At 43.2% G+C, this 72,012-nt stretch overlaps 1 protein-coding gene across 2 annotated transcripts; it reads left to right on the top strand.

The window, feature by feature from the left end:
• Window positions 1-17,012: 17,012 nt before the first annotated feature.
• On the top strand, window positions 17,013-50,935 carry HEATR6 (HEAT repeat containing 6). Of its 2 annotated transcripts, XM_052657741.1 has the most exons (20): window positions 17,013-17,231; window positions 19,212-19,319; window positions 23,912-24,052; window positions 24,543-24,658; window positions 25,500-25,614; window positions 27,087-27,188; window positions 28,223-28,360; window positions 30,015-30,313; window positions 31,086-31,263; window positions 35,158-35,364; window positions 35,763-35,862; window positions 38,823-39,178; window positions 41,054-41,176; window positions 41,537-41,623; window positions 44,492-44,626; window positions 45,442-45,564; window positions 46,507-46,631; window positions 47,414-47,510; window positions 48,493-48,697; window positions 49,976-50,935. In XM_052657741.1, exons 1-20 carry the CDS (start codon window positions 17,013-17,015, stop codon window positions 50,545-50,547), a joined length of 3,546 nt encoding a protein of 1,181 aa, XP_052513701.1. In that variant the 3' UTR covers window positions 50,548-50,935. The 2 variants fall into 2 exon arrangements, with proteins under 2 accessions (XP_052513701.1, XP_052513703.1); XM_052657743.1 differs by lacking the exon at window positions 17,013-17,231 and having other exon boundaries at window positions 19,264-19,327.
• Window positions 50,936-72,012: the final 21,077 nt, after the last annotated feature.

Raw genomic sequence — 72,012 nt, 5'->3', positions numbered from 1 at the left:
TTCCAGTCCTGTGGCCACAGCTGAGCTTTCAAAAGTTGCTGGCATATTGAGTGCAGCACTTTAACATCATTGTCTTTTAGGATTTGAAATAGCGTAACTGGAATTCCATCACCTTCACTAGCTTTGTTCGTAGTGATGCTTCCTAAGGCCCACTTGACATCACATTTCAGGATGTCTGGCTCTAGGTGAGTGATCACACTATTGTGGCTCTCTGAGTCATGAAGATCTTTTTTGTATAGTTCTTCTGTCTTTTCTTGCCACCTCTTTTTAATATCTTCTGCTTCTGTAGGTCCATACCAATTCTGTCCTTTATTGTGCCTGTCTTTGCATGAAATGTTCTCTTGGCATCTCTAATTTTCTTGAAGAGATCTCTAGTCTTTCCCATTCTGTTGTTTTCCTCTATTTCTTTGCATTGATCACTGAGGAAGGCTTTCTTATCTCTCCTCACTATTGTTTGGAACTCTGCATTCAAATGGGTATATCTTTCCTTTATTCCTTTGCCTTTCACTTCTCTTCTTTTCTCAGCTATTTCTAAGACCTCCTTAGAAAACCTTTTGCCTTTTTGCATTTCTTTTTCTTGGGGATGGTTTTGATCATTGCCTCCTGTACAACGTCACAAACCTCCATCTATAGTTCTTCAGGCACTCTGTCTATCAGATCTAATATCTTGAATCTATTTGTGACTTCCACTGTATAAGCATAAGGGATTTGATTTAGCCCACACCTGAATGATCTAGTGGTTTTCCCTGCTTTCTTCAATTAAGTCTGAATTTGGCCATAAGGAGTTCATGATCTGAGCCACAGTCAGCTCCCGGTCTTGTTTTCGCTGACTGTATACAGCTTCTCCATCTTTGGCTGCAAAGAATATAATCAATCTAATTTCAGTTTTGACCATCTGGTGATGTCCATGTGTAGAGTTGTCTCTTATGTTGTTGGAAGGGAGTTGCTATGGTTGCTATGACCAGCGCGTTCTCTTGGCAAAACTCTGTTAGCCTTTGCCCTGCTTCATTTTGTACTCCAAGGCCAAACTTGCCTATTACTCCTACTTTTGCACTCCAGTCCCCTGTGATGAAAAGGACATCTTTTTTTGGTATTATTTCTAGATGGTCTTGTAGGTCTTCATAGAACCATTCAACTGCAGCTTCTTCGGCATTAGTGCTTGGGGCACTGACTTGGATTACTGTGATATTGAATGGTTTGCCTTGGAAACAGAGATTGTTCTGTCGTTTTTGAGATTATACCCAAGTACTGCATTTTGGACTCTTTTGTTGACTATGAGAGCTACTCCATTTCTTCTAAGGGATTCTTGCCCACAGTAGTAGATGTAATGGTCATCTGAATTAAATTCACCCATTCCAGTCGATTTCAGTTCATTGATTCCTAGAATGTCAATGTTCCCTCTTGCCGTCTCCGGCTTGACCACTCCCAATTTACCTTGACTCATGGACCTAACATTGCAGGTTCCTATGCAGTATCGTTCTTCGCAATGTTGGACTTTACTTCCATCACCAATCACATCCACAGCTGGGCGTTTTTTTAGCTTTGGCTCTGTCTCTTCATTCTTTCTGGAGTTCTTTCTCCACTGATCTCCAGTAGCATATTGGGCACCTACCGACCTGGGGAGTTCATCTTTCAGTATCCTATCTTTTTGCCTTTTCATACTGTTGTGTTCTTGGGTTGTGTCATTCTTTCAAAAGTTGTGCCATGCCCCTTTCCCTTCTCTTACAGCAGCAACTACCTATTACCATCAGGAGGAGGAAGTCAGGGACCCAGGACAAAGGCAAGAAGGGGAAAGAAGTGGGAAAATCAAGGGGCACATTGTATAGGAAGAAAAAGTGCAGGGGGGCATCTCAAGTGCCAGCTCTGTGCCTGCTCACACTCTTGCCCTCCAAATGCACTCCTCACCCTTCCCACAAGCCTCCTTTGCTGCTGCACACATCTGTATTCACCAAGCTGTCTTGCCGGGCACATCATGAATGCCCAATAACACCAATAATACGGAGTTCCTTTCATTTAAAGGAGAAGCATCCTTTAAAATGAAAAGCTGCTGGGGACCTCCCTGGTGGTCCAGTGGTTAGGAAGCCATGCTTCCAGTACAGGGGGTGCAGGTTTAATCCCTGATCAGGAACTAAGATCCCACATACCATGAGGCCAACACTGAAAAAATAAATGAAAAAATAAACAGAAAAGCTCTCACATCTGTGGAGGTTTAAACTAACAACCTTCATAGAGATGAGGAATCTTGAGCCCTAGAGAAGGCATGATTTAATCCCAGGTCACACAGTGGAGACTCTGACAATTAAGCCTGGGTTCCTTGAGTTACGAGCAAGATTCCTTTCTAAAATAAAACTCTCTTGACTCCTTGAAAACAGCAACATTTGATGGGTGTTTGCTATCTTCCAGGCACTGTTCTGAATATAATTATTCAATTGAGTTCTCACTCAGATCTGGTATGTGGAACAGTCATTGCTGATTAGAAGCCGCTATTGTTGCTGAACATAATGTTATGAAAACTCTTATTGGGAGTGGGAACTCTTTGGGTGGGGACAAATCCTTCCAGACACTGGCCAGGCTCTTGAGCATCTTTTGGAAAAATGATGATTGTCTGTGACTTAACTGACCCTCCTCTAGCTAATGACTCTTTAGACAGGAATTGGTCACCTGCTAAGCTTCCTGACCTCCATACCAGAATCATGAACTCACAGATAGTCACTGTGCTGACAGTAATACCAGCTTAAGTCCTGGAGTCTCTTCGTGATTCAGTCTATAATTCCCAGCAGAATAAAATATGGAAAGATTCTGATTCCTCTTTCTTTAGTGGTATTTCCTTAATGAACTGATACACTTTGGCCTGAGTTGTCTGCAGGTGCCCTAATATAGGAAATAGAAAGGCATACATTCTCTTTCACAGAAATTAATAATAGTAGCTGCCAGTTCTGAGGACTGTATACATATAAATCCATACACATCAGTCTGTCCAACAACCCTATGAGGAGTTGTTGCCTATGCCTGCTTATCAGGTGAGGAAGCAAAACCCAGAAAAGGAAGGCAATTTTCCCAAGGTAAAAACACAGCTAGCAGGTAGTGGAGCCACATGTAAATTGGATCCGTTATACTCTAGAGTCTTCTTTCTTACCTACACTACTGTATAAGCATTGGTCTTATTTTCACAACCTCAGAATGACTGAGTGAAGAGCCACGAATAAGGGCCATCTGTTGTTCCTCAACTCTCCTAAAATCAAAGTTACAGTTTTAGGTGAATGAACCCTCCCTTTGATCTGACTGTGTGCTCAGAATCTTCTCTAGCTCAGAGCTGCCGTGCTCTGCTAATGAAAGCTTAATGATTATTCCCTACGAGGTGAAGTAGAATTCTGTGTCCTCAAAAGCTCATTTATCTGTGCCACATAGAGGAAATTTTCTAAGAATTTGGACTTTACCCGATGGTAATGAGTTCTAGAGAAGAGCGCTATCTTTGAAGTTTAAGCTTGGTTCTGCATTAAAATGCTGTTTGGGGGATGTTAATAAACCTCTCCGTGACTTAGTTTGCTCATCTGTAAAATGGCAATAATGCTATATGTATTGGAAACCATATTGTGTGTCTTCCTAATTATAATGTCTCCCTGAATCCCCCTCCAACACACACACACTCACTCACACACACACACACACAGAGCCCTCAGCAGCTTTGTTTGTGTTGTTAGTTTGAGGGGATGGAGGTGACACCTGACTCAAACCAGGCCAAGGAAATTCTCTCCCCTGGCATTTTAGATGTGGGATTGGGAAAAATCTAGCACTTTCTGGACTCATCTTGAACTCGAGGGCTCAGAGGAAGTCATATTCCCCCTACCAAATGGTTTGACAAATTGAGAAAGATGGTCAGCAGAGAAAAAATGATGAAATAGATGTGAAAGTGAAGCAGAGATGGCTCCTTTGCATTTTCATACTTAATTTCCTCTTTTAGCAATCAGACTCCTAACCAACAAACCCCCTCACAGCCTTGTTGGAATTAAATACGAGGAGGTCTTTAAGGAGCCAAGCCAGGAATAAAACCAGTGCTCACTAAATGTAGAAGTTGTTATGCCCTTTGCTCACGTCTGCGGTGGGCTTCTATTCAGATACAGGTTTTGTTGACATTTTTTTTGGTGACAAAGCAAAAAACTTTTTTGACTTTATAGACCTATAAGGCTTACATGTCTATTTAGCTCACAGCACCAAATACCTGCACGCCAAGGCAAATCCAGGGAAGACTAAGGCCGCATTACCAAGGCTCCGAAGGCCCTGTTCAGCTCTAAGGAATCTAGAGAGCAAGCTAAGCATGTACCTTCGGCACCAGCAAAACAAAGAACCCAAAATAAAATCAGAAAAGAGAACATCTAAAAGGAAATGAATTTAATTTCAACAATACTTTTCAGCTTAGGGCAGTTTTTAAAATTTTTTAGCCTTTTTTAAAAACTGAAATTGCATATAGAGTGATATTCTTTTCACTGTTTAGCATCTCTAAAAGTTTTTTGGCTCTGAACTATCACAGAAGTTAGACAGCAACCAATCTTACCTTTGGGATAGGTAGGATTGAGTTCAGGTAATTTGCCAAATTGCTTGATGAATAACCCATAAATGTAGCCCCTAACCCACCTAGGGGTATTCGCAATGAATGAGGTCGATGGTTTGCCCAAAGGACCTCTGACAGGTGTATTTCAAGAATTGTGACAAAAGGAGCATAACAGGGCAGATCGCTTCCTGTAGCCGCAGAATTAGGGACCAGGGCCCCTGGTGAAACGTCGAGTACTGCACTCTCTAAAGGGAAGTCAGCCATCTCGCCGAGGCCATACTGAGAGACTATAAACTGGTCCTGCCATTAGCAACCAGTCCAGTCATCCTCATCTCACATTACGATAGCGATCATACGGGACACAGTATCGATGACCAAAATTCATACATGCCTCCCCTCCATTCCCGCTAACATTGGGGAAGGAAGATGGCCCATTCCTCCAAAACCCAAGGGGAGTGTGTGTTTCAGATGAGGAGTGGGGAATGAAGTTCACTCCCTAGCTGGTTGGTTACTGTAGCCCTCCCTCAGCCCAGTGCTTCATGATGAGAGACACTCTGGAAGAGCTGCACACATGTATTGGGAATCTGGGTTCTCAGAAATGAAGGTGGACAGGTGAGGTGGAATGCCATGCCAGGAAAACGATCATCCAGGCAAAGGCTGCCATACCATACCACCTTTACTTAGGTCCTTAGCAGAAGAGAGAAGCAGACTCCACCCGAAGGAGACTGGAGTCACCTCCTTGCCACCAGCAGGTGGCCAAGCAGCACCCCTGTGGCTGTCTTACCGCTCCTCCCTGCCCTCAATTCCAGAGGCGCCAGGGCCCAGAGCAAGGCGGGGTGAAGAAGAGCAGGCTGTAGCTTCCCCAGCTAGCACCCCGCTCCTACGTTGTAATCACTGTCAGGACCTATCCCTCATGCCCAGCACCTGCCTGGCCCAGAGAAGACATCTGATACTTGTGTTCAAAAAGGAGTGAATGAAAGTTCCCCTATTTCAGTTCACCCCCTTTCTTAGTCACTCACTGCTTTCCTGGTTTAGGAGTCTTATGTGTCGGTCAGAGGAGGGTGTTTCCTTGACTCAGAGACTTAGGTAATAACGTGGCATTACCCAAGGTACACATGGAGTGTGTGTCACATTTCTCAGGAAATGTCAGCTTCTGGGCAGGGCTTAGACTCCCGCAGTTCCTAGTCCCACCCCCAGCCTTTCATTCCAGCTCAGAGCGTGAAAGAGAATAAATTTCTGCTCTTCTGAGCCTTGTTGCGTTTTTATCCGAAGACCTCCGGCAGCAGCATGAAGTTGGGAGGCTTCCTCCTGCTTGTGACCCTAGTCACCCTCAGCTCAGTGGTGCAAGAGCTTCAGGCTGCAGTGAGACCGTTTAGAGTTTTTGGTGAGTCCATGCAGAAGGCAGCCCTGTCTTTTTGCAACGAAGGAGCCAGAATGTAAGCCACTGGGGGCCAGTGGGTACAGGGGAAGGAGGGGAAGAAAAGAGAGAGGGGAAGGTATTCCAGGCAAGCAGTCACTGCAGGGGCCCACCTTGACTGCAGGGTCTCTGTGCTTCTGCTTTTACTTTCTCCTCTCCTTTCCTCTGATCATCCCTCCATCTGGACTCTCCAAAAGTGAAGCCTTTTGCCCTCTCATTGGCCTCCGTCCATTTCCCCAGCCTCTCTCTCTCTCCACCGGTTTGTCTCTTGCTACAAATAAGTTGGATTGCTTACAGAAAATATTTTCTTAAATACGTGAAACATGATTCATCTTTTCCTTTTACTGCCAACATTCTCAAAGGAGTAATCTTCATTCTCTGCCTTTTCTTCCCCATAACTCATCCCTTAATCCCCTGAAGGCTGACTGTAGTCTCTATTGCGGCCTCTACCACTCTCCCAGATTTTCTCCTTCTTCACCTTTTTTTTCTTCTTATTATTTTTTTTTATATTTACTTATTTGGGCTTCCCAGGTGGTGCTAGAGGTAAAGAACCTGCCTGCCAATGCAGAAAATGTAAGAGACTCAGGTTCGATCCCTGGGTTGGGAAGATCCCCTGGAGGAGGGCACGGCAACCCACTCCAGTATTCTTCCCTGGAGAATCCCACAGACAGAGGAGCCTGGTGGGCTACATAGGGTCACAAAGAGTCAGACATGACTGACATGACTTAGCACACACATGTTTACTTATTTACTTGGCTGTGCCAGGTCTTAGCTGCCGCACACAAAATCTTCCATCTTCGTTGCAACATGCAGCATCTTTAGTTGCACCATGTTAGATCTAGTTCCCTGACTAGGGATTGGACCCAGGCTCCCTGCAATGGGATCATACTGTCTTGGCCACTGGACCACAAGGGAAGTCCATCTCCCAGATCTTCTTAACAAACCTCACGACTGTCTTGAGGAACCAGTTAAAGGTTAAAAGTCTTAAAGCTCTGCAGCATCTTTTTGCTTGCCAGTCCGTCAATTCTCCAGCTTTTTTCTCTCTTAGATTATCTTCACTGTATCTTCTTCTCCCTAAGTGTCATTGGAAACTCTTGCCCCTCTCTTCTTTGTTCTCCTTCCCTTATATTGGTTGCCAAATGCCAGTCATTCTTTGCAACTGGTTCTTACACGTGTTCCTTCCTTTCCCACCCTCATTGTCACACTGCCTTTTCAGCCCTGATTACTCCACGCCCGGCCCAGTGCGGTGGCTTCCTGACAGCTCTCCTTGCCCCTCTCTTTCTTCTGAAGGTTGCCTGCTTGGTGAATCCCGGTCCCTGCTATGCTCTCACACCATCACATCTCTCTCCTGACCTACCAAGTGAAATCTCAGTCCTAGGTCCCTCTGTAACTTTGTCCTCTGCCTGCTGTGGGCTTGTCTAGAAGCTCAGACAGTAAAGAATCTGCCTACAATTCAGGAGACCTGGGTTCGATCCCTGGGTTGGGAAGATCCCCTGAAGAAGGAAATGACAACCCACTCCAGTATTCTTGCCTGGAGAATCCCATGGACAGAGGAGCCTGGCAGGCTGCAGTCCATGGGGTTGCAAAGAGTCAGACATCACTGAATGGTGGGGAAGGGAGGTGCTGCAAACCTGTCTGCCTTGACTTCCGACTATTCCCTAGTACTTATCCAGCCTTCCGTTTGCTACTCTTCCTGTATTCCTTGTATTTCAGGGTGAAGAATGAGGAGATGAGGCACCTAGGGTGCACAATTGAAGGAGGCGCTCACTCTCAGAGTTGTTCAAAGGCCTCCTTAAATGCTGTGTCCTGGGTGCCTCATGCACTTTTCTCTAGTCCCGCCCTGTTGCATTTTCGTCTTGTGAAGTTTTCCTAGTAATTCTTTTCTCTTCTCCACCCTCCCTCTCAATTCTGCCTTTAAAAGATTCCCATACTTCAAGACTTACCTTTCCTGATTCATTGGAAGTGATGTCCTCTCTTTTGTAAGCCCCTTTAGTCCTTCGGATAAACCTCTCTCAGGACATGTGCCAAATACTGCTTTGCTTTTAGTACTTTAAACATAAACTTTATCACCACTGTGAGGCTCTAAGCTGTTGGAAAGTAATAACCTAGTCTTACATCTCCATGGGCTTCGCAGCTGGCTCAGTGGTAAAGAATCTGCCTGCCAACACAGGAGACTCATATTCGATCCCTGGGTTGGGAAGATCCCCTGGAGAAGGAAATGGCAACCCACACCCGTATTCCTGCCTGGGAAATCCCCATGGACAGAGGAGCCTAGCAGGCTATATTCTGTGAGGCTGCAAAGAGTTAGACATGACTTAGCGACTAAACAGACCAATTCAATCCACATATCCATACTTCCTGTATAACTTAACCTCTGTGCTTTGTACATAGTAAGAAATCAACAGGTATTAATGAGTGACCAAACTGCTGTGAGTGGAGACAAGAATTCTCCCATTCTCTCACCATAAATCAAAACAGCTAATAAAAGCATGGAGGGACTGTATTGATCTTCTCTGAGGTCAGCAAGTACATAATAGACATCCCACCCCGCTCCCGTATTACATCATCAGACATTGCTAATCAATTATAGCACTCTTTCTCTTTGAGCCTTGACAAGGCAATCCAGCGTTCTCCACACAGCATCAGAACAGACACCTCCATTGACTGGAGCTGAGACTGGAGAGTGAACTTCATCCAGCCCTCCTGGATCTAAGGACTTCATTTTACCTTTGAGAAAACAAAGGCCCAGAGAGGTTCAGAGAGAGAATCAGGTAGAGAATCTCCTGATCACAGCTGAGTCACCCACCCAAGCACAGCACATATTCATCCCCAGCTCTGCACACATTTCGTTAGAAACGCTTGCAGGGTCTTAACCAGCTCCCTGGACCTATTTCATTGGTCCTCAAAGACTAACCCTGAGGCTCTGGGAGTGTGGGGAGCCTCCACTTGGGTCAGGAGTGACTCCTTGAAATCTGGAGATGGACTTTTCATGCCAGGGTCAGTTTCACCCTCTGGGATGGCAGAGGGAGGTTGGCCTAGGGGCCAGAGAGTCTGGGCTGGATCCGACTTCTGTACTGACTAGTGGGAAAGTCACCTCAGTGCACCCCAGCTGCCATGCCTACAAAAAGGGGCCAGTCAGACTCATTGCACAGAGTGACTACAGGGCACCCTTGATGACATTCAGCTAAGTGTAAGTCTTCCCGTCTCTGCCCCTTTCCTTGCAGAGAGAAGAGAGGGCACTGAAGTGGGCTTCTCTGTACTTCCCCTCCACAGATGCAATTATCCTCCTTTTAAAAAAATTTTTTGAGTGTAGTTGATTTACAATGTTGTGTTAATTTAAAGTGTACAACAAAGTGAATTAATTATGCACGTACATATATACACTCTTTTTTTTTAGATTCTTTTCCCATATAGGCCATTACAGAGTATTGAGTAGAGTTCCCCGTGCTATAGAGCAGGTTCCTATTATCTATTTTATACACAGCAGTGCGTATATGTGAATCCCAATCTCCCAATTTGTCCCTTCCCCCCTTATCCTCTGGTAACCATAAGTTTGTTTTCTACATCCATGACTATACTTCTGTTTTGTAAATGAGTTCATTGGTACCCTTGTTTTTTTAGGTTCCACATATAAGCGATGTCATATGGTATTTGTCTTTCTGTGTCTGACTTACTTCTCTCAGTATGACAATCTCAGTCCATCCATGTTGCTGCAAATGGCATTCTTTTATTCTTTTTTATTGCTGAGTAGTATTCCATTGTATGTGTGTGCCATAGCTTCTTTACCCATTCCTCTGTTGATGGACATTGAGATGGCTTCCATGTCCTGGCTATGGTAAACAGTGTGGCAATGAACACTGGAGTGCATGTATCTTTTTGAATCACGGTTTTCTCTGGGTTGGAGAAGGAAATGGCCACCCACCCACTCCAGCGCCCTTGCCTGGAAAATCCCATGGACAGAGGAGCCTGGTAGGCTACAGGCCATGAGGTCACAAAGAGTCAGACACAACTGAGAGACTTCACTTTTTTCACTTTTCCTCTGGGTATATGCCAGGAGTAATTAATTATTCTGTTCTTTAAAGTAGACCTTGCTTTGTTGAGATTGTGTGAATGCCTTGCTTTTCACTGAAATACATAAGATGTTAATGAGTACTATTCTGTGATTAATCATTTATAAATTATATTATGTATTGAACTTGAAGATGGAATTGGCTCCTTAATCATGGGCTGGCCTCCCTAACACCTGTGTCTACAGCATGGCACTTTTCAACTGGTCTGTTCTAATGCAGGCACCTGTGTTGACCTCTGCAATGGCGACTGGGACTGTGGTCCAGAAGAGCGCTGTGTCAGCAATGGCTGTGGCCACGTCTGTGTTTCGAACTAAGGTAAAAACATCAGGTCCTTCCCTGCTTCCTCATTCCATGTTGAAGCCAGGCAGGCAGTACACTTGGCCCTAGTGGAACTTCCCAGAAGTAGATGAGACAGAAGCCTATCGCTTACGACTTCTCCCTCTTCACTCACCCTTCCCAAGAAAAAGAAGCACCTATCCCAAGATGGTGGTTTCCAAATAATTTCATTTAAAATAATTTCATTACCTGATATATCCTAGAGAAAAATCAGACTATTCATTTGAGAGGTAAAAAAAGATAAAAATCACCCACCCGCAAATGATGTTTGCTTAACACTTCAGCGCATATTTTAAACACATGACACACATGTATAATATTTATGTGAAAACAACATAATCATGTACCTATTTTGATTTTTTGATTACTTCACTTAGAGATAGCTAGTGAGAGAATTCCCTGACAGTCCAGTGGTTAAGATTCCATGGTTCCAATGCAGAGGACACAGGTTCGATCCCTAGTTGGGGAATTAAGATCCCACTTGTGGTACATACATCCATTTTAAAAAGAAGAGGAAATAGCTAGTAAACAACTTTTAATATCAACACTGATGTTTCTATTCCATCATCTCTAATGCCCTTCATGTATGCTCATATACTTAGCAAGCTCCATAAGACACATTAAACACATTTCTTATTTTTAATATCATTAAAATGGCTGTAGTGAATACTGATTGGTGTACACACTGTTATTAATTTGTTTGGAATAAATTCTATGGTGTACAATTGATGACCAAGGAGTATGCTTATTTTAAGCCTTGGATGACATTGCCATAGTAAATGATAAGAGCCCCTTTCCTATAAAAATATTTCACAGGCTTCACATGATAAATCCTTTACTGTCAGTAGCTATTGACTGAAAACAATGCAAAATAAAAAAGCTACCAGGATTCAGTTTTGATTACAAATTGTGTTAAACACAACAGAATCAACACATGCTTTTAAGATACTCTGCTTGTGTTCAGAATGTATTGTTTGTCTTATCCACCCACAATGCCTAGGGCATTTATGGCCTTGTTGGTTCCTGGCAGGTTCTTAAGTCCCAGAACTGGAAAATCTTGTGTCTCAATTGTATTCTGTGGATCCAGGTCCCCAAACAGCAGGTCTCATGCATAATTGTTTTGTACATTTCACAAGATGAAGACTTACCCTAAGGGCCCCCTTTCTCTAGTAATTGTTCATTCCTTCCTAGAGTTCCTATTTTCAAAGATGTGACTAGTCGAAGGTCCTTGCCCAGGAAGACAGATGAAGACAGGGACCTACGGATGGAGTGGACAAACGATGCGGATGGGAAGAAAAATACTTGTTTCTTTTAATAAATCATCATCATTAAAAGTACCCACAGTACCTGATTTGTTTGGTGAGGGATGATAAGGAAGAAGATGAGGCAATGGGGAATAGATGACATTTGTTGAGCACTTGCTATTCAATAAGGACTGTGTTATATACCCCACAAGTATCATCTAATTTATCCTACAACAACCTTGTGACTATGCTTATTATCACTACTTTACATATAAGGACACTGAAGTCTGAAGAAATTAATTTGCTCAAAGTCATCAAACGGACAAGTGTCAGGGCTTTAAGTATATTTCCACATCAAACTTTAAGTCCTATACATTATGGCATAGTGGTTAGGAGATCCAACTTGGAATTTCAAACCTAGGCCCACCATGCAACTGTGTGACCTTTAGCGTATGTCCTAACCTTTCCGTATTTCAGTTTCCTCCACTATATAACAGTATATACTTCATAGAGCTGCAAGGATAAAAGCAGTGAGTTTACATAAAGTGCACTGAATAGTGCCTACACATGGGACACACCCAATAAATGTTAACTAAATGATCATTATTATTATCAAATTGATGAGCTGATGACTCTTAGTCCTAATTTTTTAAGACTCTAGAACAGAACCCAAGGCTAATTCTCCTTCCTGGTCTCTCTTGCTGCTGCTGCTGCTAAGTTGCTTCAGTCGTGTCCGACTCTGTGCGACCCCAGAGATGGCAGCCCACCAGGCTCCCCCGTCCCTGGGATTCTCCAGGCAAGAACACTGGAGTGGGTGGCCATTTCCTTCTCCAATACATGAGAGTGAAAAGTGAAAGTGAAGTTGCTCAGTCGTGTCTGACTCCTAGCGACCCCATGGACTGCAGCCTACCAGGCTCCTCTGTCCATGCGATTTGCCAGGCAAGAGTACTGGAGTGGGTTGCCATTTCCTTCTCCGCCTGGCCTCTCCTAGTTTATCTCAATATTAAAAACCAGCCCCCCCACCTTCTGTTTTCCCCATTACAAAATGTGGGAGGTTAAAATTGACTTAAAATTTCTTATCTATGTTTTTCACAGTCACAGAGTTAAGATTCAACTGGTCCTGGGACATTCCCAGCTATTCAGTGGCTAAGACTGTGCTCCCAATGCAGGGGGCCTGGGTTCAGTCCTGGTCAGGGAATGAGATCCCTCACATCACAACAAAGACAGAAGATCCCATGTGTTACAACTAACCCAGCACAGTCACATCAATAAATAAATTAAATATGAAAAAAAAAAAAAAGATTCAACTGGCCCAGGCTGTTTGCAGTCTGATGTTGACTTATTTACTGCCTTCATAGCCCCTGACAAACCATTTAAATTTTCTTTCAAACCACTTAAACTTTCTTTAGCTGTAAAAGGGAGAAATAATAATATCCACCTCATTTGAATCCTAAGGTTTATAGGACTTTACAGTATACAGAACATTTGATTTTCACATTAACCAAGAAATGGCAAATAGGGGCTCTGAATAAAATAGTGAATCCATTCATTCTGTCAACAGATATTGCGGGTTGCCTGTTACATCCCAGGTGCTACATGAGCAATGAGGATACAGTACTGAACCAGGCAGATGGTATCTGTGATTTCATAAAGCTTACATTCTAGAGGAAGAAACAGGTAATAAACAAGTAAATAAAGAAGATAATTACACACTATGGTCAATGTTCTGAAGGAAGTAAGGATGTGAATTAGACTGTGCTTTCATAAAGCTTACATTCTAGAGGAAGAAACAGGTAATAAACAAGTAAATAAAGAAGATAACTACATATTATGGTCAATGTTCTGAAGGAAGTAAGGATGTGAATTAGAAATGGGGAAAGGGGGTAAAATAAAGCCTACTTCCATTAGAATGATCCAGACCCTAATGAGATGATAAAAATGAAATTTTAACAGGGTTCCAAAACGTGAAACAAGTGAAGGACTTCCTTGGTAGTTCAGTGGCTAAAACTTCACCTTCCAATGCAGGGTGCAGATTCCATCCCTGGTTGGGGAGCTATGATCCTACATGCCTCTGAGTCAAAAATAAAATAAAATAAACAGAAGCAATATTGTAACAAATTCAATAAAGACTTCAAAAAATGGTCCACATCTGGATTTCCCTAGTGGTCCAGTTGTAAAGAATCTGCCTGCCAATACAGGGAAGATGAGTTCAATCCCCAGTCGGGAAGATTCCACATGCCTCAGAGCAAGTAAGCCCATGTGCCACAATTACTGAGCCTGCACTCTAAAGCCTGTGCTCTGCAACAAGAGAAGCCACTGCAATGAGAAGCCGGTGTACCATGACAAAGCGTAGCACCTGCTCACCACAACTAGAGAGAGCCTGAATGCAGCAGTGAAGACTCAGTGCAGCCAAAACTAAAAAGAAATATTTTTAAATGCTTTAAAAAAAAAAAAGTCTGCATAAAAAAAAATCTTTAAATAAAAAAAAAAAAGCTAAATTCCAGAATAAGGCTCCAGATCACTTTATGCAGAATTTATAAAAGGAAATGTCTGTGAACTTAGCACCCATTAAAGGCTCGCAGTCACTGCAGGTTTATAAAAATATTGAGGGTGAGGACAGGTGAGGATGTGTGAGATTTTCTAGGGAGGGCTTTTATCAAGCTGTGAGCGTGATAGTTTGGAGGTTACTGTGTAAATACAAGCCAATTCTAGGGGGTTTCAAAGCCCTCCCTGAGAGTTTGATATGTTTCCATCAGTTGGTAATCACCATGGAGTACGAATGTTGATTTCCTTTGAGAAACCACACTGCCATCCACAAGGATATGTTCCATCAGAAATCAACAGACTGGTATGGTTTACAATATTTGAGTTGTTCAGTCTTGAATAACACGAATTGTAGGTCATCCATGTGTCAACCTAACATGACCCACATCAAACCTCGGTTCTTTCCATGGTTTCTTTCACTCCACCTTCACTATAGTGAAGACCAGGCCTCATCGCCTTCTAGCCCAGTGTGTTGGACATCTTTTATGCACTGCTTCAGATATTCTTGGCCTTTCGGTCTTATCCTAATTCTTGCTATGTGCTGTGCTTCGTTGCTCAGTCATGCCTGACTCTTTGCAACTACATGGTCTGTAGCCTGCCAGACTCCTCTGTCCATGAGGATCCTCCAGGAAAGAACACCAGAGTGGGTTGCCATGCCCTTCTCCAGGGGATCTTCCCAACCCAGGGATCACAACCAGCTTATCTGCTGCATCTACTTGCTCAGTTCAGTCGCTCAGTCGTGTCCGACTCTTTGCGACCCCATGAATCGCAGCAAGCCAGGCCTCTCTGTCCATCATCAACTCCCGGAGTTCACTCAGACTCACGTCCATCGAGGCAATGATGCCATCCAGCCATCTCATCCTCGGTCGTCCCCTTCTCCTCCTGCCCCCAATCCCTCCCAGCATCAGAGTCTTTTCCAATGAGTCAACTCTTTGCATGAGGTGGCCAAAGTACTGGAGTTTCAGCTTCAGCATCATTCCCTCCAAAGAAATCCCAGGGCTGATCTCCTTCAGAATGGGCTGGTTGGATCTCCTTGCAGTCCAAGGGACACTCAAGAGTCTTCTCCAACACCACAGTTCAAAAGCATCAATTCCTCAGTGCTCAGCTTTCTTCACAGTCCAACTCTCACATCCATACACAAGCTAAATTGTCAGACTTCTGACCCTACTGGCTCACACTTCTCACTTTTGCCTCAGGACTTCTTTGTCTATGCAAAGGCACACTCCTGCAGGAACTGCCACACACAGATGTATGCTCAACCCAGAAGCTCTGCAGAATTCATGTTTAGTGGAGAAACACTTGACAATAGAGGCCAAAGACTGGCAAACATAAGCTCTCCACTTCCATTCCTCAGGACAGGGTTTCTGAGAGCATTCCATAAAGCTTTTCATAAACATCCCAAAGATTCAGCAATCATTCACCCCTTGCAATAATCAGCTTCATAGCACATATATGTATAGATTCTCCTTTCCTGTTCATTCCTGAGTAAATCACTCACATATCAACCTCACTTGAGGCTCTGCTTTAGAATTCAAACTAAAACATCAGTGACTAGTTCTCAGCTCCTGATCTCTGAGCAGATGTTTGAATATCATACATAATATGTATGTATGATACGTATTATCACACACATACATAAGTATACGCACACCCCAAGAATAAACAGTAATAGACAAGCATAATGAAATCCAAATTCAAATGTAAAATAAGTATTTCTTCCCAAATAAACCCAGTCTTCAGATAACTAGCTTTTAAAAAACATATATTTATTCCTTTGGCTGTGCCAGGTCTTAGTTACAGCACTTGGGATCTTCAGTCTTCTTAGGGAGATGTAGGATTTTCTTCAGTTGTGGCTTGTGGAAACTTTAGTTTCAACATGTGGGTATCTAGTTCCCTGACCAGGAATTGAACCCAGGCTCCAAGCATTAGGAGTATGGAGTCTTAGCCACTGGGCCACCAAGGAAGTCCCACAACTACCCCTTCTAAAACACAGCCCCTATTTTCATTGCTAAACATACGTGTTTTATTAAAACATGCATATTTAGCCGACTTCGAGGGTTTCTCTAAGAGTCATGGGTGAGAATTTGTTTTATATTTGCATAACTCAAATCCCTCAAGTTGTTTTTCCCAGTCGGCCCAAATACAAATTTCAAGCCTCCACCTGTCCGGTGACTGAAAACTGTTAACCGCTTTTAAATGTTTATTTATTTTGTTCGCCTCTTTTTAAATGGCTATTTTCTTTTTCTTCCTTTCAACGTTTCAGGAAATCTTGGGGCGTCCAATCTCAACCAGGTCACCCTTAGGCAAGTTACATTTTACATGGTTCAGTTTGAACTCCCAGATTACTTTCGTGCGGTGAGGCTGCTTTAAGATCTACAGGATTCACGGTCAGCTGCAAAGAAGACTGGGGAACACAGTCTTAATTCAGAGTGCTTTTGTGTCTGGAGAAAAAAATTAGGGGCTCCAATACGATGTAAGAAGAGAAGAATGTCGAACTAGTAGTTTCCGCCACTCCTATCCACAGCGGCCCCTCTGCAATCCTAGGCCAAATCTGAAACGCTTAGTACTAAACGGGAATGTCAGCCCCACCCAATAACAAACCTTCCGGGGGGGGTAGGGACACAAATAACAGTCCTCGCTTTTTAGCCAGGGTTCAAGAAGAGGAGGGCGCCGAAACAGTCTCCCAGAGAATTTCCGATACGCTTTCACAAAGTACTAGTCCAAGGAAGGAGCCGGTAGTCTCACAAACCCTCCCACCTCAGGTTCCGATCCGAAACAGGCATTTCCGGAACTGGCTCGTGAAGGCGGGGGGCTGCCCCGGAAGTGTTTGTCTGTTGACCTACGTAGGAAAGATGGCGGCGGCGCAAGTCGTGGGTTCCCTGCCAGGCGGGCCGCCGCCAGAGGCGCCGGGGGAGCCACCCTTCGAGCAGGGGCGTGGGTTTCGCTGTTTGTCGGCCAGGCTCTGCGCCCTTCGCCCGGATGACAGCAGTTCCGGCCGCACGGAGATCCACTTGCTCTTCGACCAGCTCATCTCCGAGACCTACAGCGAGGGCAGCGGCGTGGCCCCTGAGGTAGGCCGGCTGGCCTGGGCCCCGCCTTTCAGGGAGCTCTGCCTGTGGCCTTTTCCCACCCTTGCTTCACGGGGCTTAGTCGCAGGCTTGTTTGCCCCCTTCGACCGTGGTACAGTCTCTAGCCCCCTCTTTCTGGAAGACACTGCGGTGCCTGGTAAAGTCGCTTCTTTAAAATTCCAGCTTGCTGACTTGTGCTTTGATAACATCGCAGGTGTCATCTCTGGTGCCGCTTTCCCGTCCCTCCGCTCCCCGCAGCCGGAACTCTGTGTGTATAAAGTTCCTTACTACCACGGTCTTCACTTCAGCGTGCACAGTTCCAGGGATTTGGGAACCTTGGATGTTATTGGGTCTATTTCATTGATAAACATACGGACGCTTACAAGGGTCCACTCAAAAGGCAGAACTAGAATGAGAACTAAGTCTCAGAGTTTTGGCCATTTTCTTTTCCTCCATGCTAGTTCCACCCTCTCTGCCTGTTTAGAAGTACTTTTCATATATATTATTCACAAGCATCAGGCCTTGGATACGAGTTACTTACTAAATTCTGTAAACCCAGTCATAAGCTGTCTTCTGGCGCTCACAGGCATCTCAAACTTGACAGTTCTCAAAAATTGGTTCATTATCCCCATACACCCACTCCATCCCCAATCTGTCGCATGCCCCAACGCATACAAACACATAGAGTGTGCCCAGACACATAGGACACAGGTTCTTCACCCTTCCTTCCGGATCCTTCCAACCTGGATTCTTCAGACTCTATTTAGGAAATATTTCACAGTTCCATCCCCTCCTCTCTATTTGCATTGCCAATGCCTTAGGCAAGATAACTCTCCTGGCCTGTTCACCAGTCTCCTCTTATTGTTTGCAGCCCTTCTGCAAACCATTATTTGCTCTCCTGTGGGAGTGGTCTTTTCTTTAGTGGGAAAGCTATCTCAGTAAAACTCTGACCAGGGAAGATCTTCAGTGCATATTGGTAACTGGCCAAAGCAAAGTTACAGTATGAGACCAGTATAGGGTGGGGAAGGCTTGAAAATAAATATACATTTATAGATACAAAAAGTTCAAAACAATGTATGGAGAGTTTACAATGCAGTAATAGTTTGTGTCACCAGGGAGCGGAGTGGAATTAAGGGAGGAGTGGGAGACTTTTGCTTTGTTTGTATAATTTGTGCCTTTCCAGTCTTCTGTCACTCTTGCTTTTGTGCCTTGTGTGCAGTCGTTTGAAACTTGCTGTTCTTCAGGCAGGTACCTGTTTGTTCCAGACCTGCCCATTCCATTCCCTTTGCTCGCGTTGTCTTTACGGCCTTGACTGGCAGTTGTACTCATCCTTCAGATCATTCTAGGTTCTGTTTAAAAATTGTCTCTACAGGACTTCCCTAATTACTGTTTCCCCATAGAATTTGCAGTTAATTCTTTCAGCACCCAATTCACTTTAATTATTTGTGAGCAGTATTTCTGTCTCCCTCTTTGAGGTTCAGGAATATGTTCACGTTTGGAGCCCAGAGACCTGGCACAAAGCAGGTGCTCAGAGCCTTTTAGTTCAGTAAACATCAAGAGATGAATGAATGGTGTGATTTCCAGATAGTTTCAGATTTTCTAACCATTAAATTCATGCAAGTGTCATTTCTGATTTTCCCAGTGGCATTGCAAATTTGGTTTGCTTACCTTTGGTATTTTTAATTTGGATGTGTGCTATTATATTCTGGAATCCTTTCTTAGGTTATTTATTTGTACTGTCTCTACATATGTAGAGACTCTGTGGAGTCCTTGACTGTATAAAAATCACTGATTCTTTTCCTTCTTTTTGAGTACCTGCTGTTTTTATGCTGTCATCCCACTCTCTGCCTCAAATTTCATCTTAACTCATTTTGACTGTGAATGTTCACTTTTAGTTCTCATTTGGCTGTTGGGGGCGGGTCTTCCTTTGACTAAATAGGTGTAGCACCTTTTCATTGTCTTTTGTTTGTTTGTTTTTTGTAGGATGTCAGTACTCTTCTTGTCCAAGCATGCCGACTCGTGCCTCTTAATCAGAATCATCTTGTCAGCAAACTGTCTCAGCTTATCCACCATTTACTTAACACATTACAGGTAATCATGTAGGTAACTTTAGAATTCAGATCATGAATTTTGAGAATAACTAATTATCTTTGAGATACTAATCTGTGGTAGGAATGATAGGCTGGTCTTTTCAAAAGCTGTGCAAATATGAGAAACAATTGCCTTACTAAGAATTATATCAAAACAAATATAACTGACCAAAAAAAAAAAATTTCTGCCAGTTTGTCCATCAGAGGGATTCCTGTCTGTCTGTTTCAGGAAACGAATATCATTCAAGCCCCCAGACCTTACAATTTTTCAGGAAAAATGTATTAATATTTGACTAAAGGTATATCTAAGAATAAATTGAAATATCCCCAGCCTCTTTCCTATCAATATTTTTTTCCCTCTCCCACAGCTACCATTTTTGTCATCTAACCTAAGAAGTTGCTTAGCGGGGGTGGGGCCCTAGATAGAAAGATCCCTGGTATCTTTTTTAGGAACAGGTCAAAAATTGAGGCTGTTACTGTAAACTACTACATGAGTATCTGAATGTAGTTAGCACAAAACTTATCAACTAACATTATGTAATCTGAGGTGCTTCTGGTTGCAAGAAACAGAAGAGACAACCCAGAATAGCTAAATAATTTTTTTAAATTATCTTACATCACACGTCCCAAGGAATGCAGCTTTAAGGTCACTTAATAATCAAGACTGAAATTGAAGAAAGTAGGGAAAACCACTAGATCATTCAGGTATGACCTAAATCAAATCCCTTATGATTATACAGTGGAAGTGAGAAATAGATTTAAGAGACTAGATCTGATAGATAGAGTGCCTGATGAACTATGGACGGAGGTTCGTGACATTGTACAGGAGACAGGGATCAAGACCATCCTCAGGGAAAAGAAATGCAAAAAAGCAAAATCGCTGTCTCAGGAGGCCCTACAAATAGCTGTGAAAAGAAGAGAAGTGAAAAGCAAAGGAGAAAAGGAAAGATACAAGCATCTGAATACAGAGTTCCAAAGAATAGCAAGAAGAGATAAGAAAGCCTTCCTCAGTGATCAGTGCAAAGAAATAGAGGAAAACAACAGAATGGGAAAGACTAGGGACCTCTTCAAGAAAATTAGAGACACCAAGGGAACATTTCATGCAAAGATGGGCTCAATAAAGGACAGAAATGGTATGGACCTAAGAGAAGCAGAAGATATTAAGAAGAGGTGGCAAGAATGCACAGAAGAACTGTACAAAAAAGATCTTCACGACCCAGATAATCACGATGGTGTGATCACTTACCTAGAGCCAGACATCGTGGAATGTGAAGTCAAGTGGGCCTTAGAAAGCATCACTACGAACAAAGCTAGTGGAGGTGGTAGAATTCCAGTTGAGCTCTTTCAAATCCTGAAAGATGATGCTGTGAAAGTGCTGCACTCAATATGCCAGCAAATTTGGAAAACTCAGCAGTGGCCACACCAGTGGAAAAGGTCAGTTTTCATTCCAATCCCAAAGAAAGGCAATGCCAAAGAATGCTCAAACTACCACACAATTGCACTCATCTCACACTCTAGTAAAGTAATGCTCAAAATTCTCCAAGCCAGGCTGCAGCAATACGTGAACTGTGAACTCCCCGATGTTCAGTCTGGTTTTAGAAAAGGCAGAGGAACCAGAGATCAAATTGCCAACATCTGCTGGATCATGGAAAAAGCAAGAGAGTTCCAGAAAAACATCTATTTCTGCTTTATTGACTATGCCAAAAGCCTTTGACTGTGTGGATAAACTGTGGAAAATTCTGAGAGAGATGGGAATACCAGATCACTTGACCTGCCTCTTGAGAAACGTGTATGCAGGTCAGGAAACAACACTTAGAACTGGACATGGAACAACAGACTGGTTCCAAATAGGAAAAGGAGTATGTCAAGGCTGTATATTGTCACCCTACTTTTTTAACTTATATGCAGAGTACATTATGAGAAACGCTGGGCTGGAAGAAGCACAAGCTAGAATCAAGATTGCCAGGAGAAATATCAGTAACCTCAGATAGGCAGATGACACCACCCTTATGGCAAAAAGTGAAGAGGAACTAAAAAGCCTCCTGAGGAAAATGAAAGTGGAGAGTGAAAAAGTTGGCTTAAAGCTCAACATTCAGAAAATGAAGATCATGGCATCTGGTCCCATCACTTCATGGGAAATAGATGGGGAAACAGTGGAAACAGAGTCAGACTTTATTTTTGGGGGCTCCAAAATCACTGCAGATGGTGACTGCAGCCATGAAATTAAAAGACATTTACTCCTTGGAAGAAAAGTTATGACCAACCTAGGTAGCATATTTAAAAGCAGAGATATTACTTTGCCAAGAAAGGTCCGTCTAGTCAAGGCTATGGTTTTTCCAGTGGTCGTGTAGGGATGTGAAAGTTGAACTGTGAAGAAAGCTGAGCACCAAAGAATTGATGCTTTTGAACTGCGGTGTTGGAGAAGACTCTTGAGGGTCCCTTGGACTGCAAGGAGATCCAACCAGTCCATTCTGAAGGAGATCAGCCCTGGGATTTCTTTGGAGGGAATGATGGTAAAGCTGAAACTCCAGTACTTTGGCCACCTCATGGGAAGAGCTGACTCATTTGGAAAGACCCTGATGCTGGGAGGGATTGGGGGCAGGAGGAGAAGGGGATGACAGAGGATGAGATAGCTGGATGGCATCACTGACTCAATGAGCGTGAGTCTGAGTGAACTCCAGGAGTTGGTGATGGACAGGGAGGCCTGGCTTGCTGCGATTCATGGGGTCGCAAAGAGTCGGACACGACTGAGCAACTGAACTGAATAATTAAGCTTTCTGGCATCTTTCCATTCTGCCATGCTAGATGGCTTGTCCTGAGCTAACATCTCTCACAGTCATAAGATGCCTAAAATCCAGGAATCCCATGGAAAATAAGTAAACAACACCCAGCAGAAGCAAAATAACTATTTATTTTCTGTCTTTTTTATTTAAGAATGAGGACACTTACCCCCCAGACTCTTCAGGAGATTTTTCCTGATACCAGGCTGGAGAGACCTAGGTGGTATTAGGACCCCTCTGTAGCAATCTAATCAGGGAATGGAATTACCGTGAATGGCTTAAACCAGGGATTTCAACCTTGACTGCTCATTAGTATCACCTGGAGGACTTCTGCTCCCTAAATTATTAACAGTATGCAGCTCAACCCTTCTATCAGGGTTTCTCATCTTCAGCACTGTTGATATTTTGGATTGGATAAATCTGTGTTATGAGGGATTGTCCTATGCATTGGAAGATGTTTAGTGGCATCCTAGCCTCTACTCACCAGATGGCAGTAGCATCCCTCCAGCTGTGACAGTCAAAAGTGTCTACAGACATTGCCAGGTGTTCCCTGGGGGACAAAATCGCCACTGATGTAAAACCACTGTCTTAGCAGAATTGGGATTTACCTTCAGGTCTCATGTGGGAAAGGTGGACATCCAAATAAGATCAGTCCTCTGCCAGCGAGGAAAGAGGAGGTGGAATTCTGCAGGTGGCCAACTGTGTCTGCTACATGTGACTTCCTAAATGAAATAAGATGGTTTAAGAATTTAGAATTTTTCAGACTAATGTGGTGGCATCTGAATGTTGGCTATCCTTAGCTATGTGTGCTAATAAGCCGCCTCAGTCGTGTCTGACTCTATAGACTGTGACCCTATGGATTATAGCCTGCCAGGCTTCTCTGTGGGATTCTCCAGACAAGAATTCTGGAGCGGCTTGCCATTTCCTTCTCCAGGGGATCTTCCCAACCCAGGGATCAGACCTGCGTCTCTTGTATCTCTTGCATTGGCAGTTGGTTTCTTTACCACTAGCACCACCTGTTCTTGCCTGGAGAATCCCAGGGACGGGGGAACCTGGTGGGCTGCCATCTGTGGGGTCACAGAGAGTCGGACATGACTGAAGCGACTTAGCAGCAGCAGCAGCAGCACCATCTGGGAAGCCTACATTCTTAGCTATATCATCTTTTTAACACTGACAGTTAGAAAAGTTCCTGATCACGCATGGCACCCACAGTCCTGAACAAGTTTCTGGCATTTGAAGACAGTTTATTTCAGTTGTCCATGAATTGATACTTGTGTTAGTGTACTTTATCCAATAAAATCATAAATTCCCTAAGGACAGGAATATGCCATTTCTTCCTGTTATATTCCCCACGTCATAGCAGAAACATAATAGCTATTTAGCAGGCATATTTGTCACAGTGTGTTTGTCAAGCATTTACCAGGTATAAAGAAACATAGTTGAAACCAATACAACATTGTAAAAATTTTTTAAAAATTAAACAAAATTAAAAAAAATTTCTTTTCAGTGGATCGGAACTTAACATCTGTGTAATTACAACTGCCACTGTCTGGTTCAAGAAAAAGTTACAAGGACTTTGCCAGGTTCCATTTGGAGTGGAAGGAATAAAGGGGAAGAAGGGAGCAGGCACTGGGGCAAGGAGAAGGTTCTCTTGATCAGACTTTCAAGGTCTCTAAAGCTGATCTTTTTCACAAAAAAGAAAATATGGACACAGGCATGCTCTCTCACACACAGCTTGATTCAGGTGAGCATTCATGTCTGAAAAGGAATGTTTTTTTAAAAGTTAGATCATATATATTTTTTCTCTCGATAGGTGATTGTTGACGAGCAGAACCTGGATTTTCTGTTGGCATATACTATTTCTGCTATTCAGCAGTGCAGTTCCTGGACACACATGCAGATTCTCCAAGCTCTGGCAGCCCTGGTTTACTGCAATGGCTCAAAGTGTCAAAAGGTAAACTGTGTTCTGTCTTTCCTTTGAAAGATTGGGAGCATAGGCTCTAAACCCGCAGGCATGTGTTCAGATTTCTCTCCTGCCATTACTTAAATGTGTAACCTTGAGTCAGTCACTCAAAGTAATGTGTAACCTTACTCAGTCACTCTGAGCCTTGTTTCCTCATGTGTAAAATAGTTCCTCTGAGGGTGAAGTCTCACTTGTAAAGTGCTTGGGACTTGGTACATATCAATCGTTATTATCATTACCTTTCATCTATTCAGCCAAGCCAAGACGAGAGAGCTTCAGCAGCAGGCCTGGCTGAGAGTACTGATCCTTACTGATGTTACTTGTCATATTTTTGTATGCCTATCTGAAGGATTTACCTAGCAACTAGTCTTTTGGTACTTAAATTTCCTTTAGTTGAAAAAAAAAACAAGATATCTGTTTAAAAAATAATATTTTTCTAGCAGCTTTCCTTCAACCAACATTGGCTGTGATTTTGTTTTAGTACCTTCCAGACTTGCTTGGCAAGAGTGGACTCTTGATGAAGTTGAGCGACTTGGCTCAGTCGGACCCTGAAGTTAGGAGAGCTGCAGTGCATTGTATGGCAAACTTATGTCTCAGGTATGTGGATTCAATCAGATTTCCCAAGCTGTGATAAGATAGGGCCTTTCGTGGGCCCTTTGTAGGTGGTTCAATCTGTCTGAAGCCAGAGCCAACTTAGAAAAATAATCTATGTTGCATTTCTCATGCTCTTTGCTAATAAAATCATCTTATGTTGTTTATTTTTAATTTTAACATTGCTTGTAAAGAAAGCTCATAAAGAAGTAAAGGAAAAAATAGACTAGGGCCTTATTTCTAAAATATGGTGAAAGTGATAATATGTGCAGTGTGTTGAGGTTTTGTTTTTCTGTTGGTATAAATTGTAACCATATTAAGTCTTTTAGAAGGATATATTCATACACATTTAAGCTTTGGTGAGATGTATCTGTCATGGCCAATTTATTCAAAGAAAACAGAAGCAATACCAGCTGCCCAGTTCTGGATTCATGCAATAGAAAGTGAGCAACCCAAGCTTGAACTGACTTGTAATATCTTGTCTCCACGTTGCCGTATTGTCCAGCGGCTCAGGAGGCAGGTCCAGCGGTGTGATTCTACCTGGACATCTGTATTATTTCCCTCTAAGAACCAAAAAGCAGAATAAAAAAGATTTCTCTTTCTGCGTACTTGTTGCCCTACCAGCTTGGGTAACGTTTCCCTGTGGAAACCATTCTTCTTCCTGTTCCTTCCAGCCTTGTGCCTGTCCACAGCAGTAGTTAACCAAAGCTCATAATCTTCTGTGATACAGTTTGATTCAGGATATATCCCAATTCTATTAGTCAGTGGTACTGTTACTGTTACTCTTTTGCAAGCCCTATTTCAAAGGCAACTGTGTTTTGAGTTGCTTTCTCTGTGTGTGTTTTAGTGTGCCCGGACAGCCGTACTTGGAGGAGCGCTACCAAAATATCTGCTTCCAAGTTTTCTTGACCACTTTACAGTCTCCAAAATCATCTGATATGGATGACATCACGTACTGCATGGTGGGTGAGACTAGCTCTAATCTTATGATGGTTACCGATGTGTCTAAAAGCAGCAGTGGAATGAAAGCTGCTATTAAGAGTTTAATTTGGTTGCTGTATTAGTTTTGTCTAAAGATCCATGCATAAGGGGAATGTTTATAACCTAAAAAGACTGAAATCATCTTTCAGATTTAAATCACAAGAAATTGTTTTTGTTTGTTTTGTTTTGCCATTGTTTTTTGTTTTGCAAGTCAGAGTTCTTAAAACTACTTTTCCACTCCTGACTTTAAAAGCTGTACAGTATCAGACTAGTGACTATCTTTTAGATGGAAGGGAAAGGGATGGATTTCAACAAAATCTGCAGTATTTTATTTATTTTTTAAAAAATCTGATGCAAAGATGATAGTTTATTAATGTGATTTAAATTCAGTAACACTTTCCAAAAATTATAGATCAAAGATGGTGAAAATTTCTTATATAAAGTCTACTTAGATAAAACTACTGGGAGCAATTTGTTTTCCATGACCCCAGGTTTTTTTTTCTATATTGCTAAAAACTGGGCATATTTTAAATTTTTAAATGGGATCATATTTAGTGTGCGGTTTTACAACTCTCCTTTTTAAAGTTAATACATCTTGAACATCTTTTTAGTACCTGTTTATGTACCTCATGCTTTGCAGCTGCTATGGCTGGGAGACCTTGGCAAGATCTTGAGCCTATGTGTTCTTCATCTCTGGAATGGGAGAAAGGTTATAACTACCTTGTAGAGGTCTTATGAGGTGTATATGATCTAAAAGCATTTAAAATGCTTGGGAAAGTGCTTGCTGTTATTGTTAAGTTTCATATGTAGCAGAGAATTAGCTTCTTAAGTAATCATTGTCCTAACTGATGGAAATGAAAGTTTTTTTCAGCATTTTTACTACTTTAAACAAGGCTACAGTTCATATCCTCTCCCTGTAGAGAGTTTTCCTTAAGTACAGAATCCTATAAATGAGATTACTGGCCAAAAAGTTAATCCTGATCAGAATTGCCCTCCAGAATCCTGTTCCCACATGCATTCCTTTGCTTTTAAAAGCTGCTGTAATAAAAAGAAAAAAAGATAGCTCCTGTGGTTACCACATGATAAAAGAGATTTCCTGTTTCTGATCTCTGCCGCCACATTTTTATTCCTATCATATTCTTCCCATTAAACATCTTTTTTTTTGTTTTTCTTGCTCACCATTAGTATATGCTGGCTTAGGAACATGTACAAAAAGACTACTCGTACTCAATAAAAGCACTCTGTTCTTCTAGAAAATAATTGGTAGTCGATCATCAACTCTGTTCGCTGGATCCTCATCTTTGCTTTTCTCTCCCTGTCCCACATCTAAAGTTTGTGGGGTTTTTTTAGTCACCTAAAGGGCTTTTCTTTTCCATCCTACAAACTGCTAGAAAGTTGATCCCTGAACAAACAAATTTCATTTACTTTTTAACTTTTTCTCTTCTCCCCCTAGTTGTTGCAAAATGCCTTAAAAGGTATACAGTCTCTCCTAAATGGTGGGAAGATGAAACTGACACAGACTGATGAACTGGGAGCTCTCCTAGCTGTGCTGAAGGTAAGGCATTGCCTCTTTAAACCCCAGGTCCTCACTGTGGTTAGTGTCTTTCCTGTTTACACCTCAGGCATAAGGACTGCCTTACCTCTTTACTCCAAGGCTAGCTTTAGAATATCATATTTTAAGAGAGAAGAATAAAATGTTCATTTTCAAACATATTTAAAACTAAGAACTGAAAAGAGTAAATCTTGCTTTAGTAGAGTTATCAAAATTCTAAAATTTTATCAGGACTAGTTAATGAGGTATGATCTGAGATTATTTTAGATTATCTTGAATCTGTTTGGACTTGGAAGAAGAACCAGATATTCTCCTTGCCTTTAGCTCCCATGTAGTAGGCAGGCCAGTCAAGATGTGTATCATTAGGGGGACTTCCCTGGCAGTAGAGCAGTTAAGACCCCACATTTCCAATGGAGTGGGCCCAAATCCCATTCCTGGCTGGGAAACTTAGGATTCCACATGCGATGAGGTGCTGCCCAAAAAACGACATGTGTATTAGGCTGTCATCCTTTGGCTTCTGAGCCTGCCAGTCAGTGGGAAAGTCAGGTCAGCCTCTCTGAGGATCCAGCTGTCTTCGTTTCAACTGGGAAATAGTAAGAAATTTGTGGTGGTCTTAGATCAAAGCCACGTATGATAACTTAGCTTTATCATGACTGAAATTTTGATTTTTTTCCTGTGCAGTCTTCCCTGCTTCCAAATACGTAGAGAGCTAGATTTGGACATGGGTATGAGAGATGAGTTTTTAAAAAATCACAGATAAAATAATTAGGTAAAGTTTATTGGATAGATTTTTTAAATTAATAAGCAAAAGTAATAAGTAAATAAAGTTAAACCTAGCCAAACCAGATCTCTCTGGACTAGATGAGATTAAACTCCTCTTTAAGCTCTAAACCTTCAGGGTTTCTATTTTCTATCCCATTTTAGTTTTCTTTGTAAAGCTTTTAAACATCAGTCTGTTCATCTGTGTGATTCAGAACATGGTGAATAACCTTATTTTATGATTCATTTTGTGTGTGTGTCTCCTTAATCTTTATTAGAAATCCATGTTCCATGGACTCCCTGGACTAAACATCGAGATGCCCACTGTGTTGTACCCCACTCCGCTTCCTCAGTACGATGGACGGCCGCCCATCCAGCCACAGCAGTCAGAGTCCAGCACTTCTCGCCCAGCTGTGGTACACTTAATGTCTATTTAGGTTTAAGCTATGGACTGTTTTTAATTGCTTGCTCTATGTGTTTTCTATGATTTGCATCACTGCTGTGCCAAGGCTCACCTTGAATTTTATTTCAGCTTAGGATTTTTAGCAAAGTAAGTTTAAATTCATCAGGTGGCTAAAAATACCAGTTAGAGCATCTTAATACTTCTAAGTGGTTCAGGCAGTATAACAGCTATAAAAATGGGCATTCACTTGATACCCATCATCATCACCCCTCAAATGCTCCAGACCACAGCTCAGCAGACGTTTTCTCTAAAAAAGGCTGGCTGCAAAACATTATAGGCCCCTGTTGCCACTGTCAGATTTCTCGGTCTTTCCAGACAGCTGCCATTTCCCTCATGTTTCTGTTGGAGAACCGTACAGATACACGGCCTAGGTGTTGCACGTGAAAGTATATTACCTGAGAAATGCTTATAATTAGACATTATTTCACTCACTGACTTACTCAACATTTACTGAGCACCTGTTACATCCCAGACATTGTGCTAAGCATTAGGAACATTGACTCTGGTTTTAGGAATTTGAGGGAGAAGGTGAGGGTGGATAAATAAACAACCATATTGCAGTCTTATGATTTCTTTGATCAGAATATCCACAGGGTATTCTAGGGGCACATTCAGGGGAACCAACAGACGAGTAAGGAGTGCTTTTTTAAAAGATACAGTGGCTCACCTGAGCCTCAGGAACAAGTACAGAGAAGGAAGGCAAGTGTTTTTTCCCAAGAGAGCAATGGGTAACCACCATGGGGAGTGTGAATGCATGCAGCCTATTTATTAACCAGTGGGCTAGAGTGTCAGGTGTGCAGAGGGGAAGGTGGGGCAGATATGTAGCAGAGGCCAAATCGTAAGGGTCTTCAACTGTGTGCTAAGGAGGTTGGGTTTTTATCTTAGAGGTGGTGGAAATGAGGAATCTTATGTAGAGAATTGATATCAGATTTGCATCTAGAAAGTAAAAGGATAAGAAGTCTGGAGCTACAGTAATAACCCAAGGTAGAAGTGATGAGGTTAGGGACCTTGGGCATGCAGAGGAGGGCACAGATTCCAAAGATCTTGGAATGTCTGAGAGAAGGAAGTAGAAGAAAGAAAGAAATTGGAGTTTACATTGTATTTACACAGTCCCAGTGGACTAAAACATGGATTGTATGTAATGGAGTCACGTTTCTCCTAGGCATCTAGAGTGGTACTAGCTGTGTATCCTATTTGGGAGAACTGAGAAGACAGTCACCAAGGTCATTTTCTGTAGACCTCAATCTCTTACAGAACCTCTGTTGAGAAGCCTGAATGCTTTCACAGCCGTGCAAGGCAGGTGGCATTAGCCCGTGCTTAAACAGATGAGGACGGGTAAGCTCAGCGAGGCTAGATGCTTTCCCCAGCTCACAGCAATAGTATTTAAGCCCAGGTGACACGTTTTGCTCTGTATTTCATACCCTGTTTCTTATAGTCTAGTAAGCACTTAGCGTCATACCTGACGCAGAGAGTGTTGAGTAAGTGCCCCTTTTTTCTCCTCTCCTCTTCTTTGTCCATACTACATGTTGGGGACATACTAAGTAATTATCAAATGAGAAGTTACCAGTAGCTATCATGTGTATGTTTTCGTTTGCTCCTAAAATCAGAATAAAAAGAAAAAATCAAAAGTAAAAGCGAAGAAAATCCATCAAGGAGAGAAGGAGGAGGAGGAGTCCAGTGGTGAAAGAGAAGTGGCCCCAGTCACTGGCGCAGGCAGACTGAACCTGCACAGAGGGGACACTCAGTGCCCCTCCCCCCCGGGTGCTCAGAGTTTGCCGTTAGCTGCAAGTGGAGCTGCAGGAAAAGACCGAGTCTCTTCACCCTTCAGCTCTTCCAGTTGGAAGAGGGTCAGCAGTAGTGAGTCAGACTATTCTGATGCTGAAGGAGGCATGCAGAGTAAAGTGAGGTAGTAGTATTTTGTTATATTTTTATGCTTTATATTCTAAGTTGAGTGTATAAGCTTATAACCTTACTTTAACGTCTGTCGCATGTGATGTAACTTGAAGATTCTCATTTATGTGAGATTTTGCATTACTCTGCAGTTTGCATTGTTCTCTCCTCTGCCTTTGTCCATGTGGTTCCTCTGCCTGGGTTTATTCTTTCTTTTACTAGTTTTGCCTCTTGCCTTATTAACCACTACTTATCTTCTATGTGAGCTCGACAGTCACGCTCTGAGAAGCCTTTTCTGACTCCCTGTTCCAGTCACTCCCTTATGTGACTCATCTCTGTTTACTGTGCTATAGTCTCTTTAACTGTCTGTCTTTGCCATAATAAGCTTGTCAAGGGCAGGAGCTTTGTTTATGTCTGCCAGCCTCAGCACAGTGCCTGGCACATACTTAGGTATTCTCAGTACCTGTCTGTTAGATGAATGGGTACTCTGGAGTATCTCATATTGTATACTGATTTCCTGATATCAAAATGTTGCCCTCCTATTCGCTAGCTAATAGGTTTTTTTTTTAAATTATCGACCGTATTAACTTATTATGTAAACAAATTGCTTTAACATGTTTTGACCACATTTTGAAATAATTTAAAAAACATGTTGGCATCTTTCAGGCTTATGTGGAATGCTGAATTTCTCACTGTATCATTGAGTTGCCTGTAAAAAATAGCGTTTCATGCTCATGTTTTTAAAAGCAATTAAAAGACTTTTTTCTTCCTTCTTTTGGGTGTTAAAGGTCTTACCAAGCCAAAGTTCGCCAAGGAGCATTAGCCTGTTTTCTTTCTACTATAAAATCAATAGAAAAAAAAGTTCTATATGCCTACTGGTCAGCCTTTGTTCCTGATACACCAGAGCTTGGAAGCCCACAGTCTGTGTCCCTGATGACTCTTACGCTAAAAGATCCTTCTCCAAAGGTAAGAGCATTTAGATTCTAAGTGTTACAACTAGGACGACTTCACAAGTCTTTGTTGTTCCCTCTGCCCCATCCCGTATCAGAGCAAGGCTCTTACTAATACTGACCCAAGTCCTGACTTGAGAACCACTGGTGGGGCAGGGGGATAGGAGGATAGGGCTTACGTGGCTGTCAGGTTGAGGGAGACCACGCTGCGGTCTCCTGCCCCAGGGCTGGCTTGAAGCGTGAGCACGCTGAGTTGCTGCTTCAGTGTCCTCTCTGAACTGCACTGAAGCAGCTGTGCGTCCGTTTCTTTTATGAAAGTGTTGCCATGGTGTTTACAATAGGAAAAAAATTCAAAATGGCTTAAATACTCACTGGAATATCGTGATATATAGTGGTTATGAAAGATATGTAAGGCTGGGGATTGTGGACGATGTTTTATGAAAGTATTGGATAGAGAATTTTATGATCCCAAGTGGTTTTTTTCTTCCAACTTTTCCGTATTTTTCAAATCATAGTAATAAATAGTAATACATAGTTTAATGAGAAAAACTTGTTTTTAAAAAAGAAGAAAAAATAACTTGGCAGTCATGGATAACTACAGCAAGGTAGCTGTGGCTGATCAGATATTTCCCTCTTCTTGGATATGTTAACTCTTCTCCTGAAGTTAGCTTTTTACCCAAATAAGGAAAGTAGTCTGCTGTTTAGATTCCCCTTACGATAATGAACATTAAAAAGTCATGCTGAATGGTATCTCATGTCCTCCAGGTAACCAACCTACTTTCTCAGAGTAGATAGTTTTAATGAGGTCAATAGAAATTATTTCTTTTCTGTTTTTAGAATTTCTCCCTTAAAAGCAAGGAAGAGGGCTAGCAATTCATAATACATTGGAACTCCCTTTGATCATCTCCTAATTAGTATATAAGAAAACCTCTAAATGACCCTTCAACATTTTTTATAGGGTGAAGAAAAATAAACTAACCTCAATTATGAGCACAAAAAATGTTTTATAGGGTGATTTCAAGTACTCTATATGCTAAATAGTTACACTGCTAAAAATGTTTCCGACTGACTGAATCATTAACAAATGAGAACCTGGGCGGAAAATGGAAAATGATGGTGGCAAATAAATAACTAATGAGGCCATTCTAGTAATTAGAAGGAAAACTGCTTTAAAAATTGAAAAAATATATATGTACTTATATTTTTGAAGACCCTCCAGCTGAAGGGAACTGCAGTAAATAGCTGAGAATATGGAGAAGAAAGTAGGTTGACATAATTTTCATGATATTTATATCCTTTTTATTTTCGAAATGTTTAATGATAGTAAGAAGTGTTTTATTGGTGAGAGGCTTTTTAGAGACTGCTAGAAAGTTATGTGTGAAAATTAAAAGTACTAGTTCTTGTCATTGGAATGGAATAGCATTCAGGATTGATCAGAGCTAGGTTTAAAGGTGCAGCCATGTGTCAAAGCTGAGTGGTCATTTTCTCGGCTGCTTGTTGAGTATGGAGTTGGGGAGCATAGACTGCAGTTTCCCCTAGCCAGGATGAAGCGTGACAGGACAGCAGTGTCATACCTTCTCCTGAGGTGCACTCTGATGATGGAGTTCATGGCAGCTCTGGTATAAACCTGTGGTGGATTCAGTTGGAAGCACAGTCGTCACTGACATACTGATAAATTTTTTATGTATAATTTTATTTATTTACTTCGGCTGTGCTGGGTCTTCTTTGCATTATGGGCTCTTCTCTGCTGCGGTGAGTGGGGGCTCTTCTCTAGTTGCGGTGCGCAGCTGGCGTCTCTTGCTGCGGAGCATGGGCTCTGGGGTGCAGGCTCGACAGTGTGGTGCACAGGCTTAGTTGCTCCGCACAGGCCTGTGGGGTCGTACGGGGCCAGGATGTGGACCAGACTGTGTCTCCTGCATTGGCAGGTGAGTTCTTTTACCACTGAGCCACCAGGGAAACCCTCATTGACATTCTTCTGTTTTCATCTGTGATAGTTATGCTTTTTCCCAGTTAGGAAGCAAAGTTAATTGAGCTGAAAACTTTTTGAGTATTAGTTTCTTTTTACAGGCTGGCTTTTAATTTTGTTTGGTTGGCGAGCTCTTGAAATTGTAGATTTTACATTTTACAGAAGTGGCAGTTTCTTTAGCACAACATCTACCTTTTTCAGTTAAGACCAGCCAGTCGTCTAATCAGAGTGTTGGCAGACTGTGGCCAATGGGCTGAATCTGGCACAATACCAGATTTTGTATAATCTATGAGTTAAGTGGTTTTTAATGCTTTAATTTTTTTTTAATAAAATATTTTGTGACATGCAAAAATTATATGAATTTTAGATTTCACTATCTAAAAGAAATATTTTATTTGAGAACAGCAACATTTATTTATACAGTGTCTGTGCTGCCATAGCAGAGTTGAGCGGTTGCAACAAAGAGTCTGTGGTGTGCAAAATCTAGAATATAAAATTTGTACTACTTGCCCTTTACAGAAAAGTTTTGGTAGCCTCTTATCTAAGTTCTTGGATCAGCTGACTTGTGCTTGAGATCTCCCTCTCCCTTTCTCTCTCTCCCCCCTACACACACACACACACACACACACACACACACACACACACACACACACACACGCACGCACACACGCACTCACGCACACACGCACTCACGCACACACGCACTCACGCACTCACGCACTCACACATACCACTGTCCTCATACATTGTCAACTTCCTAGCTTTCTTAAGTGATCTCTGCTTAATTCGAAAGACTCATACTGCTGTACTATAAATTTGTTCTCACAAAAACTTTGGGTTTTTTTGTTAATGATTCTACTCTATAAAAGACATGTAGAAATGATTTGTTTCGACTTAACTCCTGAACAACAGCAGCAATTTGGAGATAACATAGTTGAAGATTTTCTGGAAAACCTTTTTCACACCAAACTCCAATGTGCTTCTTACTGAGTAAATATTTAGATTAGATCCTAAAGTTATAATGTTGATTCCTTGCTTTTAAAAGTCTTTTCAGTTGGCATTTTGGGGTGAGCTGGCCAAAGAGGGTACAGTACTGTTTCATTAGTAGTCCTGCATTTATCGCCTGCATTCCATTTTGGTTAAATTTGGCTTTCTTTCCACTTATTTTTTCCCTTCTGATTTTTAATACCGCAGAATTGTCAGCGTACCAATTAAAAGTAATTAACCTTATAAAGAAAATCTTGATGCAAAGGCACTATTCCTGACAGATAACAGCAGTCCACTGACAGAGGTGCACGTATTTTCCTTTCCATCCATAAGGTTATATTTAATAGTATTTCTTTGAGTATCAAAGGTTTTTATTGCAGCTAGTGTTATTTTCTGTACCTAAGAATATTTTTGAAAGTTGGTCACTAATGGTGTCTGCCAAGCTGAGTATGCATGGCGTTCCAAATATCCTATTTAATTAACACTGAGCGCTCATGGATTCTTTAGGGTAAAATGTAAGGCAGAATGTCCTCAGGAACTTTGATGTGAAACAGATTGTAGATGGGTCTATCTTTTTCCACCCCACAGGCTGTTGACTTGTCTCTTGTCCGTTGGCTTTATCCTTGACTAAACTAGGCTTCTCGTCCTTAAGTTACTTTCATGCTCGTGATTTTAGGTTTTTATACTCTGGCATAGCTTAGACTTATTCCCTATAGTAAGAAAACCTAACAGCAATGTGATTTAAAGTTCTTTTTTTTTTTTTTTAAGTGAGGGTAGGGAATGACGGTGCAGGTGCCTTAGTCCACAGCTACTTTTAGGACCTGATAGAAATTGCATTGCCTTTATTCGTCTAATTAAAATGATCTAAATACTTTGAAAATGAAAAGTATATATAGGAAGAAGGGGATTTGACTCCTGATTTTTAACTCACTGAAGTGAATCCTTCTGAAATTTCAGACACGTGCTTGTGCCCTGCAAGTTTTATCTGCCATCTTGGAAGGCTCAAAGCAGTTTCTTTCCGTTGCTGAAGATATCAGTGACCACAAAAGGGCTTTCACTCCCTTTTCCGTAATGATCGCTTCCAGCATTAAAGAGTTGCACAGATGTCTTTTGTTAGCTTTGGTGGCGGAATCATCCTCACAGACCCTCACTCAGATAATTAAGGTAAATGTGCCAAGATATCAGTGAATTGGCAGAGGCAGTTTCTCTATTTCAGTTTTGTGTAATGTTTATATTGCCCACAAATGAATTGACTTAAGAATATAAGTAATTTTATTAAAGATAACCTGATTGGAAGTCTGTTCTTCCTACTTGTCTGATCACAGCTATATGTGATCTTTGTATATGTGATCTCTTTGTATGTCCAAATAAATGATTTACTATGACAATTCCTTTTAAGTTGTACCAAGTGCCCTTTTCCCTTTAAAAAAAGGAAAAGAAAAAAAAAGACTGATTTTCAAATGAATGTAAAGACTTTTGTTTTTTAATTAAATGCTTTAAATTTTGTCTCTGTGCTGTGGCTTAACCAGGCCCGTTAATGAGCTACTCTTTGTGTTTTGTAGTGTCTTGCAAACTTGGTATCAAATTCACCTTATAACCGTCTGAAACTCAGCCTGCTGACCAAAGTCTGGAACCAGATAAAACCTTATATCCGCCACAAAGGTTGGTGGTAGTTTGAAATTGATTGCTTCTTTATATCAATAAAATCTAGATTACTAGTTTAAAATATTCAGAACATTTTTAATACACTAAGATAATTCTGTTTATTATCCTCAAACTTTGAGGGGAACCAGCTATCGCCAGAACCCTACTTTTGATCCCTGAAGGCCCCATAGGCACCACTGGAAAGAAATAACTTGGAGAATCAGCTGTACAGTTCAGTGCCTTTTCAGTGCATCAGCGCAGTGACTGGAGTGTCCCTTTAGAGTTAAGGCCGAGCAGATCCCAGGGGCTCTGCGCTAGTGGGGCTTCCCTGGTGGCTCAGCTGGTGAAGAATCCGCCCACAACGCGGGAGACCTGGGCTCGATCCCTGGGTTGGGAAGATCCCACGGAGAAGGGAAAGGCACCCCATTCCAGTATTCTGGCCTGGACAATTCCATGGACTGTATAGTCCATGGGGGTCGCAAAGAGTTGGACACAACTGAGCGACTTTGAGTTCACTTCTTCACTTCTGCTCTGGTATATAATAATTCATAGTCTTTAGATATAAGTAGAAAATGGATAGACAGATAGACATCTTCCTCTTTTTGGAAAGAAGTGGAATATAAAACCTAGTTTTGCTATCAGGGTAATGTTGGCCTGATAGAGTGAGTGTGGAAGCATTTCTTCCTCTTCAGTTTTTTAGAATAGTTTGAGGAGGATTGGTATTAAGTCTTCTTTAAATGTTTGGTAGAATTTACCTCACCCTTAAAGCCATCTGGTCCTGGGCTTTTGTTTTGGGTGGAATTTTTTGATCAGTGATTTGATTTCATTGCTAGTAATTGGTCATTGAATGTTTTTAGAAATTTATCCATTTCTTCTTGGTTGTCCAATTTGTTGGCATATAACTGTTAATAGTGATCTCTTATAATCCTTTGTGGTGTTGGTTGTATCTTTTCTTTTTCATTTCTAATTTTACTGATTTTGGTTTAGTTCAGTCACTCAGTCATGTCTGACTCTGCAATTTGGGCCCTTTTATTCAGTCTTTTTATTGATTTGGGCTCTATTTTTCTTGATGAGTCTGGCTAAAGGTTTTTCAATTTTGTTTATCTTTTTGGGAACCAGTTTTTGGTTTCATTGATCTTTTCTGTTGTTTCGTGTGTGTGTGTGTGTGTGTGTGTGTGTGTGTGTGTGTGTGTCATTTTATTTATTTCTACTCTGATCTTTGTTTTCCCTTTGAGTTTGTTTTTCTTTTTTTAGTTCCTTTAGGTATAAGGTTAAACGGTTTGTTTGAGATTTTTCTTACTTTCTGAGGTAGGCCTGTATTGCTGTGGATTTCTCTTTTAGAACAACCTTTGCTTTATGCAGTAGGTTTTGAAACACTGTTTCCATTTTCACTTGTCTCAAGGTTTTCCTTTTAGACTTTTTTCAGTGACCTATTGGTTGGTTGGTGGCATGTTGTCTAGACTCCACTTGTTTGTGTTTTCTCTAGTAGTTGATTTCTTGTCTCAGGATTTTAGTCTGAAAAGATGCTTGATATGATTTCAGTCTTAGTAACTTTATTGAGACCTGTCTTATTTTGCATAATCCTCTGTTTGTTTGTATGTATCAGGTAGATCAGCTGCATCTCCTGTTCTTGGTAGAGTGGCTAAGTGTAGAAGGTGAACTCGGAGGCCCGGTAGTATGGTTCCCCCAGGTCACCAGAGCCCAGGGCTCCAGGAGTGTCCCCTGTGTGAGTGGCGACTGCCCTTCTGTCGTTCCTGGGCCGCACTTTCTGCAGGTGTGTTAGTGTATGGGGGTTGGCTCCCAGCGCAGCTGGCTGTAACTGGGAACTGAATTAGATGAGCATGTGATGGGTGGGATCCACAGATGCATGCTAGTAAATTAGATGGCGAGAGTCGGAACAGGTACCTGCCGGTGCCTAGCTGACTAAGTAGAGAGAGAGACGAAAAAAAATTTTTTTTAAGTGGCACTCGCTCGCTTCTCAGAAACCCTCAGGCACATGCTTTATTATTAGTCAGTGAATCTCCCTCTTTGATCAGCTTCTTTTCAAACTGCTGTCTGTGTGCCATAACCTGGAGCCAGTGAGTTTTTGTGCACAGCCTTTTGGAGTGGATTCACAATTCTCTACAGCCCTCCGACTCTCTCTCAGGTGTAACCCCCACTGGTTTGTGGGGGAATCATCTTCCTGGTGCAGGTCCCCTGGGCTGGGGAGCCCAACATTGGGTTCAGAACCCTCACTCCTCAGGAGGATCTCTAAGGCTGTGAAATCCCTCCTGCCTATGGTTTGTAGCACTCAAGGGGTGTAGGTCCCTCCCAGACCATGTCTCTGCCCCTCCTACTTGTCTCAATATGGCTTTAAAAAAAAAGTTTAGTTGTGAAAAATTTTTTCTGCTGGTCATCAGGTTGTTCTCCGAGATGGTAGCTCTACATGACTGCAATTTTCCTCTCTATGAGAAGAGAGCCTAGCATCTTCCTACTGTGCCATCTTGTCCTGTCCCTTCACTTTAGCCTTTTGGACTCTACAGTGGCCCACCACTCTTTTTCTTTCTTTCATGATTGATTTTGGAAGGGTCTAAGCCAGTTGTCTTTTCTTTTTTTTTTTTTTTTTTTGGCTGCACTGGGTCGTCTTTGTGGTGTGCGGGGGCGTCTCCCTAGTTGCTCGAGTCACATGGGATCTTAGTTCCCCAACCAGGGGTCTAACCCGTGTCCTACATTGGAAGGTGGATTCTTAAGCACTGGAACACCAGGAAGTCCTACCAGTTGTCTTTATAGTATGTCTCACCCTCAATTTGTGGGATATTTTCCTTATGATGTTGTTTAACTTATACATGTGTTTCCTGTAAACTGGAAGTTCTGTCTGGAGGTTTAATTAGATTCAGGTTAAACAAGAAAGTCCTAATTCTTAATTGCCTGCAGGGATAATTATGATCTCTGTGGTCACCGTTCCCATGGTGATAGGTTCTTACTGTTCCCTTTGACAGACGTTAATGTTCGTGTGTCAAGTCTCACACTGTTGGGAGCCATAGTGTCCACTCACGCACCTTTACCTGAAGTCCAGCTACTTCTACAACAGCCCTGTTCGTCTGGACTCAGCAGCAGCAGCTCAGCCACTCCTCACCTCAGTCCTCCTGAATGGTGGAAGAAGGGCCCTCCAGGACCCTTTGTAGAAGAAGGAGCTGTTAGCTCACCAAAGTTGTTGTCAGAGCCCTGCTGGCTCATTCGACTTTGCATTTCCATTGTTGTTCTGCCCAGGGAGGATTCCTGTTCAGGTAGCGATGCTGGTTCTGCAGGAGGAAGCATCTATGAGCCGTTCCCCATGCGGTTGGAGGCCTTGCAGGTAGGAGGTTTCATTTCCTCTTCTCTGAAATGGAAGTAATCATTCTTTCTTCATGGGGCCTCCCTGGTGGCTCAGCAGTAAAGAATCTGCCTGCAGTGCAGGAGTCACAGGAGACACAGGTTTGATCCCTGGGTTGGCAAGATTACCTGGAGGAGGGCATGGCAACCCACTCTAGTATTCTCACCTGGAGAATCCCTTGAACAGAGTAGCTGGTCACAAAGAGTCAGACACAACTGAAGTGACCTAGCGTGTGCGCATGCACACACACACACACACACATTCTTTCTTCACAGGGTGATTACCTCATGAGGAATAAGTCTGAAAATAATGTAAAACCAAGCCATGTGTCATTGGTATTAGTGGGAATTGTGCGTGAATTCACGTTTTAGGTGTGAATGCTTTGTTGCTTTGTTTTAGGGGGGTAGGTGGAGGGGCTTGGTTGTAAAATGTCAGATTCATCCGGTTTTGTTGCAAGCCATTTTAGTCATCTCAGGTATTATATGGCCAATAGGTGTTATAGATTATATAATAATTCTGAAAGAAATTATAGTTAATCTTTGATATCTGCATCTGAAAATTAAAATAAATGTTTACTTCTCGTTGGTCATATATCTGCTTCAGTTCAGTTCAGTCACTCAATTGTGTCCGACTCTTTGTGACCCCATGAATTGCAGCATGCCAGGCCTCCCTGTCCATCACAAACTCCTGGAGTTCACTCAAACTCACGTCCATCGAGTCAGTGATGCCATTCAGCCATCTCATCCTCTGTCTTCCCCTTCTCCTCCTGCCTCCATTCCCTCTCAGCATCAGAGTCTTTTCCAATGAGTCAACTGTCGCATGAGGTGCCAGAGTACTGGAGTTTTAGCTTTAGCATCATTCCTTCCAAAGAACACCCAGGACTGATCTCTTTTAGAATGGACTGGTTGGATCTCCTTGCAGTCCAAGGGACTCTCAAGAGTCTTCTCCAACACCATAGTTCAAAAGCATCAATTCTTCTGCGCTCAGCTTTCTTCACAGTCCAACTCTCACATCCATACATAACTACTGGAAAAACCATAGCCTTGACTAGACGGACCTTTGTTGGCAAACCTGTGTCTTAGGTCCTACCTGAATACAGAAAAAACAAATACTTTAATTTAGGGTGGTTCTCTTCCTTTGAAGGAATAAATATTTTGTTATATCTGCTTAGAGACAACAAAATATTTATTCCTTCAAAGGAAGAGAACCACCCTAGATTAAAGTATTTGTTTTTTCTGTATTCAGGTAGGACCTAAGACACAGGTTTGGTCTTGGGGTCTGCTGCTAATTATCGGGTTGATATTACACATGTCCTTTAACCTCTTAGGGCTTGCCTTGGTGGTTCAGTTGGTAAAGAATCTGCCTGCAGTGCAGGAGACCCAGGTTCGATCTCTGGGTCAGGAAGATCCCCTGGAAAAGGGAATGGCAACCACTCCAGTATTCTTGCCTGGAGAATTCCATGGACAGGGGAGTCTGGTGGGCTACAGTCCATGGGGTCACAGAGTTGGACACAGCTAAGCAACTAATGCACAACACTTTAACCTCTTAAACTTTTCCATCATAGTTTCTTCAGCTAGAATATTTAGTTAATACCGCCTTTGAAAAATTGTTCCCGGGCTTAAGTGAGACAATAATGATAATCTTAAACACATTTTGTAGATTATAAAGCACCATAAAATTGTATGATAGCGCTTAGTTGAGTTTAGTCATAAAATAAAGATTATGGTTGTTAGTCATTTTATTCAACTTCAGGTTTAAGCCCCTTGTTGAGTGTGAGTGATTTCTGAAATACTGGAATGCTTCTGGATCTTGCGGTCCTGCATTCCGTTCTCAGGGCTAATCCTGTTTCCTTTGCAGGTGTTGGCTCATCTGGCAAGGGGCTACTTTTCGATGACGCAGGTCTACTTAATGGAGCTTGGAGAGGTGATTTGCAAGTGCCTGGGGGAGGCAGATCCGTCTGTCCAGCTTCATGGAGCAAAGGTAATTTTCATGAAAAGCCATGTGCTTTTTTCTTTTCCTGCTTTTAGGTTCTTTCCTCTGCCACATGTCCATGGTTCTGAGTTTCTTTAGGACGTTTCAGGTAGGGAAGTGATACGTTCTTCTATTTTAAGCCCTACATATAAACCAAAAAAATTAATTTGATAATAAATTAATGAAATATACCTGGTGATTTTGCTCCTGTTGAGAATGGCTCTGAGATAGGAGTTGCTAAAGAAAGAAAGAAAAGCAATTGGAAATTATTTTTCCCCTTGATTTGAAGTAATCTGTAAATTGAAGTTGCTTTTTACCTCCATGGTTCTAATATTCATCTCTGATAATCTGTTTCTTTTATCTTGGCAGCTTCTGGAAGAACTGGGTACCAGCTTAATACACCAGTATAAACCAGATTCTTCCGTAGCACCTGATCAGAGAGTTCCAGTCCCCTTGGTAAGTAAATGTGTATTCATGGTTTTCTCTTTTCTTAGTGCTTCAGTCAGTTTTATTTTGAGGCTCAGCGATGGTTTCTTTCGGTATCAGAAAGTATCAGAGAGTTTGGTTTCTTTCAGTATCGGAAATTATGGTTTATAATTTAGGATGAGTAGGTTTTATTTGCATTTCATTTTATTTGCAGTTCAATATGTGGTAATGTGTAACATAGAGCCAGCAATGGAAGAACCAGTTTTGTTGCACAAAACCTAATTCTATTACTCAGTATGCCCAAGAGAAAGACTAGAATGCTGGGAAGAGCCCAGGATTTGGAATAAAAAGTCATGAGATTAAACCACTTAATGAATATAATGAATAATATTATAATTTCCTTGTTATAAAGAGGAATAAAAATCCTTGACTCATCGGACTTTTGGAAGATTGAATGAGATGTGAACACTAGCAAATAGATGTTCAATGAATCTTAATTTCCTTAACCCCTTCACTGCCAGCCCCCTCTCCCCATTATTTCCATTAGATTTTGTGATCTTAGATTCTCTGTGTTGCCCCCACGCTGTGCCAGTTATTCTCTGGAGGAGGAACACGTGAGCCCACCAAAGAAACCTTCTACGTAGTGCCAAAAGCAAAGTCAACTCAACATGAGTGAGGTTTTCTCCCTCTGCCCTCCTCAGCCTGCCCGTTCCTTTTCTCTTCCAGTTTCTGTCATCCTTACAGGGAATTAAGAATGTCTAGCCCTAGTCCTTCCCTAGACAGTCACTAAAACTGAAGTGTCACCATTTGCAGGGAGTTGTGTTGAGCTTCGCCATCAGACAGACCTGGGTTTAATCCAGACTTGTTCTCTTGCTCCATGTGATTTTGGGCAAGACTTAACCACTCACGCTTTAGTATTATTTCATATGTCAAAAAGGGATATACTTTCTGTATTACTGATATACTTGACTGATAAATTATAATGATAAGCACTTAGCAGCTTAAAGCCATGTCCTACATTTATTCTCTCACATAGTTTCTGTGGGCCAGGAATTGGGAGCAGCTTACCTGATGGTTCTGGCTGAGGTCTCATGAGACTACAGCCAGGATGCTGGCAGGGGCTGCAGTCAGCTGAATTTGACAAAGGTGGGTGGCGCCTCTTCTGCGGTGTCTCACTCAGCCACATACCTTGCAGCTTAGCGCTGCCTGCTGGCAGATCTCATTTGCTCCCTCCGCTTGAGGACCTCCCCAGAGAGCTGCTGGAGTCTTCTCTGTACAAGGCAGCTGGCCACCCTTGCTCAGTTGCTAAGTCGTGTCTCACTTTTTGTGACCCTAAGGACTGTAGCCCTCCAGGCTCCTCTGTCCATGGGATTTCCCAGGCAAGAATACTGGAGTGGGTTTCCATTTCCTTCTCTAGGGGATCTTCCTGACCCAGGGGTTGAACCCACGTTTCTTGCATCTCCCACAGTGGGTTCTTTACCACCAAGCCACAGGGAATGTCCTGGCCACCATTACAGCAGTTTAATTAAGAGAGAGCAAGATAGAGCTATAGGATTTTTATGATCTAGCTTTGGAAGTTCCTCACTGATCAGCCCAAGTCAGTGTGGAAGGGGATGGCCTCCTAAACATTAGGAGGTGAGGCTCCTTGGAGGCCAGCTTGAAGGCTAGCAACCACACCTGGCTGTCATCTTCTGGTTTGGGGCAAGAGGGCCCAGATTGGGGGTCTTGGTGATAGGATTGTGGAGGTGAAAGAACTGGCACATGGGTACATGGCAAAATTTATAACTAAGTCCATGGGGAGGAAATGGAGACACCAAAACCCCAGACAGATTTGCATCTGGGGCATGATTCTTCAGGGTTTTTAAAAACATGAGAAGGAAACTGTGAAAGCACTTGCAGATGCCTCCCTTGAGGGGCACTGAAGTGAGAAAATTGTTCTACATGCTCAAAACAGAGCTTATTGTTCCGTTGAAGAATCTCCACTATGTACCCGGCGCTGTGCTAGAGACTTTACACACAGTCTTACATTTTATTATCACACAAACTCTGCCAAGTAGACGTCTTTGCCCTGCTTTACTGAAGAGGAACCAAAACTTGGGTTCAGCGACCACCCAAGACTGCAGAGACTGGAAGCAGCGGATGGAGGCCTCAGCCCCAGTCTGCCTTTCTGGATCCAGCACACAGCCTCTGGGCCACCCTGGAACTCCGACCCTGTGCCCACCGAGGGGCAGGTTGAAAGAGCGCCTGGCTGGGGGTCAGTTGATCTGATTCTAGTCCAGCCCTGCTGCCCACCAGCAGGTTACCTCTTTGTGCCTCAGTTTCCTTGTATGAAAATGGAGATAATGGTGTATTCTTCATTTAGTTGGGCTGAAATTAAAAAAAGTTGATGGGGGGACATCCCTGGTGGTCCAGTGGGTAAGACTCCATGCTCCCAATGGGGGGCCTGGGTTTGATGTCTGATCAGGGCACTAGATTCCACACGCCACAACTAAGAGTTCACATGCCACGAGCAGAAGATCACAGGTGCCTCAGCTAAGACTCAGTACAGCCTAAATAAATAAATGTTTCTTAAACATGCAGGGCGTTGATCCGTGGCAAGCACGTGGAGCAGCACCTGGCGCTGGGAAGCTCTGGAGAGTATAAGCTGATGCTGTCCTCTTCTTGTCCCCATTGCTGCTGTCACTGTTGCTGCCTCACTGAACCAGACTATGGAAGCACTTAACTAGTTGCTTTCTAAAGTTCCTTTCAGTGCTGCTTGGGAAGCACTAGTGAAAGCGTTCACAGCGAGCGACCGCTTTATGGAAAGCGCGCCATCACTCTGGTCCCGGATGGTAGTGTGAGCAGCGTGCTGGCTCCTCTGTCATCTCTCGGCTGCACTTACAGCTGTGCCCCTTCCAGGTGGTGACCTTCTGGACTGCGATGCTCAACGGTCCTTTACCCAGAGCCTTGCAGAACGCAGAACACCCGACGCTGCAGGCCAGCGCCTGTGACGCCCTGTCTTCCATCTTGCCGGAAGCCTTCAGCAGTCTGCCGGTAACCTTCAGGGTGTTTTCTCATCTTTAATTTGTGATGCTAAACATGATAGCTTGAGTTTGATTTTGACTCTTTCGAACCAGTATTCAGCATCATCACTGAGGAAAAGGTGCATGTTCTACCTGAGTGTAGGGTGAGGGCAGAGGAGAACAGTGCTGAAATCTTAATGTCTCAGGGGAGCTTTTCCTCCCTGTGCTTAGAAGGCGGGATTGGCGGGGGAAGGGAGAGTAGCAGAGGCTTTGAAGTCACATTTTAGCATTTCAGATCTATAAGTTAGAAAATCCTAACTCTTTGGATTTGAATCCTAGCTGGTTTAAATCCTAGCAGCTCTTCTGCCTTCTAGCTCTTTGGTTATCTAACTTCTATAAAGTTTAGTTTTATCACCGGTAAGGTGGAAATGATGTGCGTGGTAATGTGAAGCATGTGAAAATGCCTACTTTGGTGCTCAATACATGTTGTGCTTAGACCGCTGCTTCCTTTAGCCCTTAATGGCATTTGCATCCCTTCTTATTTATATAAATTAGTTTTTATTAGGAAGGCAGCATGATTAAAGGAGGAGAACAAAATGACCTGATTCCCATGGTGGTAGAGGTTACATGTAGTCACAAGGCTGTGAGCCCTGTCTCGAGTGGGTCCTCTGATGTTTACTGGATCTGAGTTGAACCTTTGTTCTCTGCCAAGTTAGCCTCAAAGACTCAGTTGTGTTCACCTCCCTGACTGTGGATTCAACACAGACGTGTCATAGTCACTTGTCGAAGGCAGTGGCTCATACTCTTTCACTCACGCTTTTGCGTGGCCTCCCTTTCTCATTGCAGAGCGACAGGCAGATCCTGTGCATCACGATGCTGTTGGGGCTGAACGACAGCAAGAACCGTTTAGTGAAAGCTGCCACCTCACGAGCCCTCGGGGTCTATGTGCTTTTTCCTTGTCTCAGACAGGTCAGTGAGCCCACATAGCTCCACCGTGCACTTTATAGTCATTTTATTACTCTTTGTGATGATATAGAGCTCCTGAAGTGCACAGTAAAGGTGATTAAATTGGTTTATAATCTGGTTTCCTTAATTGCTACTAAAATATGCTAATGTCTATAAGAGTTGACTCATTGGAGAAGACTCTGATGCTGGGAGGGATTGGGGGCAGGAGGAGAAGGGGACGACAGAGAATGAGATGGCTGGATGGCATCACCGAATCGATGGACGTGAGTTTGAGTGAACTCCGAGAGTTGGTGATGGACGGGGAGGCCTGGCGTGCTGCGATTCATGGGGTTGCACAGAGTCAGACACGACGGAGCGACTGAACTGAACTGATAGTTCATTTAACTATTTTGCACACTGCCCAGGACCCTAGGCCAGTGAATGTTTAAAGTAATATACAGTGAAAAAAAGAAGTGAAATGGGACGTTACCATACAATAGTAATAATTTAGAAAGTTAATAAAATTTTAATACACAGAAACAAATTTCTCCTTCACTCTTATTTGTGATCTTTATCTCACTGAGAAGTGTGTAAGTGAACAGAATGTGCTTACAAGTGTGTTTCATTGTCCACATCTTTTCCCGAGGTGGACATCAAGCCAAGCGCAGGATTCAGAGATAATTGTCACAGGCCAGGTTATAAGATGTTTGCAAGAGCAAAATCTGTAGTCTCCTTGAGTGTGTATGGCATGTATCAGAATCATGGGAGACCTTCCCCTGGAATTTTAATGAGTGTCTAAATTGTCATATAAGAAAACAGTAAATTGATTAAATGAATTTTGATTTGCAAATACAAGTTTGTGGTAAAGGCTTATATAGCTTTATCTGAAAACAAATTTGAGAACTTGGAAGGTAGCAGTGTGAACTCTTAAGGTAACTACAGTGTTTTGTTTTGTTTACCTTACAGGATGTCATATTTGTTGCAGACACAGCCAATGCAATATTGATGTCACTTCAGGACAAGTCTCTTAATGTCCGGGCCAAAGCAGCCTGGTCCCTCGGCAACCTGACCGACACTCTGATTGTTAACATGTAGGTGACTCAGCTCACTGTCTCTGGTTGACTTCCAAGGCCAAGGTCCCAAGAGGACATCTTTGATCCTACTAGAAAGCAATTAGCAGTAATTCCCTTACATTATGTAGTCAGTCTTGCTGCTTTGTTTTATCTTCTGTATTTATATTTATATTTGTTTCATATACTATTAGTAACCTGTTTTTAATATATATATGTAAAATACTATATGCTGATATAAGTAATATATCCACATTATAGAAAATGTGGAAACTATAAAAGTAGAAAATCAAAACCTTGGTAATAGTTGCCTATTTTTCAATATTGTATATTTTTAAGTAATGTATTCACAGCTTTATCCTCTATAATTTCCCTCTCCAGAGGCCACTGCTCTTACGCATACACAAGTATCTTGCTTTTTGTTCCTTCACTCTAGACATGTAACATGTATAAGCATTCTGCTGGCTTCTGTAGACTTTTTATAAATTGTTATTTGTTATTACACAGTCATTTCTATGTGCTTGTTATTTTGCCGTTCCCCTGTAACTGAACATTCGTGTTAGTGTAGGCTTTTATATGCATTGAACATTTTTATGCATGAAATCTCCATTGTGAGATACCCTTTTTGGTTATATCCCTAGATGTAGACCTACTAAATCAAAAGGTGTAAACCCTAAATAAGTTCTCAGTATAATCTGAACAGATTTGTGGAACTGTTTGTATAATTACACTGAGTGAGTATATTTGTACATGTTTAGGCGGGTTTTACAGTTAACATGTTTCACTTGCTTTGGGTGGGACAGGGAAACACCAGACCCAAGTTTCCAGGAAGAGTTCTCAGGCCTCCTGCTCTTGAAGATGCTGCAGTCAGCTATAGATGCTTCCAAGGATAAAGACAAGGTACACGGACAGCACAACCTCATATTTCTCAGTGAGACACTTAGTGTATTACGGTTCTGTCTCACCAGATGTATCCCTGTTCAGAGGAGATCGAGAGAGTGCTCAGGGTGTATAGTGTGCACTCCACACTTGACGCTTTCCTTCCTATCTCGTGAGAAATACCAGTGCCGTTTGTACGACTATCCCATGCCTGTTCTTCCAAAAATCTCTTGGTAGAATTGACAAGTCAGGAAGATGAGCAGCTTGGCTTTGAATATTCCCTGTTGCACTATTAAGTTTTAAAAGTGTAGATGTGGGTCAGCAGACATCAGCCAAGTTCAAATCCTGGCTTTCCCTTTAATAGCTGAATGACCTTTGGTGCATTATTAACTTCTCTGAAGGTGAGTTTCCTCATCTGTGACCTGAAAATCATTCCATATACCTCACTGGACTCCAAGATGCCTTTTATTATAGCACCTAGCATAGCACCAGGCCCAAACCAAGTGCTTGACTTAGTCAGTGGTTCTGAAGACCCGGGAAGCCCTACCATAGGTTAATTCAGTCAGAATTGGTTTTGTTTTCTTAAAAAAAAAAGCTCCCCAGATGATTCTAGTATGCTGCAAAGTTTGTGACTTATGAAACCTAGGTTTTCCAAGCCTTGCTGCAAATCAGCCGTGTCCTTTTGCCTCTGGGCCTTACACACCATCTCTGTAAAACAAGGAAGATAGACCTCTCTGAAGTCCCATCTGACATTTAAAAAATCAGGGCAAAGAACTATAGAACCTCATCTCTCTGATGACACAGAATGTTGACCCCACAAGACCTTGCAGAGTTCTAAGAACTTGCACCTTTACAAGCTACATTTTTCATTATCTCATTGCTTTAAGATGTTTTGGGCCTCCTGTTTGGTGTTTTTTGTTTGTTTTTTTTTTAATTAAAATTATACTTTCTGACACACATCTTTGGCAAAACAGATTTCTAATGCTTTTACCTCTTACTCCAGGTAAAAAGCAATGCAGTCCGAGCCCTTGGAAATTTGCTTCATTTTCTGCAACCTTCTCATATAGAAAAACCCAGATTTGCTGAAATCATTGAGGAGGCTATCCAGGCCCTGATTTCTACTGTTCTGATTGAGGCTGCCATGAAAGTCCGGTGGAATGCCTGTTATGCGATAGGAAATGTATTTAAAAATCCTGCTCTTCACCTCGGTAAGAATGTCTCCTTCTCTCTGATGGAGGGCTTCTTTGGACAGTACACACCAGTCTCCATTATTAATAAAACCACGCTGTTATTCATGGTATTTTACTGAACACCCCAGTTTAAGGGAAAGGTGAGGTAAATCATGGGCTATATATTTAAAGGGGTATTGTGTTGCCACTTAAAATTACATTTACAGAAAGTTCTTGATAATCTGGAAAGATAGTACTGATGTTAAGCAAATGAAAATGAGATATGGAAATTGTTTCTACAGTATGATCTCAATAAATGGGTAGAAAAAAGACTGAAAGGAAATTAACCTAAATATTGACAGTGATTGTCTTTCGATGGGATGATAAGTAGGATTCTTTTCTGCTTTTATTTTTCAAAATTTTCTGCAGTGAGCATACATTGTTTTAGCAATCAGGAAAAAAGTTAAAAGGGAAACAGACATGAGAGAAAGAGGGTTTAACTGGAAATCCCACAGGAGATGTTGGCTCCAGGGTGGAATGCTGCAGGCAGGGAGGGATCTGCCTCTGAGGATGACAGGCCCTGCACCTTGGTACATCAGCAGCAGCTGATAGCTGTTCTGGGGTCTGGATCACAGCCTCCAGATCCCACTCGCTTGAATTGCCAGCATTTCTGAAACACAAGGGTGTCTTCCTGGAGAGGTGACGTTCCTCTGGACCAGCAGAACCAACATTGCCTTAGGGAGGTCTGTCTCCGCTCCTTGTACTCCCAGAAGCGTCCAGGCAGACCAGTCAGCCAGGAGCCTCATGGCTTCATCCACTGAGGAAGCAGCCTGAAGTGGCCTTTGGCATTGGTGTTCTTTGAATTGGGTATCTGCCTCCTGTCTTCAGAGGCACCAGAGGAGTTGGGAAGGGCTGGGAGCGTTAAGGAAGCTGCATTTTACTCTGCTGCCCATCTTAAGGAATAAGAACTCCCAAAACGGAGCGGGTAGTGGTAGCTCTGACAAGGAGTAAAGCTGGCTGACTTTCTGGGGCCAACAGGAAGGGAGCAAAGACAGAACTCTGGGCATCATCTTCTCAGTATTAGGAATTTGAGTCTCCAGTTAATCTGAGTACTCTGTCCTCCAGTCACTGCCTAAACAGTATTTTCTTTTCCTTTGTAAGAAAATGCAGGACCCACTTTTTAAGTGAGAATTAAGTGAAAACATGGAAGGACTAACTTGAGCACTAATGTATGTGCTTCCTGCAGGCCCCTTCTCTCCCCGCACCCAACTTACTTTTAAACTTTCATTTGTTCTAATGACTATGGATTCTTTCTAGAAACAGCCCCGTGGACCTCCCAGGCCTACGACGCCCTGACATCAGTTGTGACGTCATGCAAGAACTTCAAAGTGCGCATCAGATCGGCTGCCGCCCTGGCCGTCCCCCGCAGGAGGGAGCACTATGGCTCGGTCGAGCAGTACGCTCAGATCTGGGATGCCCTGGTCACCGCCTTGCAGAAGAGCGAAGACACCACAGACTTTCTGGAGTTCAAGTACTGTGCCAGCCTGCGGACCGAAATCTGCCAGGCGCTGATTCACCTCCTGAGCTTGGCCAGCCCCTCCGACCTGTCCTGCATCAGGAAAACCCTCGAACTGCACGGGGATATGGTCCAGTCCTATATCCTACAGTTTTTAAAATCAGGAACAGAGAGGGATGACACCGGAGCACCCCACCACCCGCAGGAAAGAGACCAGATGGTCAGAGCGGCCCTGGGGCACATAAACAGTGTCCAGGCACTGGCTGGCGACCCAGCCAAAAGGGCCATCATGGCCTTTTTAGAAGATACCCTGACCGTTTATTTTGACTCATCTGGCTCTCAAGTAGCACTCTTAGGATTAACCCATCAGTGAATGGTCTACCATACTTTCCAGGGGTCAAGTGGAAACAGGAAGACCTGAGCTTGAGCATCAGATGTGTGGGGTTTAGTCTTAGGGGCAGAAACAGTCTTTTCACTATTTATTTAGAACGGGTTAGCAGCTATTGAAATTTTTCTCAGCGGGTTCATCCATGTTGCAGAGTGGTTTCACTGCCTTGGCTGTGGCCGTGGCTGCTGGACTCTCTGACTTGTGCTCGGGGAGCCAAGGAGTTGGGTTGTCCTGTGGATTGAGTAGGCTTGGGTTCTGAAGAGTGGTCTCAGAAGAGTATTTAAAGGAAAAAGCAAAAGGATTTAGGAGTTAGAATGTTGTATATTGTGTCTCTGGGAATTGTTTTTCTTTTGTAATAAACTCATGTAAAGCAGTGTGCCCATAGTCTACCATTTTTGTCAAGTTGCATTTATAGAAAGCTGTAAGTAGAGCTGCTGTTCAGCCAATTTGTGCTGGTTCAGCTGCATCGGTTGCTTTCAGGTTGATAAATAGCTGTTGCACTGAGCTCCCCGAGCAGCACCGCTGGAAGCCCCCTCCATGCCTTCCCACAGCCCTGTAAAGATGAACTGACGTTCAGGGCCCTCTGGCCGAGGCCCATGTTCATTTCAGCCTGGCTGTAACATCGGCTTCTATTTGAATTTCCTAACGTCCTTTAGGAGAATGTGGTCCCCTATGCTGAATTTTTGATGATTTTGCCACCTTTGAATTTGTGCCTTAAAAAAGATTGTTTAATTTACATGATTACAAGGAGAGGTTTTTAGATTATATTTTGATAATGCCCAAGCAGTTATAAAAGTCATTTCTCACTGAAACATGTTTAAATTTTGCATGTGTGTCTTGACCACCAACTTTATTGTAAGTGATTTCAGTCAGGAATTTAGAGATATATAATAAAAGATCCCATACTTCCACTTGATATGGATAGTTAAGAATCAGGATACATAGAGTGAGTTTTGGCAGTATATTACAACTCAGACGGTAAAGAATCCGCCTGCCAGTCCTGGAGACCAGATTTGATCCCTAGGTTGGGAAGATCCCCTGGAGGAGAGAATGGCTACCCACACCAGTATTATTGCCTGGAGAATTCCAGTGACAGAAGAGCCTGGTGGGCTACAGTCCCTGGGGTCGCAAAGACATTACTGAGTGACTAACAATAGTTGGCAGAATATTATTTAACTGCAGTTACTTTACTTAAAATACATACTTCAGAGCATCCGTGTGTCGTTTTTTCTCCTTTATCCTTAAGTTACTGTTTCCCTTCTATGTTGCTGTTTGTTCAAAAAATATGTTTAGGCAGAAACTAGGGAGCAGAATATTAAGATAGCTGAAGTCTCACTTTCTTTTGTTGGTAGAATACCAATTTCCAAAGCATGAGACTACCAGCACAGTAAAAACTACCATATGAAACATTCTCTAGACTTGCTTTTCTTTGGAGGATTCTGGGCAAGAATTGTTATAGAGCCCATGGAACTGAGTTGAACTTGTACCAACCCTGTCTTGAATCTTAGAACTTCCTTTTGAAGGAGTATATTCTTAGTAGCAGCTTGTTTACTTGCTATTTTCATAAAAGTAAAAATATGCCATATATAACTCATTCCTGGTTCTTTGAGCTTTCACTGGTGGGTTTCTTGATAAAATATCTCTGAAATGATTTTGAATGGCTTCCCTTGCTGATTCACTCTTACCATTTGCTTACTTTGAATAAAATTTTTTTCTTTCTAAATCTTTCAGTGCCTTTGAGGTTTCCAGGTTTCTGAAAACCGATGTTAATGTTCATATGCAGGAAGAAACCAAGGCTAATAAGCACTTCCAGAAATCCGTTAAGTTTAGACTGAGGGCTTCTGTCTGGGTCGGATGCTACTTCTCTTCGCCCTGTGACTTTGTGGCTGTACACCCAGGCTGAAGGCTCAGGAAAGCTGCCATCATAGAAGGAAGCCACTCAGAGAATAAAGGGCCAGGATTTATTTGCTGCAGAAACAGTAGGAAGTCTGGCTCTGATTCAGAATGCCAAATTCTGAACTTTCATTTGATACATGATACTGATGTTTCTCTTGATATTTAAAAGAAAATTTGGAAAAGGAGTCAGCTTGGCACAGAAGTCTAGAGCAAACTCATTGAATCAAGAGCATTAGGAAACATCACTTACCTTCCAACCTTTCCTGTGAAACTCACTGATAATAAGCCCACTTCCAGAGCCCAAGGAAGATGCACACTGTAGCCTCTAGCAGATTTAGTTAATGGTAGAGTCAGTCCCCTTAGGAGATGAGAAGTTAGACACCTCGTCGAGGAAACCAGAGCAACAACTTCCCTGATTTTGATATTTGTGCGTGAATCCAGACAGGAGCAGAACCTCACCACCAGCTTAAGTGAGCTCTAGTTACTCTGGTTGAGAGCCTGGGCTTGAATCCTGGCTCTGCTCTCCGTCTATGAACGTCACTTCACCTCTCACGCCTGGTTTTCTCATCTGTGAAATGGGGATGATGGTGCCTGCCTCATAAGGATGTTACAGCAGTGAAATTTGTTAATATATGGAAAGTTCTTAACTTTCCGTACTCAATAAAATCAGATGTTTGTTTTCCTTGAATTTTCAGAGTGCTGGGCAGAAACGGTATCAACACACCATGCGCTTTTATGATGCTGGTTGGACAGCTGGAGTCCCCTGACTGCACTTCTAGGTAGTGAACCTGGATCCAGCAGGGTGGGATGGGCACTGCCCCCAGGACCTCTGTGGCCAGCCAGAAACAGCCCGCTGTGGGTCCCCACAGATCCCTAATGGGCAAAGGCAGGGACTGCAAGTGAGTTCTGCCTCGTGACCCATCCCTGGCCAGTCTTCAGAAATTACATACCCAGTTTACACAAACTTCGGAATTACACCCGTTTAACAACTCTTCTTAGTAATTATGTCCTTGGGCAAGTTTCTAGACCTCTAATCGGTAAAAAGGGGAAAACTACCTCATAGAGTTTCAGGAGTCTGTCACATAATACGTGTAAAGCATTGTTTTGGAGCCGGCACAAAGCAGACGCTGCCCTCGTTAGCCTTTTCTTTAACTTCCTCCCTGGGCTTGACTGTCTCATTAGGGTGAGATCTCTGGAGTGGGATCTTGGGGAAGGAGCTTCTAATCTACTTCTAGTACAGTCCTTGAGTCCTCGGGTCTAAACTAAAGCTCAGCTCTAGTGGGTGAGGATGTTATATTCAGTCAGTTCAGTTCAGTTGCTCAGTCGTATCCGACTCTCTTTAACCCCATGGACTGCAGCACACCAGGCCTCCCTGTCCATCACCAACTCCCAAAGTTTACTCAAATTCATGTCCATTGAGTCAGTGATGGCATCCAACCATCTCATCCTCTATCATTCCCTTCTGCCTTCAATCTTTCCCAGCATCGGGGTCTTTTCCAATGAGTCAGTTCTTCGCATCAGGTGGCCAAAGTATATTAGGATTGGGCCAAATTCTCAGCAAACCAGCATTCATTTGCCATTTATACCCAACACTCCCAAGGACCCTCCTGCTGCCACCAGTAACAGTAACTAGGGGGAAGGTGGTGGTGGTATGGCCTCTCCAGGGACATAATTCAAAGAAAAGCACCTGTGTTGGGGCAAAGCCCTTCCCTTGAGAATTAATTGCTCTGCAATCTATTCTGTGACCTATTAGGAGTGACTACAGGAACACAGGTGTTTTTTTTTTTTAATTTAGAACTTCTATTAAAATATTACCACATTGATAGGTCAAGTAAGAAAATGCAAATGGTCATTTTATGGATACTGAAAGACTATTCGATAAAACTCAGTGTCCTTTTCTGATCAAAATTCCTTTAAAAAAGAATTTTAAAAGATATTTCATCAACATCATGAAATATTTCTATCTTGAAGAGTGACTTTGCTAAAATCACAACCAAGACAAGTCTATCATCACCACTGTTACCTAACATTGTGTAAGATTTCATGGTCAATCTGATCAAATAAAAGCAGATTTTTTCAGAAGTTTTTTCAAAGATTCCAAATTAGCGTTATTTGTAAAACACCAGTCTGAGAGACTGAATTCACGAATCATTATTTGTAGAAAATCAAGAAAATCAACTCCAAAAATAACAAAAGTTTTGTAAGGTAGCTGGTTACGAATTAGGCCAAAATCAATAGCTCTTCTATATATCAACTATAACCAATAAGATTTTATGTTTAAAAGATCTCATCGCAGTAGTGACAAAATATCAGGAGTAATCTAACCTAATTCTAACACAAGGATTTTGTGGAAACAAAATTTTTAATTGAAATTTTTTACAATGTCATTGAAGAAGACATTTTTAAAAAATGAGAAGATATACCATATTCCTAGATAGAAGGACCCAAAATTATAATAAGACTATGTCTCTCTGAATCCAGAAATTTAGCTAAATTCCTATCAAGATAAAAAAAATACTTTTAATGGCAAAATGATTCTAAAGTTCATCTGGAAAAATGGATGTAAAAATTCAAACCAAGGAATTTGAGTTTTGGCCACCACACCGTGCTTGGGCAGAGCAGGGTGGGGGGTCAGGGGTCAGGGGGGAGGGTGTGCAGGGAGAGAATTTATCCTCAGGGTGCCCTAAGGGTGCCTCGCGTTTTCAGCCTTTGTAAATCTCTCTGATCTCACTCCAGAGCTAGTCCACGCCCTCCCTCCCACTGAACACAGCTGGAGTGCCGGGACTCCATGCATGCAGCTGCTATCCCAAAAAGGAAAGCAGAACAGGCAGACCAGGGGAGGAAAGGGGAACTCAGCACCCCCAGCTGACAGCAAGTTCGCTGTTATTGCCCCCTGGTGTCTCCTGGCCTGGACCCCAGGCGGGCAGAGTCCTGGACCCGCACATCACGCTCCCAGAGAAGCTCTCTGCTTCTGGCCCTGGGATGGGGCACAAGGGACTGTGTGGGTCAGGGAGAGAGGGCGACACCCTGTTTGTTGCTTCTCTCCCCTCCCACCCCTGCCCCTTGGCAATCCCAATGCAGCCGTGGCCGTCACAGCCAGGCAGGTGCCTAAAGCTTCAGGGAGGGGAGCCCTTCTCTGACCAGAGGAAGTGTGGTCCCAACAGCAAGAGAGTGACGCCCATTGCTTTTTTTTGCTCTCTGCGTTTTTCTCACTTGACCTCTTGATGTGGGAACATTTTGTGGATAAAGCTATGACACCAGAGGGGAATTTGAAACTTTGGGAATGAAGGAAGAGCAATAGATGTGGGAAATATGTGGGTAAATAGACTGTTTTTCTTGTCTTAAGCTTATCATAAGATGTACACACTTCTAATATTCCCTGATAGAATCTTCAGTGAATATAGGTATGTGTGTGTGTGTGTGTGTGTGTGCTCAGTCGGGTCTGACTATGCGTGACCACCTTGGACTGAAGCCCACCAGGCTTTTCTGTCCATGGAATTTTCCAGGCAAGAATACTGGAGTGGGTTGCCATTTCCTATTCCAGGGGATCTTCCCAACCCAGGGATCGAACTCTCATCTCTTATGTCTCCTGTGTTGGCAGGCAGATTATTTACCACTGTGCCACCTGGGAAACCCCAATTATTCACGTAAAAATTACCATCTAAAGAGGAAGGGTAAAGAGATCTATATGGTAGTAAGATTTCTATATTTCACTTGAACAATAAAATGTTAACTCTAAACATCCTATGAAAGTTATTTTGTAGTCGCTAGAGAAACCACATGCACACACACAGATTACACAAAAGATATATTCAAAAACTCACTAAGTGATTAAGGTGGAGTATTGAAAATTATTCAAATAATCCAGAAGAAGACAGGAATGAAAAACATAGGGGACAAATAGAAAACCCCAAATAGTAGATCCAAACATATCAACAATTACATCAGGTTTAAACGGTCTAAATAGACTGATTAAAAGAGACTGTCAGAATGTAAAAATACCCAAGATTTGTGCTAAGGCTAAGTGATTCAGTCGTGTCTGACTCTGTGCGATCCTGTGGGCTGTAGCCTGCTAGACTCCTCTGTGCGTGGTTTCCCAGGCAAGAATACCGAAGCGGGTTGCCGTTTCCTTCTCCAGGGGATCTTCCTGACCCAGGAATCGAACCCACATCTCTTACGTCTCCTGCACCAGCAAGCGAGTTCTTTACCACTACTGCCACCTGGGAAGCCCATCCAAGATCCGACTATATGCTATTTATAAGAAACCCATTTAAAATTAGTGAAGTTTGAAAGGAAAAAAAGAAACCATGCAAATATGAGTACTAATAAAAAAAATTTTGGAGTAGCTATATGCTATCAGACACGATAGACTTTGGAGCAAGAAAACTTTTTGGGAATAAACAGGGAAATGGCATAAAGATAACAGTGTCAAGTCACAGACAAGGCCTAACAATCCTAAACAGCTGTGACCCTAACAACATAACTTCAAAACACATGAAACAAAGACCGATAGAACTGAAAGGAGAAACGACGACTCAGCAATCGCCGGTGCAGACTTCAGCACTCACTCCTTTCTCAGTAACCAACAGAACAGCTAGACCATATTCTGCATCATGAAACAATTCTGGACAGATTTGAAAGAGTCGAAATCATGCCAACTCTGATCTCTGACCATATGGAATTAAGCCAGAAATCAATCACCAGGAAATCTCTTAAGTACTTGAAATTAAATAATATACTTCTAATTAATCCATTAATTAGATGGATTAATTATTCCATAGGTCAAAGTGGGACGTCTCAAAGCAAATAAGAAAATACTTGAAACTTAACAAAAATGAAAATATATCAAAATGTATGGTACAGTTAAAGCAAGGCTTTGATGGAAATTTATAACACTCAGTTGTGTCTGATTCTTTCGACCCCAAGGACTGTAGCCCTCCCAGGCCCCCCGTCCATGGGATTCTCCAGGCAAGGATACTGGAGTGGGTTGCCATGCCCTCCCCCAGGGGATATTTCCAACTCAGGGATCAAAACTGCATCTCCTGAATTGCAGGTGGATTCTTTACCCCATTGGTTGCTTTTTATTTGGCAAGCACAGAGAAGATCCTAGATGCATTACATTACTTCTTTTTTTTAACACTTAAATCATCCTATTATAAATAATAAAATATTTTGCAGCTATTTCTGTTACTTAAAGGTTTTAACTATTTTTGGTTCTCTGATTTCTTTCAGTAAATACTCTCTTTTAAAAGTTGAGATATTTTTGATATATAACATTATATATTATATGATAATATCAGTTCAGTTCAGTTCAGTCGCTCAGTCGTGTCCGACTCGTTGCGACCCCATGAATCGCAGCACACCAGGCCTCCACGTCTATCACCAACTCCCGGAGTTCACTCAGACTCACATCCATAGACTCAGTGATGCCATCCAGCCATCTCATCCTCTGTCATCCCCTTCTCCTCCCGCCCCTAATCCCTCCCAGCATCAGACTCTTTTCCAATGAGTCAACTCTTCGCATGAGGTGTCCAAAGTACTGGCGCTTAAGCTTCAGCATCATTCCCTCCAAAGAAATCCCAGGGCTGATTTCCTTCAGAATGGACTGGTTGGATCTCCTTGCAGTCCAAGGGACTCTCAAGAGTCTTCTCCAACACCACAGCTCAAAAGCAGCAATTCTTCAGTGCTCAGCTTTCTTCACAGTCCAACTCTCACATCCATACATGACCACTGGAAAAACCATAGCCTTGACTAGACAGACCTTAGTCGGCAATGTAATGTCTCTGCTTTTGGATATGCTATCTACGTTGGTCATAACTTTTCTTCCAAGGAGTAAGCGTCTTTTAATTTCATGGCTGCAGTCACCATCTGCAGTGATTTTGGAACACAAAAAAACAAAGTCTGACACTGTTTCCACTGTTTCCCCATCTATTTCCCATGAAGTGATGGGACCAGATGCCATGATCTTCGTTTTCTGAATGTTGAGTTTAAGCCAAGTTTTTCACTCTCCTCTTTCACTTTCATCAAGAGGCTTTTTAGTTCCTCTTCACTTTCTGCCATAAGGGTGGTGTCATCTGCATATCTGAGATTATTGATATTTCTCCCGGCAATCTTGATTCCAGCTTGTGCTTCTTCCAGCCCAGCGTTTCTCATGATGTACACTGCATGTAAGTTAAATAAGCAGGGTGACAATATACAGCCTTGACATACTCCTTTTCCTATTTGGAACCAGTCTGTTGTTCAATGTCCAGTTCTAAGCATATAGGTTTCTCAAGAGGCAGGTCAGGTGGTCTGGTATCCCCATCTCTTTCAGAATTTTCCACAGTTTATTGTGATCCACAGAGTCAAAGGCTTTGGCATAGTCAATAAAGCAGAAATAGATGTTTTTCTGGAACACTCTTGCTTTTTCCATGATCCAGCAGATGTTGGCAATTTGATCTCTGGTTCCTCTGCCTTTTCTAAAACCAGCTGGAACATCTGGAAGTTCACACTTCACCTATTGCTGAAGCCTGGCTTGGAGAATTTTGAGCATTACTTTACTAGCGTGTGAGATGAGTGCAATTGTTCGGTAGTTTGAGCATTCTTTGGCATTGCCTTTCTTTGGGATTGGAATGAAAACTGACCTTTTCCACTGGTGTGGCACTGCTGAGTTTTCCAAATTTGCTGGCATATTGAGTGCAGCACTTTCACAGCATCATCTTTCAGAATTTGAAATAGCTCAACTGGAATTCCATCACCTCCACTAGCTTTGTTCATAGTGATGCTTTCTAAGGCCCACTTGACTTCACATTCCAGGATGTCCGGCTCTAGATGAGTGATCACACCATCATGATTATCTGGGTCGTGAAGATCTTTTTTGTACAGTTCTATGTATTCTTGCCATCTCTTCTTAATATCTTCAGCTTCTGTTAGGTCCATACCATTTCTGTCCTTTATCGAGCCCATCTTTGCATGAAATGTTCCCTTGGTGTCTCTAATTTTCTTGAAGAGATCTCTAGTCTTTCCCATTCGGTTGTTTTCCTCTATTTCTTTGCATTGATCGCTGAGGAAGGCTTTCTTATCTCTTCTTGCTATTCTTTGGAACTCTGCATTCAGATGCCTGTATCTTTTCTTCTCTCCTTTGCTTTTCACTTCTCTTCTTTTCACAGCTATTTGTAAGGCCTCCTGAGACAGCCATTTTGCTTTTTTGCATTTCTTTTCCATGGGGATGGTCTTGATCCCTGTCTCCTGTACAATGTCATGAACCTCCATCCATAGTTCATCAGGCATTCTATCTATCAGATCTAGGCCCTTAAATCTATTTCTCACTTCCACTGTATAATCATAAGGGATTTGATTTAGGTCATACCTGAATGGTTTAGTGGTTTTCCCTACTTTCTTCAATTTAAGTCTGAATTTGGCATATAATATATATGATAATACATATAAACATAAAAATATATAACACATATATATGTTATATATATAAATAAACTTATATAAGAAGTTTCAGGTGTACAACATAGTGGCTCACAATCTTTAAAGGTTATACTGCGTTTATAGTTGGTATAAAATATTGGCTATATACCCTGAGCTATATACAGTATATTCTTGTGGCTTATCTTATACATAGTAGTTTGTGCCTCTTAATCTCCTACTTCTATTTTGCCCCTCCCATCACTTTCCCGATTGATAGCCACTAGTTTGTTCTCTGTATCTGTGAAACTGCTTCCTTTTTTTGTTATATTCACTAGTTGACCAACATTCTTAAAAGTAAAAACAGCAGCGTGTCTTGGAAACTCAAACTGTAAACTATAGCAATGTAGCAGAATGGCCAAGAGATGGAGACAGAGGACACAAAATGATTCAGACCCAGGCTTTTTCACCAAAGCTGCGTTTCTCAGGCTCAGGAGCTACAGCACCTGAATTTCAGGTTGCTTTCATTAGAACGATGGTTCTCAAACTGGACTGCACATTGGAATTACTAGGGGGACTTAAAAAATTACCAATCCCGAGTTTAGTGGTCTGTTGTTGTCAGTCGCTAAGCTGTGTCCAGCTCTTTGTGACCCCATGGACTGCAGCACGCCAGGCTTCCCTGTCCTTCACTGTCTCCCGGAGTTTGCTCAAACTTGTGTTCATTGAGTCAATGATGCCACCCAACCATCTCATTCTCTGTCTCCCTCTTCTCCTCCTGCCCTCCATCTTTCCCACCATCAGCGTCTTTTCTAATGAGTTGGCTCTTCACATCAGGTGGCCAAATTATTGGAGCTTCAGCTTCAGCACCCGTCCTTCCAATAAATACTCAAGGTTAATTTCCTTTAGGATGGACTGGTTTGATCTCCTTGCAGTCCAAGGGACTCTCAGGAGTCTTCTCCAGCACCACAGTTTGAAAGCATCAATTCTTTGGCACTCAGTCTTCTTTATGGTCCGCCTCTCACATCCATGCACGACTACTGGAAAAACCATAGCTTTGATTATACAGACATTTGTTGGCAAAATTATGTTTCTGCTTTTTAATATGCTGTCAAGATGTTTCATAGCTTTTTTTCCAAGAAGCAAACGTCTTTTAATTTCATGGCTGTGGTCACCATCCAGAGGAATTTTGGAGCCCAGGAAAATAAAATCTGCCACTGTTTCCATTTTTTTCCCCATTTTCTGGGGTGTACTTTTGCCATGAGGAGGTTTAAAATCGCACAAATGATTCTAATTATAGCAAACTATGAGGCCCACTACTTTAGAACACACACCAACAGGAGGTCTCAAGCTGGTATGTTTCAGAATCACAATCACGTAGAGGAACTTGTGAAAAACAGACACCCAGGCTATTGTAATCTTCATTCTTCCAAGAACCAGTGCATACTGAAATGTTGATGTATCAACTTAGTGTGAAAGTGAAAGTTGCTCAGTCATGTCCAACTCTTTGTAACTTTATAGTCCATGGGATTCTCCAGGCCAGAATACTGGAGTGGGTAGCCTATCCCTTCTCCAGGGGATCTTCCAGACCCAGGGATCAAACTGGGGTCTCCTGCCTTGCAGGCAGATTCTTTACCTGCTGAGCTGCCAGGGAAGCCCACCAACTTAAGACAGTTGGATATATAATCAAGAATAAATCTGGGATTTCCCTGGTGGTCCAGTGGTTGAGAATCTATCTTCCAGTGCAGATTCAGTCCCTGGTTGGAGGACTAAGATCCCACATGCTGCAGGGCAGCTAAGCCTGCGAGCCCCCGCCTAGAGAAGCCTGCACACTGTAACTGCTGAGCCCGCCTGCTCCAGAGCTGGTGCTCCACAACAAACGAAGCCCAGACACCGCAGCTGGAGAAGGCGCCACACCGCAGTGAAGGGCCTGCGCTTTGCAGTGAAGACCCAGCGCAGCTGAAAAAAAAAGGACTAGATCTGGTACAGTCTCAAAACTGGATGCTAATATATCAGAGCAACATCAGGCATCAAATGTTTAAGAACATTTTATAGGAGAAAATTTTTAATTGAGAAAATGCTAACCATGAACTTAATTCCCCCCCTGGAAACGGAGAGATGGGCACCCCTCAACTGTCTGGTGTCACACAAGAGCAGGTTCCTGGACTGGGCCAGCAGGTTCCCGCAGCAGAGAAGCACAGCCTACACACGGTGTCAGGTTCCAGAAGTTTATAGCCGTGTTTGATCATTCCGCCGCAGGACACCAGGAGGAAGTAGAGCTCCTCCGGCAACTGCAGCCCAGCCTTCAAGAGGGAGGCTCCCCCAGCTTGCCTCTACTCCCCTTCACCAAAGGGTTTAAATCATTTTAATATTAGGTTTATTTTCTAAATAACATTTATCAATTTTTCATATTATACAAGTGATGAATCTTCATTGTGGAAGTTTAAGAAAAGAAAAACAGTAAGTCTATGTAAGTACGCTTGAAGGCAGAAGGAGAAGGGGGTGACAGAGGATGAGAAGGCTGGATGGCACCACTGATTCAGTGGACATGAACTTGGGTGGACTCTGGGAGAGGATGAGGGGCAGGGAGGCCTGGCGTGCTGCTGTCCATGGGGTCGCAAAGAGTTAGACACGCCTGGGTAACTGAACAACAAGAGCAAATATGTAAGTAAAAATGTCTTGAGATTAGCACTATTATCAGGACTTCCCTGGAGGTCCAGTGGTTAAGACTTCACCCTCCAGTACAGGGCTCGATCCCTGCTCCATGGGCTAAGACTCCACATACCTTGCAGCCAAAAAAAAAAAAAAAAAAAATAGTGTAACAAGTTCAATAAAGATGTGAAAAAAACTGTCTAAACAAATCACTGCCATTTTTACAGGTTTCATGGCATAGGGTACATGTCTGTGTATGATATACACTATATATATGGATCACATACACTTTATGTGTATATGCACGTTAACACTCTTCCGTGTATATGGACGTAAATACTCTTCCAGATATATTGTGGGAAAACAATCAACAAAATTGTGGTTATAACATGTATACTTTCTTGTAGCCTGTCATTTTGCCTAATAATATACCATGAGCACTAAATATTCTTCTAAAACCTGACTTCAATGATTTGATAATAGTTCATCACATCAGTATCTCATAACATATCCAGTTCTCTATTGGACATTGTTTTCCAGTTGTTTGTTGATTTACATGCACTTGTTCATAGATGTTAGAGTTTTGGGGGGGACATGTGGGGTGGGGCAGAGAGATAACTCCATGCCTTCCCAAGCAGGTCGCCGGGTGCTGAACCACCGATGTATAGTAATAGAAACAGTGATCACGCCATCCTTCCCCCCGGGTCTGCCATGCCTCCTTGCCCAATTACCACACTCTTATCCTCCCACAGGACTGTGTGTGCTCCCTGGTCTTCATCCCACTGCTCCTCTATCCTCATGCCAGTCCCAACCCTCTTTAACTCTTGGACTTTGTAGTAGGAAGTTCAGTAGCCAGATGACCCACCAGACAAGTCTGGTTCTGCCCTCGCTTTCACGACTAGACAGGGCTTTTGACTCCACCTTTTGCTTGGGAATCTCAGATGCAGCTAATCATTATTGAACATTTAGTACTGACTTTTAAACACCTTGTATTTAAGAGGAAATGAATATAAGCTGCAAGAGGAAGAAAAGGAGTTTTTTATTTTTCCGTTTAACAAATGTCCATAAAGTTCTTTTTCTGTAAGGTCTGGCCTCCTGCCATCTTTGTTCTGCGGAATCCTTGCCAGGCCAGGAAGGCTTGGTCCTTCTCCACCTCTGGGTCCTTCCCCACGTGTTGACAGCTGAGATGGCAGGTGGGCCAGTGGTCATTCTGGCAATGAACCTGACTCTGGAACCTGGGCTCCAGCTTTCCAGGAGCCCACCTGGTGCATGACCCCACCGGCCTTGACCACCCTCTGCCCCCATGACGCACGGTCACCCGCTTAGGCCATCAGTTCCCTCTGCCCTCCAGCCCTCAGCTCAGGTCCTCACTTCTTTCTGAAAACTATGACAACATTCTCCAAGAGGGCCCTCAGTCACTGGCAGGTCTGTGGGGCTCCAGGCTCCTTTCTCAGCCTGCTCAACCTATTCTCCGAACCGCAGGCCACCAAGCTGGTTCCCTGGGGCCTCCTCACGCCTTCACATGGCTCACAAGAGCTTTCCTGGCTGCTCCCCCACCTCCCTGTCATCACCAGCCCCCCAACCCACCCAGCCCTATGTGGGCTCCAGCTGTATGGGCTTTTGGGCCCAGGCCTTGGTTCACCCTTCAGACTGCTCATTACAAGCTTCTACACACACCGCAGGTCTCGACAGACACACGCACTCTTTCCTCTAGGGCACTTTTCCTGAGCACCTGTGAAAGGAGGATGTTTGTGGTGTCAGCTCGGAGGGCGGATACAGGACTGAATGCAACAAGCAAGCCCCTAGCACAGAGCCCAGCGCGGAGAAGCCCTAGCTGAATGCCAGCTCTTGCCGTTCTTTTTACTACGATTCGTGCATCTCTATCATGGACCACAATTGTTTATGTGGCTGTCTCCTGGCTCGACCTGGAGTTCCTTACGAGTTTGCATCGCATCTCACCCACCTTCTATCTCCTCCCCAACCTGGGGCTAGGCCACGCCTACAGGAGACTCTCAGGGTGTGTCTCTTGAATGACAGGTAGAGATATAAATATCCCCATTTTCCAATCAGAAAACTGAGGCCTAGGGAGGGGAGAGTGACTGGCCCCAGAAGGTGCTACCTGTCAGAGCAGGAGCGGAACTCAGGTCTGGGAGACGCTTCCTCCAGTGCTGATCTCCCCCGGTGTGTGCAGAGGCCAGATGCAGAACAAATGAAAATACAAAGAGGAGTTACTTTCCAGTTTGCTATTTTTTTGCTGTGTTTGGCTCAGATCTTCCCACTATAGTTTTCCTAACAACTCAGGCCCTAAGAGGAAGACCTCACACAGCTTTGCGCTCAGGTGGGATGAACTGTGACACTGGAGTTGACAGCAGCCTTCAGGGTCACCTGGTCCACCCCACCCCATCCCTGAACCACGAACCCAAGAGGGGAAGGGAGTCGCCCACAGTCACGTGGCTGACAGCAGAGCCAGACACCCTTTCCAGTGCTCCTCTTAGTCACGGCAAGTGAAGCGGTGTCCGCGTAGAGGGAGCCGCAGAAAGGAGTCCAGGATTTACAGGGTGCAAACTCCCTGGGGCCCTCCAGCACCAGCAGTCAAGGCCTGCAGCCTCCAACAGGTCCCCCCAGAGACAGTGCAGCCCACCCCGGGAGGGGAGGCCCAGGAGGTTGAACAGGCGGGGCGCCTGCAGCCGGGGCCGCGCCCGGGGGGGTCGGTCCAGCCTGTGTTCTCTGCCGACCATTGATGAGCCCTGCTCTTTATAGCTTCTCCAGCAGAGAGCAATTAACTTCTTGAGCTTGGAGGTTTATGGCCAAAGATGGGAGAGGGGACGTTCCACCCCACTGGGGCCCTTTGAAAGTAGAAGCATCTGATTTATCTCTGGGCTGGGGTACTTGGCCTTTAGCTGCAGAAGGACTGTCCCACCCGGCCCCCTCCCCCTTTCCTGCTGGCCACGCCTTGGGGCGGGAGTCACAGCTGGATGAGGATGCAAGGTGGAAGGCACGGGGACTCACGGGTCGAGGCAGGGAGGCCGCTGAGCAGCCTGCTGGCTGCCCCAGGGCTCCTGCTGGGACTCGGGAGTGGACCACTGGGCAGGTGCCCCCGTGGGTCAACAGGCTTTTACCTCTTCACCCTTCCCACCAACCCAGACAGACAAATGCCACCTGGGTGTCAGCAGGCGGAGGGTGCAGAGCTAGATGACATACCAGCCCGGGCCCTGACGGACGCGAGGCCAGTGAACATGACAGCGTGGGAGGGAAGGCTGCCCAAGGGGAGTCTCACTCAGCCTGAGCCAGGTCCCCAGGGAAGCAGTCAGGCAAGACTTGCCGGAGGAGGCTGGAGAGATGGAAAAGGCTTTGGAGAAGGGGCACACAGAAGAAAGCGTGTGCGGCTCAGCATGGCCGGCTGTGCCTGCACCCTGAATCAGGAAGGGGAAGGAGGAAAGACCAGGAGGTGGGCAGATGGAGATCACAGAAACCTGTGCACCTCCTGGGGTGTTCAGATTTTATTGTGGGGGAGCCAAAGAGGGGTTTCGAGAAGTGTGTGGGTGATACGATCAGATTTAGTTTAGAAAACGCGTTCAGGTGGCAGGGTGATGACCGATTAGAGGGAAGGAGGCCCTGTGGTTCTCCCACGAGGCTGTCCATCGACGCCACCTTGGGGAGCATCAGAAAGGCTGATGCCCCGGCCAGCCTCCAGAAAGGGTGCAGGAAGTGCTCTCTGGGGTCCCTGTTTCTCCGGGGGTCCCCACTAGGGGGCGCTGTGGCCGTTCAGGTGAGAAGTCTGGAGACAGAGGAAGACACGCCTTCAGGCGGAAGAACCGCAGCCTGCAGTGGTTGGCCAGATGTGTATCCGTAGAGACAAGGGAGGAGAACGCAGCCAGGCAACTCCTCAAAAGGTTACACACAGAGTTCCCGGATCACCCAACCACTTAGGTGCACACCCAAGAGAAATGAAAACATGTTCGCAAAAAAAAAAAAAAAAACCTTGTATACGAATGTTCATGCAGCCCTCTTCACAACAGCCCAAAAGTAGCAACAACCCAAATGTCCATCCACTATTGGAGGGATAAATAAGATGCGGCAACTCATTACCATAGAGTGTTTTTCCTTGAAAAGAAGACTGACACCCTGATACATGTTACGGCATGAGCGGACCTTGAAGACTTGACGCTGAGTGAGAGAGGTCGGTAACAAAGGACCCATACGCAAACGTACTCTATGATTCCACTTATATGAAACGTCTAGAATAGGCAACTCTGTAGAGACAGAAAGTAGGCCAGTGCTTGCCTAGGACTTGGGGGGAAGGCGAGACCGGGAACTGATGGCTTAGGGGGTGTGGGTGGGTTTTCTTGGGAGGAATAATCAGAGTATTCCAAAATCCACGGTGAAGGCTTCCCTGGTGGCTCAGTGGTAAAGAATCTGCCTGCCAATGCAAGAGGCATGGGTTCGATCCCCGATTTGGGAAGATCCCACATGCTGGGGAGCAACTACTGAGCCTGTGCTGTAGCGCTCGGGAGCTGCGGCTACTGAGCCCGCGAGCCACCACGACGGAAGCCCGTGCACCTAGAGGGCGCGCTCTGCAACGAGAGAAGCCACTGCCGGGAGGAGCCCGCGCCCACCGCAACCACAGAAAAGCCCTCTCAGCAACGAAAACCCAGCACGGCCAAAACTAAATGAGTAGACTTTTTAAAAATAAATACACCAATAGAACATGAACTCCATGGTGGCCATGGAAACATGACATTTCTAAAAGCCACTGGATTTTACACGTTAGAAGGAGGGGTTCTGCGCGGATTATAATCTCAACAAAGCTGTTAGAGAGAGAAAGGGGAGGTGTGGGGACTGCGGATTTTACCCTGGGAAGATGGGGCCCTTGAGAGGGCTGTGAGCAGAGGGGCGCCTCGGTCTCACAGCCTTACACAAGCTTCCCTCTCGTTCTGGTTGCCCAGCCTCAGTGCTGTCGAGCCTTGGGGCAGGGTAATTCCTCGTCTGGCGACTGTCCTGGGGACGTGGGATGTTTCACAGCATCCCTGATCGCTACTGGTGCCAGGAGGAGCCCCCTCCACTCTTGCGTGACTACCCAAAACACCTCCAGCCACTGCCAAACATCCCCTGGGGAGCAAAAGCACCCTGGCTGAGAACTGCTGCTCCAGACTGTAGCCAGGAGTGTGCACAGGAAGTGGGGGCTGCTTAGGAGGCCTTTACGTCCCTTGAGCAGATTGGTGGGGCCAGAACACCCCCCAAAAATCGGGCAGCTTCACTGACTTCAGACTCAGAGGCTGTTGGAATGAATGCCACAGGGAAAAAGAGAACAAAACCCAAAGAGTTGGTTCAATTTACTTTTACTTTTTGAGCACAAATATTATGCTAAAGGCCTCAGGGCAGATACCAAGGTGAGTAAAATAAGCTTCCAATCCCACCTCACAAACACTGAAATCTCTCCGTCAGGGCAGGAGTGAGGTACAGAATGCTCTGAAACTGCAAATTCCATCAATAGTCGAAATAGTTCTGGACTGTCCCCTCCATACCAGGCAGTTTCACTCATGTTGTCTCATTTAATCTTTAAAACTGTGAAGTACATATCTCCCTCTCTTATTTTTTTTTTTTTTAACAGATGAGGAAACTGAGGCTCAGAAAGACTGAGTAACATATTTACAGCTGCCCTGTCTGGGACAGAACTGGAGTTTGAACACAGGCTGTTTAATGCCAAAGCCCAATGCTGGCTTTCAGAAGCTTCTAGGAGGTGGGACTTGAGCTCAGCATTGCAGAGATTGTCAGGCAATGTAGGGGTGAAATGGGACAGTGACACAGAGCAGGCAGAGGTGACTGCCTGGGCAAAGCTTGGAAGGGATAAGACAGACAGGAATTTGGGGACAGGACGTTTTCTTAGAACACAGAGCTCATTTTAGTGGAAAAGTGTTCCAGAACAGAGCACAGGGAAGCTAGGACACAGCCAGGTGAAAAGGAGAGGGCTCTGTTAACAGTGGTGAGTGGTTTTGCATTTTATTCTGCTGGCACGGAGGAGGAAAATAATGAGAACTTTGACCTACGAAAGAAGGTTAAAGACCAACATATCCCAAATGTATCTCATTCTTAGGTTTGAAGGCTGCTGTGCCCCGTCTTACCTACGAGGCACAAACACACCTCTCCACATCAGGCACAGAGGCTCCCAAGAAGGATTACCTGGTGTCGATAGATGAACTCCCAGAGGTGACCAACGATACAGTAAAATCTGGACATTACCTGCAAAATAAACACATTGGACTACTTTCTCAAACCATGCACAAAAATAAGTTCAAAACAGATTAATGACAAATGTAAGACCTGAAACCATGAAACTTTTAGAAGAAAACAAAGGCAGTATTTTTTTTTTTAAGATATGTCTCCTCAACCAATGGAAAAAACAGCAAAAGTAAGTAAATGGGGCTGCATCAAACTGAAAAGCTTTTACATAGCAAAGGAAGCTATCGACAAAATGAAAATATGTCCTCCTGAACGGGAGGACATAGTTCCATTCAAGAGAACATACTTTCAAATGATATATTTAACAAGGGGTTAATATCCAAAATATACAAAGAACTCATAATTCGACATCATAAGAACCAACTACCCAATTTAAAAATGGGCAGAGGACCTGAATAGACCTGAAGCCCAATCCCGATTCAAAGGTCCTCTGAGTGGGCTTCCCTGGTGGCTCAGACAGTAAAGAATCCGCCTGCAATGCAGGAGACCTGGGTTCAATCCCTGGGTTGGAAAGATCCCCCTGGAGAAGGGAATGGCTGACTACCCACTCCAGTATTCTGGCCTGGAGAATGCCATGGACAGAGGAGCCTGGCAGGGGGTCACAAAGAGTCAGACATGACTGAGCGACTTTCACTATCACCCAGTTTAAAAATGGGTAGAGGACCTGAATAGACATTTTTCAAAGAAAGATATATGAAGGCCGATAAACACATGATAAGATGCTCAACATCACTAATCATCAGGGCAATCAGAACCACAATGAGATACCTTTTCACACCTCTTACAGTGGCTATCATCAAAAAGAAACAAATAACAAGTGTTGGCAAGGATATGGAGAAAAGGGAACCCTTGGTCCCTGTTTGTGGGAGTGTAAATTGGTGCAACCACTATGGAAACAGTACGGAGATTCCTCAAAAAAAAATCGATGGTTCCTGGAATTTGTCTGGTGGTCCAGTGGCTAAGAGTCCACGTTCCAGTGAGGGGGCCCACGTTTCATCTCTGGTCAGGAAACTAGATCTGACGAGCTAGAATGAAGATGGAAGATCTCACGTCACAGCTAAGACCTGGCACAGCCGAAAAAAAGAAAAAAACAGTTGTTGATCCCTTTACATGACGAAGAATCACATAAGGTGAATTTCATGACACGTGTACTTTCTGAGCCAAAATATGAACACTTGAGAGCTTAGCTGTGAAGAAAACTTGCTCTTGAATTACAGATGGGGGAGGGGCTAGTCAGACCTGCATTAGCAGGAGGTGGTAAGTTTCGGTAACTGGCCCAAAGTGGCCCAGTCTGAGCTCTTTCCAATAACAAGGCCAGCTTACATGCACAAACCTGAGTGTGTTCAATCAGATCGGTTCAGATCAGAGTAGCTTCAGGTTCCCATGCTTTTGGAAAAAGCTTAGCAATATGTACCCCAAAAGCCTTAAAAATCTTCCCACCTAGGAATGCCACTTCTCGAATTATTTTTAAGAAACCACCCAAAGTGTAAGCAACACCTACCGTATATCACAGGGGATTCTACTTAACACTCTGTAATGACTTATATGGGAAAAGAATCTAAAAAAACAGTGGGTGTATGTATATGTATAACTGATCCAGTTCACTTTGCTGTACGCTTGAAACTAACACCACATTGTAAATCAACTATACCCTATTAAAAAATTTTTTTAAGAAACCCAAATGCAGGCAAAACATGCATAAAACCACCCATCACATTTTAATAGACAAAATTGGACATAACCCAGATTTCCAGCAGCTGGGGAATGGTTAAATCCACAATGGGGCTTCTCTGTGTTAAAGACCTTACAGGCATTTAAGATTTTTATGAAAAGTCTTGAATGGTGTGGGGTCACATTTATGTTACATGTTAAGGCAGCAAAATTGGCTACAAAAATAAAACATATACATTATAATAATGGCTATGTTGGTGCTCTGAGAAAGAAAAGCTTTCCAACATACTCAGAGTGTTTATTTCTGAATAGAGAGATAATGATTTTTCATTCTATTCCATATATTTTTTAAAGTATTTTCTCCTTTAATTCTACATGTTTTTGTGTAGTTCCAGGTTTTGCACGAATTAATCAGGAAAAGATAAACATTGATTTTAAAAGGAAAAAAAAAATGACCAAAATCTGAGTTATCCAGTAGATCTGATGGCATTATAAGCACTATCGTGGTATCCAGAAAACCCTCCCCTATCTGAATGATGCCAGTTTGGGCTGGGGAATGCTACCCACCAAACCCCAGGGACCACCAGCCCTATGTTGTAGTATCTGTGTAGAACACACCCTATTCCTTAATAATTTTATAGAAATCAGCTCGTTTTTTTTTAACTTAAATATTTGTCTTTTAAGATAAATGGAAACATAATATGGAAAAATAATACCAACTTCCACATGGAAAGTAACCACAAAATAAATGCAATAAAGCCAGACAATATTATCAAATTCTAGACTGGTAAAGATTCCGAGCCTGAGCTCTGTTTAGTAAAAAGTGGGGATAGAGGGACAGAATAGCAAAGGTTTGAGAGTTATTAAAATGTCCGAGCCCCACAACTGGCCTCTTAAAGGAATCAGGAAGATTGAAAGATACTTGAAATGACCTTTTCCCTGGAGATTTTGATTTGTTTTTAGTGATTTGCCCAAGTAGCACCCAAACTGCCCCCTATACCACATCCTAGGGGAAAGTACCAGACAGTATTCCCAAAACAGTGGGTCTCCCTCAGTCTGTGGTCCAGCCGGTTTCAAGATCAAGGACAGGTGTTTCTACCATGAACGCCTTTCCATTCCTCTTACAATTCCAAAGTCCTACCCTTGTTCAAGACCTTGGTGTTTCCATGCAATACTCCAATGACTTCATCATTTAATTGCAAAGCATGTTTCAGGGCTTGTAAAACCATAAACGTGCTGATGCTGTGCCAGTTCTGATTTGACACAGGACAGGCAAGTTTAAAAGGGGAAAAAGATGCCACCAGTACTGGGAAATAGCAGAGGCCAGATAAAAGCTCAGGACACCTGGGGACTTCCCTGGTGGGGTAGTCCAGTGGCTAAGACTCTGCACTCCCAATGCAGGGGAAACAGGTCTGATGCCTGGTCTGGGAGCTAGATCCCACATGCTCCAAGTAAGAATCTGCTTGCCACAATGAGAATCAAAAATCCTTCGTGCCTCAACTAACACCTGGTGCAGCCATAAATAAATATAAATAAATAAATAATTTTTAAAAAATTCCTTAGAATACTTAGGCTCTTTCCTGATGGCTCAGTGGTAAA

This window comes from Budorcas taxicolor, chromosome 19 (assembly GCF_023091745.1).
Source record: "Budorcas taxicolor isolate Tak-1 chromosome 19, Takin1.1, whole genome shotgun sequence".
Lineage (NCBI taxonomy): Eukaryota > Metazoa > Chordata > Mammalia > Artiodactyla > Bovidae > Budorcas > Budorcas taxicolor.
The sequence above is the reverse complement of the archived record's forward strand: the minus strand, read 5'-3'. Positions and strand labels throughout refer to the sequence as shown.

Excerpts from the sequence above, each read along its gene's own strand:
- HEATR6 (XM_052657741.1), top strand. The coding sequence starts at position 17,013 with ATGGCGGCGGCGCAAGTCGTGGGTTCCCTGCCAGGCGGGCCGCCGCCA. Across the intron at positions 17,232-19,211 it reads GCAGCGGCGTGGCCCCTGAG|GATGTCAGTACTCTTCTTGT; the intron begins GTAGGCCGGCTG and ends TGTTTTTTGTAG. Across the intron at positions 39,179-41,053 it reads TGCGGTTGGAGGCCTTGCAG|GTGTTGGCTCATCTGGCAAG; the intron begins GTAGGAGGTTTC and ends TTTCCTTTGCAG.